This window comes from Myotis nattereri, assembly GCF_964212035.1.
Source record: "Myotis nattereri genome assembly, chromosome: 2".
Classification (NCBI taxonomy): Eukaryota; Metazoa; Chordata; class Mammalia; order Chiroptera; family Vespertilionidae; genus Myotis; species Myotis nattereri.
The window spans coordinates 113,665,656-113,737,744 of record NC_138076.1 but is presented as its reverse complement, the minus strand read 5'-3'; positions in this window follow the sequence as shown (position 1 = coordinate 113,737,744).

The window sequence follows — 72,089 nt, the reverse complement described above, 5'->3', positions numbered from 1 at the left end:
GAGGAAACCGGTAAACACCAAAGTGATTCTTTGCAATCGTGCTGAGAAGCGTGAAGCACTTTCTAAAGAGATCTTAGTAATTTCCCTGGAGCACCAAGCACTTGAGAGGTGCTCAGTAAACACTTCTGAGTGATTGAAGTAATTCTTTAAAAAGCAAAATGAATTGTCCCAAGTATATGTTAAAATACTGTGTTTGGAGATTTTAAAATTATCATTTTTTTTCAGGGTTGTGTATTACCTTTGAATTCTAAAGGTCCACTTATTCTAATTTTTCTATCATGTGAACATCTGATTATTATTTAGTTATTGGTTATTCCTTAAGAGATCCCTATGAGACAGTAGAACCTTGTTTACTATCTGAGGAACAAAATCATATGGGCTGACTATCTTTGAATGAGAAAGCACTGCATTGAGTTTGCAATGGGAACAAGGATTAGATGCTTCCTGTCACAGAAAAAGGATTGGAAATACAAAATCTCTGTTTCCAAGCCACTATCCTTTCATTCAGTCTGCCACCCAGCATTTATAGAGCGCCTTCCATGAACTGAGCTCTAGGCAACATACTGCAGGAGTGTAGATGGACACACAAATTCATCCTTTGAAGAGCTCACAGTTCACAGAGAGGGACGAAGGTATAAATGTATAGTTAAGGTGCCACACAAAAGGAGTATAAACTAGGTGGGAACCAGAAGGCTGTACTAACCACCCAGCTGTATGAGAAGGAACTACCAGACGTCAATGTGGCTGTGAGCAACTGCTATGGCTGGGGGCCCCTTGAGGTCTGTGTGAGAAGCAGATGGAGATGCCTGGGAATGAGTGGGGGTTAAAGATAAAGATGAAGTGACCTCCATCTTATCTAATAAAGAGGGAATATGCAAATTGACCATCACTCCATAACAGTCAAGATGGCTGTGCCCACAGCAGAGGCCGAGTTCCCGTAATGAACCTTAACGAGCAATCAGCAGGGACCTGAGGCTGCATGGCGCTGGGCTGGGGCAGGGGACCTGAGGCCATGCCCCCCACCCGGTGGGGCTTGACAGGGGACCTCAGGCCATGCCCCCTGCCCAGCAGGGCTAGACGGGGGACCTCAGGCCATACCCCCCGCCCTGGTCTGGGCCAGAGGACCTCAGGCTGTGCCCCCCACCCCGGTGCTGGGCCAGAGGACCTGAGGCCATGCACCCCACCTGGCAGGGCTTGACAGGGACCTCAAGGCATGTGCCCTGCCCTGGCCCAGGCAGGGGGACCTCAGGCCATGCACCCCGCCCCAGGCCGGGGGACCTGAGGCTGCACCCACTGCCTAGTGGGGCTTGACGGTGGACCTCAGGCTGTGCCCCCCGCCCCAGCGCTGGGCCAGGCAGCCTGAGGCTGTGCCCCCCACCTGGCAGGGATTTATGGGGGTGGGGATGGCCAGGTCTTGGTCTCGCACGATTTTGAGGCGCACTTGTGTGGCCAGGGACTTGACTCTGGTTCCCATGGTGCACCCCAGACTCTGACAGGAGGAAGATTTTCATATACATTTTACTAATTTTCTTTCATCTCTGACACTTCTATTATAGAGAAAGGGCAAATAGCAATATTAAAATATTTTCTCTAATTAATCCCCTTTTAATGTGCATGAATTTCATGCACCAGGTCACTAGTCTCTTATATTTGGCTTCTGGGGTTCTGCTCACTAGAAGTAGCTGCAGCAACTTACTCCAATGTCTTTCCATTCCCTTGAGTCTTGATAAACATGTATTTTGAATGTGTATGCCCAATGGGCATCCATGAGGCATTGGGAAGTGTTTGGCATTGACCTCACAGTGAGACCTGATAGAATTCCCTGTGAATATGAGCATTCTCTTTAGTCTCAAGTGCCCAGTCTCCAAGAGCATGTTTTCTGACTAACACGGCTAAGAGTGTAATTGATTCCCTTTCTCCATATCATAGACTCCAGCCAGGCCTTATCCCCTAGGTCTAACACTGAGTGGAGGTATGACTCTAAGCAGGTCATTTAACCTCTGTGAGCTTCTGCTTCTTTGTGACAATAATGGACCCTTCTTTGCCTGTTGTAAGGATTAAAAAATGCAATATATGTAAACTTCCTAGCCCTGAGCCCAGAGCTTAACTAGCACACGAGAAATGTGCCAATTGCTCTAACTGGGAAATTCTGCCCCAGGAAAGCTGAAATTACTTTCTCTTTATCCCAGCTCAAGAATTTGCTTCCAAGACATTTAACATACTGCAGAATTCTGGTAGCCAACAGTCTCCCGATAGTGGCAGTGATACTATTGCTTGAAACTGGGACACTTAGGTACCAGCGTATTGCTCCATGGTTTGTGGTGAGTCTGGATCCCTGACAGTTAAATAAGACGTGTGATTAAATATTCATCATGCTCAGAGTCATCCCAGCGCTGCTAGGCTCAGAAGAAACTTTGAGAAGCAAGTGGCCTTGGCATCGTTACTCCTTGGAGAGGAGCACATGACTGGACCTGTTGCTTTAACAAAGTAGCAATAGTTACCTTCACTAAAACTCAGGAACATGACTTGACTGATCAGTTGTCAAATTTAGGCAATCAGAATGCCTCCCGGGTACCATTTTCCTGAGTGTCCAGGTGCATGTTCCCATGCGGCTGCATGGTGGAAGGACAGGTGGGGTGGAGAAGAAGTGGACATGCATTATTATGACAGAAGTCTCCTGTTATCCACAGTTTTGCTTTCCATGGTCTCAGTTATTTCTGGTTAATGCTGTCTGAAAATATTAAATGAAAAATTCCAGAAATAATTCATAAATTTAAAATTTTATGTCATTCTCAGGAACAGTAATAAAATCTCTTGCCATTTGGCTCCATCCCGCCCAGATGTGAATCATCTTTTGTCCATCAAATCCCAATATACTAGTATATGCTCCCTGCCTGTTAGTCACTTTGTAGCAGTCTTTGGTTATCAGATATACCATTGCTGTATCTCAGTGCTTGTGCTCAAGTCACCCCTATATAGCCTAATGCTACATCACAATGCCCACACTTTGAGAGAGGGAGACCATATTCACATAGCTTTTATTAGTATATTGTTATATTTTATTATTAGTTACTGTTAGTCTCTCACTGTGCTTAGTTTGTAAGTTAAACTTTCTCATGGGTGTGGTTGTATAGGAAACAACATAGTATATATAGAGTTCTGTATCATCTGTGCTTTCAGGCATTCATCCCCCTCAAATAAAAAGGAACTACTGTATTATTATTATTATTATTATTATTATTACTAGAGGCCCAGTGCATGAAATTTGTGCACAGGGGGTGGGGTGTCCCTCAGCCCGGCCTGCACCCTCTCACAATGTGGGAACCCTCAGGGGATGTCCGACTGCTGGTTTAGGGCCAATGGCCCTAAACCAGCAGTCGGACATCCCTCTCACAATCTGGGACCACTGGCTCCTAACCGCTCGTCTGCCTGTCTGATTGCCCCTAACCACTCGCCTGTCTGCCTGGTCACCCCAACCACTCTGCCTGCCTGCCTGATCACCCCTACCCACTCTACATGCCTGCCTGATCGCTCCAAACCACTCGCCTGCCTTCCTGATCACCCTTAGCTGCTCGCCTGCCTGCCTGATCACCCCTAGTTGCTTGCCTGCCTGCCTGATCACCCCTAACCACTTGCCTGCCTGCCTGATCTTCCTTAACTGCTCGCCTGCCTCCTGATCGCCCCTAACTGCCTCTTCTCAGCCCCTGCCACCACGGCTGAAGGTCATCTGGAAGTCCATCTGGAATGACATCGGAAGGTCATTTGGCTATTCGGTCTAGTTAGCATATTACACTTTTATTATTATAGACTAGGGGCCCAGTGCACGAAATTCGTGCACTGGGTGGGGGGGGGGGAGAGTGTCCCTCAGCCCAGCCTGCTCCCTCTCACATACTGGGAGCCCTCAGGTGTTGACCCCCATCACCCTCCGATCGCCTGATTGGCCCCTTGCCCAGGCCTGACACCTCTGCCAGAGGTGTCAGGCTTGGACAGGGGACCCCCATCTCCCCCCCGATCACTGGCTCTGGCCCCCGCCCAGGCCTGAGGCCTCTGGCCCAGGAATCATGCCTGGGCAGGGGACTCCCATCTCCCTCTGATCGCTTGCTCCACCCCCCGCCCAAGCCTGACGCCTCTGACCCAGGCTTCAAGCCTGGGCAAGGGGACCATCATATCCCCCCAATCCCCGGCTCCGCCCCCCACCCAGGCCTGATGCCTCAGCCAGAGGAGTTGACCCTCATCACCCTCCAATCACCAATCACCGATCGGCCCCTTGACCAGGCCTGAGGCCTCCGGCAGAGGTGTCAGGCCTGGGCAGGGGACCCCTAGCTCCCCGCGGTTGCAGGCTTCGCCCCTGCCCAGGCCTAACGCCTCTGGCCTAGGCGTCCGGCCCGGGCAGCGGGGACCTGCAGTGGCAGCGGGGGGCACCGCGATTGTGGGCTTCGCTTTGGGCCCTGGCAAGGGACCCCTAGCTCCCGGGACTGCCAGCTTCGACCGTGCCCAGCTCCCATCGCTGGCTCCACCCCTACTTCCTGCTATCACTGGCCAGGGCGGCAAAGGCACCTGATTCTCCTATCATGGCTGGGGGGCAGGGAAAAGGCGGCCCCAGGGCCGCCTTTGCCCTGCCCCCCAGCTCTTAGCTCCCCCCTGGGTTTCAGATCACTGTCAGTGGCAGGGGGCTTCTTCCTGCTTTCCCTTTCGCCTCCCTGCATTGTGCCTACATATGCAAATTAGCCGCCATTTTGTTGGCAGTTAACTGCCAATCTTAGTTGGCAGTTAACTGCCAATCTTAGTTGGCAGTTAATTTGCATATAGCCCTGATTAGCCAATGAAAAAGGTATCGCCGTACGCCAATTACCATTTTTCTCTTTTATTAGTGTAGATTACTAGAAGCCCGGAGCACAAAATTCATGCACTCTGAGGGGGATCCCTCAGACTGGTCTGTGCCCTCTTGCAGTCCCAGAGCCCTCAGGGATGTCCAAAAGATTCAGGAGCCAGCAGTTGGACATTCTTAGCTCTGCTGCGGAGGTGGGAGAGGCTCCCACCACCACCGCTGTGCTCACCAGCCATGAGCCTGGCTTCTGGCTGAGCGGTGCTCCCCTGTGAGAGTTCACTGACCACCAGCGGGCAGCTTCTGCATTGAGTGTCTGCCCCCTTGTGGTCAGTGCACGTCCTATTATATAGGATTATTATTATTATTTTACAGATAAGACCAGTGGCTCAGAGAAGGTGAATAATGTACTCAAGGTCACTCAGCTATAAGAGGCAGGGCCAGGGTTTGGCTCCTGGCTCTTTACCTCTGAAGACATGGCATAGCTACGGGCTGGCATGGGTAGCTGAAATCCATGCTCTCCAGGGCTTTTTAGGAATTCTGGTTCCCTTGGAACCTGCTCTGGAGCACTGAGTGAAAATAACACCAGTGCACCCAAGAGGACTTCAGAATCCAGAGGGGAAGGTGGCTGGCACAGCCTGCTGACCACTGCACCAGGAGGGCATGCCTGTAGGCTCCAGGCCGGGCTCCCTCCTTCCAGACCATCATGGGAGCCCGAGGACTGCATGTTCCAGGGACCCAGAAGCAGGTGCAGGCATCTGTGGGACTCTTCCCTGTCATCCCCCCACCCCTGGGGAAATTCTGATTTTGTGCTGGTGCTGGTGGTGGTAGTGATGGGGGAGAATATGCATTTTTAACAGGCTTTCCTTGGCGGTTTTGATATGGAAGGTCTGGGGGCCCTTTTTTGAAAGCTGCTGCTTTACTGGCCAATACAGTTTTCATTGGCTTCCCCTGTGGCCCAGAAACACTTCTCTTAGCCACCAAGTCTCAGGGTGTCCTTTAGAAAGTCCATCCACATGAAGTCAGGAGTCCTTACTGAGCTGACCATCCTGCTGTGGAAGACCCATTGAGGCCCTAAGTGAGGGTTGTTTCTTCAACTCCGCAGGGAGCAGTGACCCCCAGGAATAGTGTTGTTCTCCTGCCCCAGAGCCCCAGAGATGGACCGGAATGTGCTCAGAGCAGGATGGACCCCCGTGCCCTGAAGGGTTAAGGCTCTCCCTAGAGGCTTGGATTCCAAGGAGTAATTTGTGCACTGAGAAAACAGGGGCCTTTCTGTCTGGCGCTCAGGGCACCCCAGCTCTAGTGCTTACCCTTGGGGGCAGGGGGACTGAAACCCTGTGCCTCCCCCCTCACTGCCCACTGTGGGCACTCAGTGGTTAGTTGAACCCAATGGACAAAGGATGTCTTCCCTTAAGAAACACCTGGACCAATGTCTATGCGACATTTATTAGTGTTCTGAAAAGTAAAATAAACAGCTGCCTAAAGTAGCGATTAAAACGTTCAAAATATTTCCCTAAAACAGGAGGCAGCTGATGATGAAAAAGGAGAACTTATTTTGCTGTCCCCCCCACTCCCACTATCACTGAGGCTTCTTACCTATTTGTGGTCTTTAGGGTGACGCTATCTCAGTGACTGAGAGAAAACTCTGTCAGGCCCTTTCCTTATGAGGAGAATTACTGACTTTGAAAACTTAGTGCTTTGCAAACACAATAGGAAAGCTCTGCCCCCAGGCTGAGGTTCTGTGGCAGGGAGGGGCTGGGGGGGAAGGTCACTGCTTCCCGCTGCTGAGAGGCCCTCACCAACACTGCCTGCTTCTGGTAAAACGGCCCCGGATGCTGGGGTGCTCAAAAGTCGTCCAAAAGGCGTCAGACAGAAAGCAAGAGGAACAGGAGCCAGGGACAGTGAGACTCATCCCTTGAGCTGAAAAATATTCCAACTGGCGAAATTTGTAATATAAATGCATATTTTCAATGAAAACGTGTGTCCTTGGCAAGTCCAACTTTTGACCTGAATTAGAGAAATTAGTTGTTTATACAGCCCAAACCCACAGATGCATTACCCTCTTTGGTCTTTTAAGCTGTGAGGCCTGGTCAATGACATAAAACCCTTGGAAATACAAACCCTCTGAGTCAAAGCACGGGAAAAGGGGCTGTGGCATCCAGACTTGAGGTTTCATTGCTGGCATCAATATGCAAGTTGCTAAAAGTAAACTAAACTTGAGGGGGCTGCGGGTGGGAGAGGGAAGGGAAGGGGCTCATTTGATAAAATAGTGGGTTCCCTGGCCTTCCCCAGAGAAGTTTCCTGGTCCATCAAGTCTTTCTACTCCAAAGCTGCCCTTTCCTGGAGACCAGCTTTTCCTGCTCAGTCCCCTTCTTGAGAAAACCACAGTGACATTGGTTTAGCAAACCCTCGCTTCTTTGAAAGTTGGCAGTTCCCACTTGGAGAACGAGGAATGGAACTGCCAAGGTCTAACCCAGGGGTTTCATTCATTCTTCCTCCGCATCTGGGTTTGGTTGTGTCAACTCATTTACTCATTTAACAAATAGGACTGAGCACCTACTGTGTTCAGGTTTTAGGGCCTGTCTATGAGATTCAGGAATTGAGTCCTTCACAAAAGCGTCTCAGTGCCTGTAATAGCAGAAAGTACACTACTTCGGGAAAGGTGAGTTTTTGAGTCAACCTGCCGTGACTTTCTTTGTATCTTCATATGTTTCAAAGCCACCATCCAGACTAGTGAAATGGTATTTCTGGTTTGCAGTATCTAGCTCTTCTGATGAAAAATTACTCAAATTTATAAACCTATTGAAAATTCCAAAAAATAAATCTTCTGCCTAAGTCCTCTGAGTAGTTAGAATACACTTTCTGAAATTCGAAAGACGAGGCTTTGTGTATTACATCAAAAGAGAGCAAAAAGAAAGATAAGGGTAGCTACATAAAGTGGCACCAGAAATGAGGTGAGGAAAAACAGCATACACTGTGCAGTGTTATACGCTTCCTTCCAATGGACCATAGGTTTGGCACTCGGAGTAAACAAACACATAGAATCAGATGGGTGTTAAACATAAAAGCAGATCAGTTGCTTCAGAGTTGCTATTTTTGGAACTAAGGAAAGACAGACATTTCTCCTGAGGCCTTTCCTCCCCATCTGTGTAATGTTGATGCCACAATCTGAATAGCATCCTGTCTCTGACTCGCCTCAAGCAGTTCAGAACTTAGAATTGTGGGTATTGCTTAGGACTTCAATCCACTTCCTCTTGGTGCACAGATGGCTCCATACCTGGGCACCTACTTACTCAATTTGGATCGACCTTGGTCCACACCATGGCACCTTCCACCATCTTCCCTACAGATCTAGTAGACAGTATAAAAAGTATTGCCAGTGACCATATTTCTCAACCCCCACATTGTAATGGATGTCTTGACAAGTATGTTCATGTGGGACCATTAAGAAAAATTAGTCTGAAGCCAGGTCACCAGAAATGTCTGGAGGATCTGGACATCACACCTATGCCCCCAACCCTCAGCCTGCCTGGGGAGGGGCGGGGCTCTGTGGGATGCAGAAGCCTTGAGACACATCCCAGGATCAATCTGCACACCCCGGAGACCCGCATGGGCTCTGTGACAGTCTTCCATGGCAACAACTGTGTACTCTGTCCTTTAGATGCTTGCCCACTCTGGGCATGTTAAATGTGTTTAATTGCTGCTGTGTGGAAGCCCATGCAATTGGTTCTATCATTATTTCCATTTTATACTCAAAGCAACTGATGCTCGGAGAGATTTAGCAACCTGCTAAAGTCACACAGCCAAATAGCAGCAGAGCTGGGATTTGAGCCCAGGCAGTGTGGGTCTGTGTTTTTTGTTTCTGTCTGTGCTGGCTGCATACTTGCTAGTGGTCAAGAATTTGGACATTGGTGTCAAATGGCTTTAGGTACATTTCTGGATCCCCCACTTTTTAAAAAATTAAATCTTTATTGTTGAAAGTATTACATATGTCCCCCTTTCCTCCCAATATACCCCTTCTAACCCATTCTAACCCCTGCCCTAGGCCTTCACCACCCTATTGTCTCTGTCCTTGGGTTATGCATACAAGCATAACAGTTCTTTGGTTGATCTCTTCCCACCCATTTACCCTCCCCTACCATCCCTCTGAGATTCTGCAGTCTAGTCTATGCTTCTATGTCTCTGGATCTATTTTGCTCATCAGTTTATTTTGTTCATTAGATTCCACATATAAGTGAGATCATATGATACCTGTCTTTCTCTGACTGGCTTATTTCACTTGGCATAATATTCTCCAGGTCCCTCCAAACTGTCTCAAAGGGTAAGAGATCCTTCTTTTTTATTGCTGTATAGTATTCCAAAATATAAATGTACTACAGCCTTTTTATCCACTCATCGACTGATGGGCACTTGAGCTGTTTCTAGATCTTAGCTATTGTAAATTGTGCTGCTATGAACATAGGGGTGCATATATTCTTTCCAATTGATGTTTCGGGTTTCTTAGGATATATTCCTAAAAGTGGGGTCACTGGGTCAAATAGCAGTTCCATGTTTAATTTTTTTGAGGAAACTCCATACTGTTTCCCGTAATGGCTGCCTCAGTCTGCATTCCCACCAACAGTGTACTAGGGTTCTCTTTTCTCCACATTCTCACCAGCACTTGCTATATGTTGATTTGTTGATGGTAACCATTCTGACAGGTGTGAGGTGATACCTCATTGTTGTTTTAATTTGCATCTCTCTGATGATCAATGACTTTGAGCATTTTTTCATATGTCTCTTGGCCATCTATATGTCCTCTTAGGAGAAGTGTCTATATAGGTCCTTTGACCATTTTTTAAATTGGATTGTTTGTCTTCCTTTTGTTATGTTTTATGAATTCATTATATATTTTGGATATTAAACCTTTATCAGATGTATTTTCTCCCATACAGTGGGCTCCTTTTTCATTTTGTTGACGGATTTTTTTGCTGTGCAGAAACTTTTTATTTTGATTTAGTCCCATTTATTTATTTTCTCCTTAGTTTCCTTTTCCCTAGGACAGTGGCCGGCAAACTGCGGCTTGTGAGCCACATGCGGCTCTTTGGCCCCTTGAGTGTGGCTCTTCCACAAAATAGCACGTGTGGGTGCGCACGTACAGTGTGATTGAAACTTCGTGGCCCATGCGCAGAAGTTGGTTTTTGGCCTGGGTAAGTCTATTTTGAAGAAGTGGCATTAGAAGAAGTGGGGGTGGGGGGGTATCGGTCGGTTGAAGGGAGATGCTGTGGGATACTCAGCGCGGGGGGATGGGGGGAGTGGGGAGCCGCGCGCGATTTATGCACAAGTTGAGTGAGCCAGTCAGTCAGCAGTCTCATTGTGCAGGGGTTAGTGCTAGTGGCATCCGCAAATTGCGCGTGGGTGACAAAAGTATCTACTCGAAGCATAAAGTTACCTGTATTTTCCCAACCAGCTGCAAATCCTACAGGTATTTTTGTCATCAATTTAAGAATAGATGAAACAAGTATACAAGGCGAGTGTGGATGGGAGTGTTGGAAGGGGTTGACCTCAGCGAACATACCTCAATCAGATTGAGGACGTTTTTAGCAATGGCCAGCTTAGGAGTACCCTAATTAAGTTAATAACAATGTATCTACCTATATAATTTAAGTTTAAAAAATTTGGATCTCAAAAGAAATTTCAATCGTTGTACTGTTGATATTTGGCTCTGTTGACTAATGAGTTTGCCAACCACTGGCCTAGACCATGTGTCTTGTCACTTGCTCTCAGAGAGCTGCTCCACTATAACTGCATGAATTTGTGCACCAGTGGGGCCCCTTGGCCTGGCCTGCAAGATTGAGCTGAAGCTGGCTCTCCGACATTCCCCGAGGGGTCCCAGATTGCAAGAGGGCACAGGCCAGGCTGAAGGACCCCATGGGTGCACAATCAGGGCCAGGAAAGGATGCAGGGGAGGGCGGGGGGAGGTTCGCCAGCCAGGGAGAGACTGTGGGAGGGCTCCAGGATGCCTTCGGCCTATCTCACTCAGTCCCAATAGGCCGGACTCCAGAAGCAAGCTAACCTAGCTGTTGGAACGTCTGCCCCCTGGTGGTCAGTGCACATCACAGCGAGCGGCTTTAGCATATCATTAGCATATTATGCTTTGGTTGGTTGAACGGACGACAGGACAATTAGAATATTAGGCTTTTATTATATAGAATATGTACCATTACTCAATCCTCCCCCCCCCTTTTAATCCTCACCAGAGGGTATGTGTTTTAAAAAATAGATTTGAGAGAGAGAGGAAGGGAAAGAGGGAGAGAGAGAGAGAGAGAGAGAGAGAGAGAGAGAGAGAGAGAGAGAGAGAAACATTGATCAGTTGCCTTCCGCACATGCCCCAAACAGAAATTGAATCTGCAACCTAGGTATGTGCCCTGATGGGAAGCGAACCCACAACCTTTTGGTGTATGGGATGATGCTCCAACTGACTGAGCCACCTGGCCAGGGACCCTGTGTCTCTCCTGCTAGCCCAGGCCTTCACAAGACGAGGAACTGTGTCTGTTTTTATCATCGTGTCTTCACCACTTGATAATGTGCCTCCCCAGTAACATGCTCATTGAGCGAATAAAGCAAACCACTGAATCACCTCCAGAAAGGACCTTTGATGTCTGGGACAACTCATCAGAATCATCTAAAATAAGCAGCTCTGAAAAAAGTGTATATTTGATGCCACAAAGAAAAATTGTAACAGAAGAGAATGCTATGAACTACCTAAGGCACATATTTGAGGAAGTTGGTGTAGAATGAATAGCTGGTAAGTTTAATGATGAGTTTGACGTTTCTTTTCCTGTAGGATTATGACTAATGTAACACAACCATAGATACAGTTAACCTGTGGAAGCAAGTCTTGAATCCTGAGCTGTCACTGAAATTGCAATGACATCATGGCAATAATGATGTGGGAGATTTATGAGTGAAGCACCTTGGTGTGTGCACTGCACTCTGTCCTCTGTTCAGCATCACTCTAACTCCACAATAATTATCGGGCTGGTTATTTGTTAAAACAATATAGACACAAATTTTAGAAGAGAATTAGGTGTCATCACATGATGACCTGCTCCAAGAAGAGGATGATGGATACATTGAGATCTGACCTTAGGGGAACCTCAGTCAGAGTTAAGAAATATCACAAATGAATTGAACATTGGTGCTGGGATTCAATGAGCAAGGCTCAAGAACACAGTGGGAAAAGGAGGAGGGGGTGTGTGTGTGAATGTGTGTGTTGGCCCAGAAAGAATTTGCAGGTATATTTTAAGCTTTCAATCTGAGCACATAACCCTCATTGGCAACAATAGGAATTGAATACCCAACAAAGAGCAGAAAGTGCACACGAATCCCCAGTGCTGAGGATAAATTAGCTACATAAAAGAAAACCTAATGAGGGGTTTGCTCAAAGAGGAGCAAAACACCTTGAAACATTCATAAGCATTGCTCATTAAAAACTGGAGGGATTGTGAAATGGAGCACGACACATATGGTCAAACCATCCTCGCAGCCCCGGTAATGCTGATGACAGTGGTATTAATCTCCAAGAAGTGTGTGCGACCCAATTTTTATGCTTGGACATTATACCAATGGACATTTTTCTGGAATTGGAGACTCAAACTGACATAGCTAAATAAGAAATGTTAGTATATGAATTTAGTTTAGCTTCATTTCGCTAACAGCTTCATCTTCCTAATCCTATCTAATAAAAGAGAAACATGGTAATTGGCGTACGACCGCTACCCTCCCCATTGGCTAATCAGCGAGATATGCAAATTAACTACCAGCCAAGATGGCGGCCAGCAGCCAGGCAGTTTGAAACTAACATGAGGCTTGCTGCTTCAGTGATGGAGGACTCCAACGTTCCCCGCCTGCCTTGCTGGCCTCTGAGCCTGCAGTTTAAGAAACATTGTAACAAATATAGAAGCTAAACAAAACCCCAGAAACCAGCTTTTAGTGAGCTGGGATCTCAGAGCTGGAGTTATACATTGTTTCGATTATAGAACCTAAACAAACCAGATACCTTCTTTCAGCAGCAGAGGCCTCAGAGCTGGAGCCGAGCTAAAGCTGGCCCAGAATAAAAAAAAAAAAAGAAAAAAAGGAGCAGTTGGGAGCTTCAGTCCCAGCCTGAAAACAGCCCTCAGCCCCTCACCTAGACTGGCCAGGCACCCCAGTGGGGACCCCCACCGTGAAGGGTGTGTGACAAGCTGCAAACAGCCATCATCCCCTCATCCAGGCTGGCCAGGCACCCCAGTGGGGACCTCCACCCTGATCCAGGACACCCTTCAGGGCAAACCAGCCAGCCCCCAGCCTTGCACCAGGCCTCTATTCTATATAGTAAAAGAGTAATATGCCTCCCAGCACTGGGATCAGCGGAGCTGTGAGGCCTCCAGGCACCGGGATCAGCATGACAGGAGGCAGCGCCCAAACCCCCTGATCGCTCTGTGGCTCTGTGTGTGACAGGGGGCGGGGCCCCAACCTCCCTATCGGCCCTGCTCTGTTCGTGACAGGGAAAGGCGCCCCAACCCCCTGATCAGCCCTGCTCTGTGCCTGATAGGGGGGAGCTCCCCAACCCCCTGATTGCCCTGAGGCTCTGTGTGTGACAGGGTGCGGCGCCCCAACCCTCCCCCCCTTCCCCCATGGGCCCTGCTCTGTGTGTGATGGGGTAGAGCCATAACCTCCCCATCGGCCCTGCCCTGAGTGTGACAGTGGCGGTGTCCCAACCCCCTGATCGGCCCTGCTGTGTGTGTGACGGGGGGGGGGGGGTGCCCCAACTCCCCTATGGGCCCTACTCTGTGAGTGACGGGGGGAGCTCCCCAACCCCCTGATTGACCCTGCTCTGTGCGTGACAGGGGGTGGTGCCACAACCTCCCCATCGCCCCTGCCTTGAGTGTGACGGGGCGGTTCCCAACACCCCAATCGGCCCTACCCTGAGAGTGACTGAGGGTGGAATCACAACCTCCCAATCCACCCTGCTCTGTGCATGACGGGGGTGGCGCCCCAACTCCCCAATCGGCCCTGCTCTGAGCCCGACCAAGGGCTGCACCTAGGGATTAGGCCTGTCCTCTGCCACCCGGGAGCAGGCCTAAGCCAGCAGGTCGTTATCTCCCGAGGGGTCCCTGACTGCGATAGGGCACAGGCCGGGCTGAGGGACCCCCCCTCCCCCCCTCCGAGTGCACACATTTTTGTGCACCGGGCCTCTAGTATTTTAAATAAAAAGGTAATCTCACATTCTCATTCGTCAAGCATATGCCATAAAAGCACAACTTAATTCATTTTGGCCAAATTTCAACTATTTTGACTCATTTAGCAGGTTAAGGAAGTGGAACTTGTTAGATAGACTTTTTGCCCTGTGAATTCTTCAGGTTGCCTGCTACTGGGATTTGCAGACATAAGTTATACTTACTTCCTTGGTTAGTACATGCCTACCCTTCCACCTTAATCTCAGAAAGGGAATGTCTTTGAGGTAAATCTAGGAGAGCAGCTCCTGAACCACGCTGATTCATAATATTGCAGAGGAGCTTTAGAAAGATTCCTGGGTCCCATCCCAGATCGCTGCACTGATGGTGGCCAGGAGAAAGGTTCTCAGGAAATTCTGATGCAGCCAGCCCAGGGCAGCAATGGAAAGACGCCTCAGCTTCTCTCTCAAGAGTGGCCTGAAGGCCATACCACAGGGGCATATGTTAGCATTCTAGAGGGTCAGTTAACCTTTGTGCTAGCAATTGACGATTTTCTCCAAGCCTGCTTCAAACTCTTCAGAGTACCTAGAGCCTTGTCAAGTTCCTTACTTGGGAGCCATTCTGGTCCAGTGCACAACTAGGCATTCAGACTAGTTTTCCTTGGGTGGCTCTGGGTAGCTACCTCCAGATAGGAACATTTTAGCCACCCTGCTCTGCTTTCCAAATCCAGAGCTTCCTTCAAGGCCTGGCCAAAGTCCCACCTTTCCTGTGAAGATGTCAGTGACTACCTTAGCTTCTTCTCCCTCTGACAATCCCCTAGGGAGGCAAAGCCATATATTTTAACACTTAATTGTTTTCTAATTGCTACTAATCTTTTCTGTTCCCTCACCCTTTTAGCAGCTCGAGGCTAGAAACCACGTTTCTCTCATAGTATCTTTAATGAGGCTGGCTGCCCGCCTGGCTTACCTTTGTGGCTCCAGAGGCCTTGCCCGGCACTAGCCTGGATTCCCATGAATATTTGTTGAATCAATGAATTTGCTGATAGAATGATTACTGAACATTGAGTCAGAAAAGCATGGTCTGAGAACAAATGACCCTGTAATACACCCCATTCTATGTCATTCAATCAGCATTTACTAGATATGTATCAAATGCTTCCTTTGTGCCAGGCCAGGCACTGTGCTGGGTGCTGAGGACACAGCCACGAATGTTCTTTATCATGCACTAAATGCTAACATTTAATATGTTTTTTAAAAATAGGTTTCAGAGAGAGGAAGGGAAGAGTAGAAAGAGACAGAAACATCAATGATGAGAGAGAATCATTGGTCAGCTGCCTCCTGCGCGTCCCCTATTGATGATGAAGCCCGCAACCCTGGTTCATGGGCTGACACTCAACTACTACGCTACACCAGCCAGGCTAAATGCTAACTTTTAAAGGAGAGTTAATTGAAAACGTTTGAGAATGGAATTGCTCTACCCGGTCCAGGAAATGATGTATAACAGGATAGAGATCTGTTCAGTAATAATTATAACTCAGAGAAAGGTAAGCTGACAATCCAGTGCCTGTAACTGGGTTTGGCACTATTATAGTTTGAATAGACAGAACAACAGTGAGGACTGGATTTTTTCCCTTCCTCACCACCTTTTCAGAGTGATAGAGACATCAGCAAAGCAGGCGTTGTTACTCATTTCAAGTTTGGTATATTTTATATTTAAAGTTTAGCTCTTTGGTGGAATGAGCTGAACAGGGCCAGGTCTCGCCCATTGGGCACTGGTGTCCTCAGATGTCTTCTCCTTGTGTGACAGAATTCTAGAGCCAAAAGGTCAAGACCTCATTCTAGTCACATTGATCTGAAACCACCCAAGACTTGACGATTTGGTCCATAGGAGTGTATTACTTTTGTAGAAGCAAATTATCTTTACCTATTTAAAGTGACTTTAAATATATATATATATATATATATATATATATATATATATATATATGTGTGTGTGTGTGTGTGTGTGTGTTTGTGTGTGTGTGTGTGTGTGTATTGATTGATTTCAGAGAGGAAGGGAGAGGGAGAGATAGAAACATTAATGATGAGAGAGAATCATTGATTGGCTGCCTTCTGCACATCCCACACTGGTGATCAAACCTGCAACCCAGATGTGTGCCCTGACTGAGAATTGAACTGTGACCTTCTGGTTCATAGGTAGACACTCAACCACTGAGCCACACCAGTGGGGAGTGATTTTGTTTTTTAAAATGTGAAGAGTGTGTATAAGCTTCCTGCTCCGTATGTCACCTAGAGACATTATCTCTCTGTGCACACACCAGAGTCAGCAGAAGGCATTTCAGCCTGATCCAGGGCCAGCCTTTCCATAGCACACACATCAGCCTGTCTGGCTCGTGGTAGTTACCCTGTGAACTAATGGCGGGAGAGGCAGCCCACAGGGATTTGTCCTGCTCAGTAATTAGGGCCAGAGAAGTTCTGAGGACCATTAGTGTCACTTTGGAGAGCAGGTGTTACAAACAGTGTCTTGGGGACTTGATCTGACGTCGCTTGTTATGTCGCTTGTTATTTCAAGAAGGAATGAATCTCAGGGAAAGAGAGAAAGGGAGTGAGACATGAATGAGAAACCAGAAGGAGAGAAATTAATGCAAATATAAGGATGAGGAGGCGATGTAGAGGGAAGCAGAGAGAGTCATAGGTTTGGGTAGTTTATCACTCATCAAAAAAGGCAACTGATGAATTTACTTAAGAGACCAATGGTTTGTTTCACTTTTATTTTATTTTTTAATTCTCATCTGAGGATATTTTTTCCATTGATTTTTAGAGAGAATGGAAGAGAGAGAGAAAGATAGAGAAAAGTACCAATGTGAAAGAAACAATATCTATTGGTTGCCTCCTGCATGCAACCCAACCAGTGCTTGGGTTAGAGAGGAGCCTGCAACCAAAGTACATGCCCTTGATTGGAATTGAACCCAGGACCCTTTGGTCTGAAGGCCAATGCTCTATTCACTGAACAAAACTGGCTAGGGCAAGAGACCAATGGTTTGTTTGACGAGGTAGCTGTCCTTGAATAAAGGGGTGACTGTCACACAGGAAGGCCAGTTTTGCTAAGCAAATTGCCATCCAAATGACAACATGTGTATTGGGAGCCAGGTGCTCTAATGCTATTCCTGGAGTCCCCAGCATGGGACTTCATCTCATAGAGTCCCTGGGGCTTCATCTAAGTTCTCTTCTTGGAGAGTCCAAGTCATTCTTCCCAGCAAAGGCATCTTGATGAAGTTTAGGTCATTATTTTGAGGCATTAGTAAAGAGGGTTCAGTTTCAACAAATGGTCTATTCTGTGAGGTAGGGGTGAGATAGGGCTGGGAGGAGCAGAGAAATGACTTATTTCCACTATTGTGCTCCAAATATATTCATACTCAAATTACATACGGATTTTCTGCATTCCTCGACTAGAGGTGCCACTGCATTTACCACAGCAAAGTCAGACCTGTCCTTGGGTGGAGTCCAGTCTGGATTTCTGACCACCTGGACACTAGGATTTCCTGATTTCATGTCATTAAATGTTTTCTGTAAGAGCAATTATTATATGACAAAATAAACACTTTGTTTTTATACCTTTGTAAAACCTAATGATAAGACAAATCAGAAAAATAAAATGATGGCAGTCTGTGCTGAGATTTATGTCTAAGAAATTGGGTCACTTTAAGAGACTCTGGAAATCTTGGGCTACATACCCCACTTGGCTCTCTGTCTGTCTACCAATCATCTATCTATCTATTCTAATTTATTATCTGTCTGTCTATCTATCATCACCAACTATTCTATTAGCTATTCCAATATATTATCTATCTATCTATATCTATCTATCTATCTATCTATCTATCTATCTATCTATCTATCTATGTATCTATCTATCTTTCCATCACCTATTTATCTATCTTTGTGGAATTTGTTTCCTTGCAGCCAGTTGTCTCCCGGGTTCTGGAAGATTCTGCATAATGCTTTCATATTATCTCAGAGGTCAGCATTAGTCTGTTATCCTTAACAATACTCTTCCAGACATGAACTTGTTCCTCAGTGCTTAGGCCTTCTGAAAATCCTGAAAGCTGAGGCCCAGCTAATCAGCACCTCAGTGGGGGTGATGATAGAACTAGCTCTGTTTGATTTGGTCATTGTCACTTGTCTCAGGAACAACCTGTTAGTCCCCCAGCTTGAAAACAATTCTACCTGCAAAGTTCCTGCCAACAGGCTGTCCTCCAGCACAGTGCAAACAGCAGCCAGCAAATGACCTCCAGGGACCAGAGGCTGCTCTGTCCAATAAGGCCAGGCCCTGTGGTCACAAGAAGTCAAAGTGAGATCTGGGCCCTGCACATGCTAATGACTTACACTCCGTGTTCACCTGCCTGTTTGTCTCTGGAGCCCAGATCTCCCTTAGTCTTTTCTATAAAGTCTTCACCAGCTGTCTGCAAAAAGGGCCACTATTCCTTGTGCTCTGCTGGGTGCACTGTCCTTGCATCTCCAATTGTTCTTGCTTGGTGACCATTTATTTCCACTCCCATCACCCAACTAGACCATGGGCTCCGATAGGATGTAGGCTGTGTGATTCATCCTTGTTTTCTAAAGACTAGGACAACACTCAGGTATGGACAGCATAGTTCTTATTTAGTGTTTGTGGCATAAATAAATGAGAAAATATGGGAGGTGGTGACATGAGACTCCTCTCTGACAGTCATCACATCTATTTCTCAGGTTTTCCCTTTCTCTCCCCATCTCTGAGGGCATATAAACTCTTCGTCACTTTTATGTCTCTCTGACTCCTTAGTCTAAGAGGTGGCTTGGGGTTTAGTGCCCATATTCTCTATCAACTTTATCCCTCACCACCAAACCTCTCCCAGTAAAATACTAAATAAGAATAGTGCACCTGCTAAGAAGTCAACACTTCAAGAATGGTCTTCTGGATCCCCATTTGAACCAGGTTCTCGCTTTAAGTCCCTTCCTACAAATAAATTGCATGGTCCCACCTGCTGCAGGATGAAGTGACTTGACACTTTGACTTGATGACCTGACAGAGCTGTGTGACTGACCTCAGTCAACCCAGCAAGGACAGATCTGCAATAGCCCATGTCACTGACAGCTGTGAGGAGTCTGTGGGAGCAACCCATCTTGCAGGAGAGGTCCAGAGAAATAAAAGTAATAGGATCATTCTCTTCTGGTAAGTGGATTGAGGGGGGGGGGGCATGTATCTATAAAAGCAAAGGTTCTCAAAGTGTGGTCTCCGGACCGGTGGCATCATCACCATCTGCAAACTTGCTAGAAATGCAAAGTTTTGGGCTGAATCTAGACTTACTGGAAAATGTCTGGGGAAAAAGAGACAGAAATCTGTGCTTTAACAAGACCAACTCTCCCACCGCACCCCTACTCCCAGGAGACTCTGATACACACTGATGTTTGAGAACCACTAGCTTCACTGAGTCTAGTCTGCAGCCTCTAGCCTTTGAAGCCACTTGTGTTGGGTGCCTGCTGAAACTCACAGCCCAAGGCCACTGCCAACCTGCTAGATCAGAATCTGAGATCTCCAAGAATTTCCATTTTAATACAAGTGCCTGGGAATTCCATGGTCATTAAAGTTTGCCAAAAAAGGACAAGGGAGTGAGGGTCTGGAAGGGTGGACGTTCTGGGTTGGAGAGGCTTGGGAAAAATCAGAGTTGTTCTGACTGCGGGAAACCAAAGGAAAAAATTGCAAAGTATCAGGCAGCCAAGTAGAATTACTTGGTCAATTTTTGATGATCCAGTTGGAGGATCCACAGGCCCTTTAAATCCTGTTGTTCCCATTTCACCTCAGTTATGGTGTCACCAGTTCCCATGCTTTCTGGCTGGACACCAGCACCTCTGCTCTCCCATCCTTCCTTCTGAGAGCGGCCGGATTTCCTCCATGAGCTCAGGGAGGGGCCCCAGTCCTCTGCTCCACTTCCTCATCCTACCATCACACTGCCAGCCTGCTGCTCAGCCCCCTTGTGGGGACCGCTGGTCCACAGCACAGTTGTCCTCTTACTCTGACGGGAGTGGGGAGGTCCTTCCTTCTAATGGCCCTCCACGGGACAGAGAGCAGGCTGCAGGTGTAAGCAAGGCACTGTGAAGGTCCAGGGATATGTGGAAGAGAAGACAACACAGAGGACACGACCCTTGTCCTACAGACTCAGACCCACCTGGCACCTCCTATGGGCAGGCCTCCTGCTTTCCTCCAAACTTGCATCTATTCTACGGGATCATTATTTGTGGTCCCAAATCTGTATGCCTCAGGGTCAAGCTGGACCTGTGGCTTTGAAATGACAGCCCTCCTGGCCCACGGTTGGCAGCTTTTTAAAAATATTGCATTAAACTATTATTAGTACTAGAGGGCTGGTGCACAAAATCGTGCATGGGTGGGGTCCCTCTGCCTGGCTGGTGATCAGGGCCGATGGGGCCATCTTGCCCAGTCCTGAAGTTGGGGGGGGGGGGAGGTGGTGGCCAGCTTGGGGGAGCGACAGTGGGAGGTTGGCCGGCTGCAGAAGGTTGGCTGTAGGAGCACACTGACCACCAGGGGGCAGCTCCTGCATTGAGCGTCTAGCCCCTGGTGGTCAGTGAGCCATCATAGTGCCCAGTCATTCAGTCAACTGGTCATAACAGTTGCTTAGGCTTTTATATATAGAGACTAGAGGCCTGGTGCACAAAAATTTGTGCACTCTGGGGGGAGGGGAGTCCCTCAGCCCGGCCTGTGCCCCCATGCAGTCTGGGACCCCTTGCGGGTGACCACTTGCTGGCTTAGACCTGCTCCCCGGGGGATTGGGCCTAAGATGGCAATCAGACATCCCTCTGGCAGCCCGGCAGCACTCAGGGGATGGCCACTTGCCAGCAGGGAGCAGACCTAAGCTGCAGTTGGACATCCTTAGCACTGCTGAGGAGGCAGGAGAGGCTCCCACCACCACCGTTGTACTGGCAGCCATCAGCCTGGCTTGTGGCTGAGCAGAGCTCCTCCCATGTGAGAGCGCCCTGACCACCAGAGGGCAGCTCCTGCATTGAGCGTCTGCCCCCTGGTGGTCAGTGTGTGTCATAGTGACCAGTCATTCCCAGTCCTTCTGCTGTTAGGGTCAGTTTGCATATTACCCTTTTACTATATAGGATAGAGGCCTGGTGCATGGGTCGGGGCAGGCTGGTTTGCCCGGAAGGGTGTCCCGGATCAGGGTGGGGGTCCCGCTTGGGTGCCTGACCAACCTGGATGAGGGGATGATGGCTGTTTGCAGCTGGTCACACACCCTTCAGGGTGGGGGTCCCCACTGGGGTGCCTGGCCAGTCTGGGTGAGGGGCTGAGGGCCGTTTTCAGGCTGGTGGGTGACTGAAGCTCCCAACCTCTCCTTTTTTTCTTTTTTTCTTTTTAATTCTGGGATTTATTTACCTTCTATGGCTGTCACTGGAGCTGAGAGCTGGCTTTAGCTCTTAGGCTCGGCTCCAGCTCTGAGAACTCGGCTGCTGAAAGCAGGTTTCTGGGGATTGTTTAGCTTCTATAATTGCAACATAGTTGCTTAGAGTGCAGCTCAGAGGCCGGCAGCGGCAGGTGGGGTACCTTGGCTTCCTCCATCACTGGAGCAAGCAAGCCTCCTGTTTGCTTCAGCTGCCTGGCTGCCGGCCGCCATCTTGGTTGGCAGTTAATTTGCATATCTTGCTGATTAGCCTATGGGAAGGGTAGCGAAGTTATGGTTAATTACCATGTTTCTCTATTATTAGATAGGATGGTATTCCAGACTGGCTGAGGGAATGTTAATTCCTTCCAAGGGAAGGTACACTTCTATCCTTAGTCCATTCAGGTCTTTGTTCACCAACTTAGCTGATATTTTTTAGAGTCAGCACAGTGCTGGGTGCTGGATAAGCAAAGATAATCAAGTGTCACTTTGCTCCTTGTTGGTCATTCTGAGGAGTTAAAGCCTTCAAATGAAATAAGGCTTGGAGCTGCTGTAGTGTTGTTTACCCTGGAGGCCTCCTGAGCCTTTTACAAACACAGGTACCTGGGCCACCCCCACTGGGACTCAGGTTGCTTGACACCTTCAGTGGTTGAATCTGTTCACTAGAGCCAGCTGTGAGCAGATCTGGCACAGACATTCTGACTGAGTGGGGAAACTGGGAGGCCAAAGACCTTTATGGTTTGTGCAGTGCCAGTCATGCTGGGGAAGAGAAGGTTTGAGAATCTGCAGCAGGTCTTGTAATCTACCTGGCATGGGGATGGGGTCAGGGGGTCCCTGTCTGTTGGCATGAAGATGTTTTGGAGGATGTACATCAAGGGTTTGGAGGGAGCCGTTTTCTGGGGCAGGGCCAGTCAAGGGTGCCATGAGGGAGGACTCACTCTCAGGGTATACCAATGCAGGCTGGATCTTGCTCTTCTGTATACTTTTAATATTTTGTTTGTCATGTATATTTTGCATTAATTTTGATTTTAAAAAATATTGCAGTAAACTATTATTTATCACTAGAGGCCCGGTGCACAAAATTCATGCATGGGTGGGGGGTCCCTCAGCCTGGCCTGCACCCTCTCCAATCTGGGACCCCTCAGAGGATGTCAGACTGCCGGTTTAGGCTCGATCTCGCACCTGCAGTCAGACATCCTTCTCACAATTCGGGACCGCTGGCTCCTAACTGCTCACCTGCCTGCCTGCCTGATCGCCCCTAACCACTCTGCCTGCCGGCCTTATTGCCCCCAACTGCCCTCCCTGCTGGTATGATCACCCCCAAATGACCCCCCTGCTGGCCTGATGGGGGTTGGGGGGCTGATTGGGGGCAGGGCTGGCCATGGGGAGGGGCTGTGGTTGGTGGGCAGGCCAGCCATGCCCCTGAATGGGGTGGGGGGTGCCAACCAGGGGCCAGTGGCTTGGGAGAGGAGCCATGGGTGGTTGGCCAGCCAGCCCTGCCCTGATTGGGGTCAGGGGGCAATTTGGGGTAGGGCCAGGCAGGGGGAGGGGCTACAGGAGATTGGCTAGCCAGCCCTGCCCCCTATTGGGGTGGGGGGGGGGTGCGATCAGGGGCAGGCAGCCTTGGGGAGGGGCTGTGGGCCTATTGTGGTGGGGCAGGCTGATTGAAGGCAGGGCTGGGGTGGGGAGGAAGGGAGGGGGCTTTTGGCCAGCTGGCTGGCTCTTTTTTTTTTTTTTTTTTGGCAATTTCATGACTTTTATTTGTGGTGCCTGTGCTGTGTCTCAAAAATACCTTCTCCTCCTGCCCAGGAGTGTGGTGGGGAGGGGGCAGTAAAAAATAGAAGATTTCCCTCCCTAATTTCACACAGACCCTATATCTAGGCCCACCTGACCCAGGCCGGTGGGATGCTTGGCACATTCTCAGATCTCTACTCAGGGGCTGGAGGGATGACTGGTGGCAGCACATGTGAAAGGGGACGTCTGGGTGCCCACTCTGGTCCTGGCTACTGGTCCTGGCACTTCCTGGTCCTCAGTTCCTTCCTGGTCCTGCCTGCAGCCCTGGTCCCCCTACCTGGCTCAGCCTCCCATCTCCATCCTGGCCTCAGATGGCCCCATTGGCTCCTGGGGGCTCTGTCTTCCCCTCCCAGCCTGGAGGCCCCAAGGGGAGGTTATAGCTTCTCAGAGACTCCCCAGCAGCCCTGTCACTCATGTTCACATAGGGGAAGCGTGTGTGTAGCAGAAGCAGGTGTATAAATGCGGGTGCAGGGCCAAGTCCTCTGGGGTCACTTGGACAGTTTGCTGATGATGTGGATCAGGCCACGTTCTTCTCCTTGAGGCGCTGGTTGTCAGCCCGGAGGTTGGACAGGCCCTTCAGCTCCTCTTCCAGCTCAGCGGCTTTGCACTCCAGGGCCCTGCACTCAAATCTCTCCAGCTCCAGGAGGACTGGCCTCTCTGCTAAGCACTCCTGCCTCTGGGTGGTGTGTTCCAGCTCCATCTTGAGCTGCGCCAGCCGCAGCATGGTCTGGGTCAGGGCCTCACGAAGTCTCTCGTTCTCAATGTGCAGCTTTGCATAGAGCTTCCTGAAGCTCCCTAGGGCTCTTCCGATTCGGGCTGGGGTTCTGGGTTTAGGTCTTGCTGCCTCTGGAGGGGAAGGGCTGGATCCTGGGCTGATGTCGGCTGGCTTCACTTCCTCCTCCTTCGCAGGGCCTCTCCTCTCCTTGCCAACTCTGTGGTGCTGCCCGGAGGCCTGTGGTCCCTGTCCCTACCCACCAGGCTCCTCTACTCTTTGGGCAGGGCCATCAGAATTCTTAACCCCATGGACTCCAGGCTGCCATGAAGGGTCCAGGCTTTGTGTGCTCTGCTCTTGATTGGGATGGGAGAGTCCGATCAGGGGCAGGCTGGCAGGGGGAAGGGCCTGCGAGGTTGGCTGAAGGCCCCAACCTCTGATCAGCTGGTTTGCTGGCTACACTGGTGTCACAGGGACCAGCCCAATCAGGGCCATCTTCTGCAGGCTTGTATCTCCACTGACTCCGGCTCCAGCCGCCCAGCACCACGGCCGGGGGCTGGGGCCTGGACCCCCCTGCAGGCTTGTTTTCTGCAGCTCTGGGCTGCACCTGCATGTTGTTCTCTCAGGCTCGGGGCCAGGCCGGGCCCCTCCTCCTGAGCTGGTCGTGACCATTACAGCGTCCTGACCTAATTTGCGTATTACTTCTTTACATGTATAGACGATTACTGTACTTTTTGGTGTTCCATTCAATTTTGCACCAGGATCCAAGACCACCGGCCCTGCTCTGGAGAAGCGAAGTGGTGTTTATTGCAGCCCTACTGAATGCAGCTGAGGGCTGGGGGCACAGGCTTTGGAAGGGGCCAACTTGAAGTTGAATCTCAGCCTCAGTTGTGTGACCCTGGACAGGTCACTACTCTCTTTGAGCCTCAGTTTTATTACGCTAACTTGGGGATAAGAAATCCCTATTAGGGGGGTTGCTGTGAGGGTGAAATTAACTAATAGGATGTGAATGTGAGGGGTCATTCAGGGTCCATTGCAGAGTAGTGCTCAGGAAAGGGCTGCTGCTCAGGATGCCAGGGCACTGGGCTCAGAGTACAGACAGGCGGGGCTGTCCCACCAGAGCCACAAGCCGGGCCTTTTGTTCCCTGAGGTTCAGGTGCTGCTTCTTCTCTCTTTAGGTGTGAGGAACCTTTGGAAGCCCAAGGACACTGCCAGGTTTCCCCTTTCATCCATAGGGATGGGGACGTGGGGGCCTCCAGGCCCTGCTTCCCTGGCTCCCCCGTAGCGTTCCTATCCCCATGGCAGGCCCTACAGAGGCTCCTTTGTCTCAGGCCCACATCTCACTGCGGCACCACAGAGGTGGTGACAGCGCTGCTGGCAGGCAGCCAGGGCACTTCAGCAATAACGTTAGTCATGCCTCTTCCAGAAACTGCTTCGTAAACTCTTTCTGGGTCTGGGTGGCCCTGCCGGGTGTTTTTCATTTTCTCTCCATGTTGACTTTAAAATGCAGGCTGCTTTGGGATGCCAAACAGAGACTCTTTGGGTCAGTCTTAGGTCTGCTTCCTGCTGCTCTGGCTGGAGGGGACAGTCATCATGGTGGTCCCCTGCAGAGCTGAACAGTGAGTTGCCACTGTCCTCCAGGACTGAAGGCTTCAAACAAGAACACAGATCCTCAGGCTTCCCCTGGCCACTTAGGAGAACCACTCTGCCTGGCCCCTGGGTCCCAGAACACGATGCTGCCCTCTCCCTGGCTGCACCCCGGGGCTCTCAGCAGGAGAGAGGGGGGCCATGTTTTCCAGAAAGAGGCACAGAAGGAGTGAAATGACCTGTTTAGCATGTCAGAATGGGCTCTGAACTAGATGGCCCCCTGCTCCAGAAATCCTGGTGCATAGCACCAATGGGCTCCTGGCAGTGGGGGTCCTTGCACTGGGGGTCCCCTGGCTCTAGGATTTGAAGCCAGGTTGTTGGAACAACTAAAAATGGAACATACTGACTAAGGAGGTTTTAGGGCTGTTAACAAAGATTTGTGTTTTTCTCTGCCCACAGCAATATGGGAGGATGGCGTTTTCTTGTCTTGTTGAACTCAGGCATTTGTGTGGAACTGACTGTGTCATGTCTAAGTATACATTTTAAAAGCCTATGCCTTGCTTTGCAGCAGTTTTCCCTTTGCCATGGTAACTGGCAATGCCCTAGATAGTGGTCTCTCCCTCCTGCTCCCTGCCATCTGCCTGGGTCCTAGAGTGAGGACATGAGCCACTGATGCTGGGGTGACTCAGCCATGGGCACTGCAGCACAGACCTGCTTCTCCAGCTCCTTGCAGACCACAATGACAGGCAGGAGAAATACAGTTTCCTGTCCCTTCGTAAACCTGCAGGTTTTCTCTGTGAGGTGCAGCGGGACCTCTCTGCAGTGGCAGCCAAGGCTCTCCACCTGCCCACGTCTCACCCATCTCTGAAAACTTAGGTGGGGAACCTTTTTTCTGCCAAGGGCCATTTGGATGTTTATAACATCATTCACTGGCCATACAAAATTATCAGCTTAAAAATTAGCCTGCTCTATTTGGTCAAACATTTAATTAACTCACCCCTAACGCCTTGGCAGGGCCAGACCTAATGATATTGCGGGCCTTATGCGGCCCTCAGGCTGGATGTTCGCCACCCTTGCTTTACACCATCGTCTTCCATGCATAAGGTAGATAGGGTTAGCCCGTGAAAACCCAGGACACACAGTTAAATTTTAATTTCAGATAAACCACACTAAACAATGCATAATTGTTCAGTGTAAGTGCGTCCCAAGCATTATTTGTGACATACTTATACTTAAAACTTATGCATTGTTTATCTGAAATGCAAGTTTAACTCGGGATCTTGTATTCTATCTGGCAACCCTATCTATAAACCTTTTTATCTTTATCACATGCTACCAGGTGTTGTAGCAGTCATGGCCCTATTTTATCCATCCCATTGGACTTGGGACTTCTTGAGGGCACAGTCATATCTGATGCACCTTTGTGCCTCCCACAGCACCTAACCCAGACTCCCCTTCCACAGCACAAATCTTAATTCAACAAAGAAGTTGATGTTAATGTGGCAAAAGACTTTTAGAGCCACTCAAGGAAAAAATAAAAAGTACAAAGTATCTGTGTCTTTTTCTGTTTTCCTATTTCCTTCCCAATATTAGAAAAATCTAGCAGTTTATACGTTGCCATGACCATGGCGCTAGCACTAGAACACAAAGTCTAACTTCTCTTGGAGGTTATGCTCTTCATTTCTCTAGGGTCCCTTGGGAAGGTGTAAGCAAACCCTTGTGTCTCAAGGTGGGTGGCACCCTGTCTCAGAAAGTGAGCATTTCACAGAGGGTCAAGTGTTCTGGGACCTTCCTGAGCTTCCAGCATGTAGGTGGACTCTGGAGGTGCCTCTGCTGATGCAGATTCTGCTAAGTAACCTTGGGGATGAAGCTGCAGATGCCCACACTGGGAGACTGCTGGAGTGAGGGTCCCGCTGGACTCCATCTCAACAGCAGTAGGACACACTGTCAACCTTGCAAACCCATGTTGGAGTCGTTGAGGTTTCTGTGGGCGGAACCTCCAGTGTCTGCCTTTTAGCCCTTAGAGAAGTACTGCCATCCTTGGGCAGCTGTCCCTCGCTTCTCACTGCCAAGACATGACTTAATGTTTATTGCATTCTTCCTTCTCAGTCTGGGCTCGAGGCGAGGAGTACATGCCTCTCCCCAGCTGTATCCACTCATCCTCCAACCACAGAGCTATGATTAGCACCGAGCTTCTTCCTCACCCTTCCCTTCCAGCCATGTCCTCCTCAGAGTTCCTGCGATGTGGTGGGAAAGGAGGAAACTAACCTGACTTTCAGAAACTTATGAAACTTTTAGATGACTACTATTGCCAGTGGTAGCCAGTATGACACCTCAAACCCAATTCAAAGAAGTAAATGTTCATAAAAGCATATACAGCCAATGAATTTCTCCACATTGTACTATTTCTCCCAGATTCATGCTAGTACAGTTCTCCTCCATCTCCATAACAACCTATATCCCAGAATAAGCAGAGAGAGACACCACCAGCAGAACTGGAAGCAGGGGTTGCTCTTGGTATTTCTTTATAGGGGTTTCTTATCTTTTATAGGCCCTTGAGGTATGGCACTTGTATTTAACCCCCAAATGGACACAAATGGAACTAAGGGTTCCCAACATTCTTGGCACCTAGGTCCACATGAATGTTCCCCAGCAGCCAACATTTGTGCATCACACATGCATAAGGGAAACACCAGGATACTCAGCCCTATAAGCAGACATGGGAAGGAGGGGAACTCAGCTCTGATTGTCCAATTATACACTGGTTTCTCTCTCTCCCCATACGCTTGCACAAGACAAAAAGCAGTGATAATGTTACCTAGTGGAATTAGCACAAAGCCACTCCCAAAGGAACCAAAGACACTATTCAAAGAACCCAAACAGGCCTTCAGCTGTTTCCTGCTGCAATATAGTCAACACTCCTCCTCACAAAGGCACAGGGAAAGGGGTTTGGGGGCAGGTAAAGTGCTAGAGAACAGACCCACCCTCTCTCCAACCAAGGGCAAGGTGCCCATGACATCCACAGCCCAGCACAGCACCCCACACAACCCATACCTGCTGAACCAATGGGTGAAGGGAGGAAGGGAAGGAGGGAGGAAGGGAGGAAAGGAGGCGGGGAAGGAGGGAGGAAGGAAAGAAGTGCATTTTCCTTTAGGCTCTTTTCCTTTCTGGGCTCACCTATCCTTAAAACAGTCGAACCCATTTGGAAGTTGAGATCACGATTTGGGTGTGGGAAAGGCCCAAAGGATGCCACATGCCCTCTGGGTGTTCCCGATCTCCTCTGACCCTGGTTTCCCAGTTTCTTTTCAATTTTTATTTTCTTCTTTTTATCTTGTAGCGATATTCCTTGATCTCTGCCCCAGGGTCAGCCAATCAAGCATGGGACAGACCCATCCCCTCAATTTCCCTACAGCATCCCTCCTCCACCCCCAATCAGATACAAAGAATTTCTAATGGAAATTGAGAGATTTTTTTTTTTTTTTTTTTTTTTTTTTTACCATTGCAACTCACACATCAGGTAATTGAAACATAAATGTTAGGCTTTTTGTGTTTAAAAATTCTTCTGTTCTACCCTCCCATCATGACACGCTGTCTCTCTTCTCCCATGTCCTCATCTACAGTTTCTCCCCACCCCAAACTCCTGGTCACATGAGGTTATGACCAGGATGGGTGTGTTAATGTAAAAACATTCAAACCTGTAAAGAATTTTTGTGAGTTTATTTGAGCCAAATTGTCGACAATTGCTGGGAAGCAGTATCTCAACCAATTGGGATAATGCTCCAGAGAGTGGCGGGTTTTCATTTATCTTTATAAACTGCAATCAAAGGAGGGGACTTAGGTGGGTTACATGAAATCCACTGGTGATAGATTTGAGAGGTGGAAGAAAGCAAAGCGGGGAAAACCCCTCGGATTGAATAAAAAGTAAAATGATAGACATATACTTAGATGGGTGCAGGATAGTCAATAGTCAACAATTAACATGATAACAATGAAGGAATTTGTGGTATCTGTCCTGGCACCCAGGCACATTAGGTTGTACCCCAAAGGGTCTGGAAAAAGGGAAGTTACAAGTTATCCAGACATTTCAAGGATATGTTATCATAGATGCAAAAAGACAGGCTCAGTTAAGGTAAAGGTTGACCTTGTTAGTAAAGATACCATTCCTGGGTGTACCTACTGTAACTGCTTTTAGCTAAGGTTTAATTTCAGGCCATCCTTTCTGGTTACTTTAGGTCTCTGCAGACCACCATGCAGGCCTCCCCTGAGCCTGTCAGATTAGTATGCGGCCCCTTTTGTCTGCAGGCCCACAGGAAAGAGCTTCTGAGATCCCAGCCATATTCTGTGCCTTGACTTTGGTGATTGTTACATGGGCATTTGCTTTATAATAATTTTTTAGACAAAACAAAGATGCCTTACTCACTCTTCTGTATGAACAATATATCTCACAATTTAAAAAAAGGAGGACAAGAAAATCCTGTCCATTTTTTAGTAGTGTGATTCAGAGCGCTCTTATTTATTTCCTTCTCACTATGTTTTAGAGTCTTAACTTCTGTTCCAAAGCAGTTTTCTAGGTGTTTTGCTAAGCATGGGCAGGTCTCCCCGGAAGAGACATGTCTTAACATAAGATAAGATCACATTTCTTAGCAGGATAGGTGCCACAGGTTTTGAAAACTGCCAGGGTCCAGTATGGCCAGAATGTGCGGTGTGAGGGCAAAAAGTAAGAGCAAAGACGGAAAGGCCAGGTGGGTGCCGATGAAGGGCCCTGCCTGCCGGGCAGCAATGTGGGCATCTGACCCTAGAGGCGGAGGAGCCAGGGAGCTGAGTGAGGCACAGGCTGGGTCAGAGGTCATGACCGGGTGAGTTTAGGGCCTGGAGCCCAGGTAGGAGGGAATGCTGTGAGTTCAGGTGTCAGAGTGAGTGTGAGTTGAGGAAGTGGGGGTGGAGAGGAGGTGGGTTAGCTGCTTGGCATGTTCCTGATGTGTTGCTAACTTGCTCTAGGACTTCACAAACCAGCAATGCCCCCCATCAGAACACAGAAAATAAAAGGCATGATAAAAGATCTGCCACCCTGCGTAACTGCACTGCAAATGCAGCCATGCCGAGTGGAGAAATGTTTAGTGGCATTGTAAGGAGCATTTGTGAGCTGTGCTGTTGAGTGATATCCCAACACACTTACCAACAGACGCATTTGTTGGTCATCTGCTCTAAGGGATACATATAACAGTGGCGTGTATATGTCCTCCCCACCCCCCAGGCAACAAATACCTTTTTTGGCCTCAGTGACTCTGTAAGTGAAGTCAACATAGGCCAAACACACGAGAATGAGGGTTTTATATTTAATTCTAATTTGCTCTTCTGAGAAGTGTTGTTTTCATGAGAGAGATGGGTTGCCTGGGAGATATGGTTCTCAGGCAAGAATTTCGGTTGTCTGCAAAGTGACATGGGCATGACTATAAAAGCTGTCATGCAGTGAGATGACTGGAGAGGAGACCGCTTGGATAGATGAAGACGAGAAGCAGCTGTGTGGGTGTCCTTCCTGCCGTGTGTGCAGACTGCAGGGTGAACCTATCTCCTGCTAGTCGCAGAGACACCTAAGTAGGTCAGGTGCCCTCAGTGTGGCTACTGTGTCCCTGCTCACTCCCAGGAGGAGGGGAATGCTGTCACCTGCTTGCCCCCTTGTTGCTCTTCACTCAGAAAGTGCCACCACCACGCAGCCCGTTGGGTGCACAGCACCTATCGGGCCCGTCGTGTCGTTCCATGGGCTGAGGCAGGGGAACCAGTGCAGATGTGCTGATGCTTTGTGACGTGAGACTGCTGTGGGTAATAACGTTTTCATCTCTGACCCAGGAGTGTCGGGTCTTCCATGGGCATCCGTGAACCACCGCCTCGGCTCAGGTGAGGGGAAGTCTCAGACCCTCCATAGGTCTGGACATTTTCAAAAATAACTAGTGTGTGTTACAGAGAGGCCAGGTGGGGAAGATGCCTGGCAATCCATGAATGGCTGTTTCAACAAAAGAGACCAGTTTCTATTTAAATAGGATATTAGGCTCTTGGGCATAAGATGAAATTATTCTGAAAGGAAGAATCAAAATGTAGTCAGAAGTCCTCCTTTTAGCATTTGATTATTACAATGTTCTCACAAATTCATGATGTTTTGTTTTAAAAATTAAATCTCCTGAGGTGAGAAGGGGTCCCTGGAAAGGAAGAACGTAAGCTTAGCAGTGGTCGGTGGGGTGGTCTTCCTGAGATGAAAGCGTACCTGGGATAGGTGGCTGTCTTCCCGGTGAATTCCATGCCCTTTCCCTTAAGAGTCTCAGCCTCAAACTTGTCAGTAGATAAGTCCGGATGTGGCTAGTCTGTGCTAGTGAGGGCAGCCAGAGAAGAGCCAGGTAGGTATCTCAGTCTGCTCTGCTGCTGTAACTAAGTGCCACAGACTGGGTGGCTATAGACAGTGGAAACTTACTCCTCCCAGTTCTGGAGGCTGGAGTCCAAGGTCAGGGCCCAGCTCATGGGCGGGGGCCCTCTTCTGGATTGCAGGCTTTTTGCTGTGTCCTCACATGGGCGCACCAGCTAGCGAGCTTTGTAGGGCCTCTTTTATAAGGGCACTAATTCCATGAATGAGGGCTCCACCCTCATGACCTAAGCATCTCTGAAAAGTCCCACTTCAAGTACCATCACTTACTTTTAGGGGTTAGGATGTCAACATGTGAATTTGGTGGGGAGGGCACAAACATTCAGACCGTAGCAGTAGGAGACTGGATGTCTGTGCAGATGTAATAATTTAAATATCTTTGCAAGGTAAACAACAAAACAACTGCCACAGCTCTGTCTGCCTGCACTATGGTCCTTTCAGGTTATTGCCACTCTAGTAGGACTTCTAAGACATGACAAAAGCCACATGCAATGGAAAGGCCGTGTTCAGGCTGGCAATGGTAAGCGAATCTCACTGATGGATGTTGCTGCTCCCTGTGGTCAGGCTGTCTGCTTTGTCACCCTTCTTATCTTCCTGGCTGTCTGAATCCCCCTCCTGTGTCACCTGCCTGCTCTCTTGCTCAGGGCCTGCCTTCTCCACTTCTTTCTTAGTCCCATCTCCAATTTCTGTGGCTCTGTTTCACCCTTTTGTCCTTTTAATCTCATGTTATGATCTGCTTTGAGTTCTTTGAGAACCTGTGTATATGTGTGAAATATAAATGTAAAAACATTGTTAATATAATGCAGTGTGGAAAAGCCCCAGTGTGAAAACAGTCTCAGCCAATGCTTCAGATTCAGCATTTTAACTAACCCTACAATAATTCTATAAAGTTTGAATAGACCCATTTTATAGATGAGGAACTGAGGCCCACAGAAGTTAAGTATCTTGTCCAGGGCCACACCGGTATGGCACTGTGGAGCTGTGGCTGGCTCCCCTTTAGCATAGTGTCTGGCTAAGGGCAGCAGAAGGGATGTGAGCAGTGAGAAGTGAGCAGCAGGAGGAGCTGGGACTGGAAGCCAGCACACTCACATGTGTGTCTTCACTCCCTCATGGACCAGTTCTGTGACTTAGCCCCTCTAGGACTAACAACATCGAATCTCAGAGGGTTGTTGCAAGGTTTAAATGAGATAATAGAGGTAAAGCTACCACGCCTGGCACATAGTATATGCTCAGTAAATGGAGGTAGGCCTGAACCCTTGGAGTCATCCTTAAGTTCCCTCTCTCACACCCCACATCTAATTCATCAGTGAGTCCTGTCAGCTCTACCTTCAAATCTATCACTTTAAAAAAACTTGCAGTAAGAATATAATATGAGATCTAACCTCTAAACAAATTTTAAGTGTACAGTATAGTACTGTTAACTATAGCCACAATGTTATGTCTCTAATGCTAATCATCTTTATGCTCACTGAACAGTAACTCCCCTCAACCCCCAACCCCTGGAAACCACCATTCTACTCTAGTTCTATGAATTTGACTATTTAAAATACTTTATCTAAAGGGGAGTCATGTAGTATTTGTTTTTCTATGACTGGTTTATTTCACTTAACAAAATGTCTTTTAGGTGCATCCATGTTATTACGTATGGCAGGATTTTCTTCTTTTCAGAGGTTGAATATGCTCCATTGTATGTATATACCACGTTTTCTTTATCCATTCATTTGTCAGTGGACAGTTATGTTGTTTCCATGTCTGGATTATTGTGAATAATGCTGCCATGAACATGGGTGCTAATATTTCTTTGAGATCCTGATTTCAATTCTTTTGGATTAAACCCAGAAGTGGAATTGCTGAATCATATAGCAACTCTATTTTTAATTCTTTGAGAAACCTCTGTACTGTTTCCACAACAGCTATACCATTCTACATTCCCACCAACAGTGCACAAGGATTCCAATCTCTTCACAACCTCACTTGGCACTTTTATTTTTTTTTTTAATAGCCATTCTAATGGGTCTCATTATTGTTTTGATTTGCATTTCCCTGATTATTAGTGATGCTGAGCGTCCTTTCTTTTAAATGTGCCTGTTGGCCATTTATATATCTTCTTTGGAGAAATATTTATTCAAACCCTTTGCCCATTGTTTAATCGGGTAATTATTATTATTATTTTCTATTAAGTGTTGGAACAATCTGATCACTTCTCACCACATCTCTAAATCTTGTTGTTGTTATCACTCTAACTTATACTTGTTTATGTTTGCTCTGATATTAACCATATAAGAACCATCTAGAATAAGAGCAGCCATCATCAATTACCAAAGAATATCTTTGGGTTCTAGATTAAAATGTCAGAAAGGAAAGAAATTTCATGAAAAAGACTTGTAGCCACTATTATTGGTCCATTGTTCCAGATTATATGATTTTTGGTGATAGGATACTGGTCTACCTCCAAGTCCTATTAAAAGCAACCTATTAGTATCATAACATTAATTGTATTTCTGGTTTTATGCCTCTTCTTCTCTAGCCCTTACCCCTCCTTCATCAGCCAAAAGGATTTGTAGCATTGAACACATAAGGAGAAAATAAATTTCATGAGACAGGAAGAAATGAGGTTCAGCTGTCCTTTTAGGTATTGAAGAGTTATGTCCCATGAGAATGCTAATAAGATCTTGGTTAAAAATAAAAGCACTACTGTTGCTTCTGACATATAGGGAGACATGTGGGCTTGGGCTCACCAAAGTGCCTGAATGACAATTAGGATTCTGGCAGCATCTACAGAGTTCTATAATGAGAGTTTTCTGTGGCAGAGACATTTATGATGAAGAGATACCTTTCCTCTGGCCAGTGCAGAGACAGGCCTTCAGAGGCATACAAGGGCAAGAGCTGGCTCAGAGAGGACCAGGGGCCCAGTACCTGGTATGTGGACACTCACACTAGATTTGGGAGTACTATTAATCTGTCATAATCAGCAAGGAATTAGATGTAGTCACCAGTCATAGCAGTGTCCAAATATTTTTGAATACATTAAAATGATTGCTTCAATCTATTGGGCACTGTCTGTGCCAGGGACTGGGCTAATGTTACACTTATCGTGCATCATTTTAATTCTTCTGTGTTGGTTATCTAGTTTGGGGTATCAGTTTGGTCAGGCTATAGTACCCAGTTATTTAATCAAAGACTAATTTAGGTTTTTCTTTGAAGGTATTTTGTAGAAGTGGCTTATATCTATTATCAGTTGATTTTAAGTAAAAGAGATTACCCTTCATAATATGGGTGGGCCACATCCAATCAGTTGAATGAGCAAAAAATGAGGTTTCCTAGAGAAGAAGAAATTCTGCCTTAAGACTGCAGTATCAACTGCCACTTGAGTTTCCAGCCTGCCCTTTGGGTTTCTGACTTGACAGCTCCCATAACTACGTATGCTAATTCCTTAAAATAAATCTAATACATATGAAGAAGATAGATAGATGACCGATGATAGATAGATAGATAGATGATAGATACATAGGTACCTAGATGATCGATAGGTGGACAGATAGTGTTAATATCATTCTCCAGTGAAGACCAGTTCTGCAACTTAGGGCTGGCACATGCTTCCACTTGATAAGCATGTGTTGAAGATCAGGCTGCTGTGAATGTTTGCACTTTATAGAGTGATTAAAACTTGTCTCCAGATGGTGAAAAACCAAGATAAACATCTGAAATTGCTACCTCCCACAATCACTTCAAAACTACAACTAAAGGACAAAACAGACATCATCCAGAACCATTTGGAAGGCTGGCTGAATGGAAATTCTACAACTAGAAGGAAAGAGAAAAGCACACTGAGACTCAGAGGAGCTGTGGAAGTAAAGTGCAGAGGTACGGAGGTGCACTCAGAAAGGGCTGGCAACTGAGGACATGGTTGTCTTTTCAATCAGGAGGAAAACACAAGCTCCGACTGCTCTGAACTCCAGATCCGGGCGAGTCTCTGGGGACCCAGACTCATATGAGGAGAAACTGGACTGTCTGGAAGCAGGCTGGAACTCGAGGGCGGCTTGCTCTCAGAGGTGCTTGCAGTGATTACCACGGGACACTGAGACCTGGGGCCTCTTAGGTCAGGGCTGAGGATCAGCCATAGCTGTTTGCTCCACCCTGTTGATTCCCTGAGACCCTGCCACACCCAGGCTGTGAGCAGAGGCTTTTGCATATGAATGGCCTGGCCCTTTGCAATCTAAAATCACCTAACATACTGCAGCTGGGTCAGAGAAACCCAGAACATCCAAAAGAAGGCCCAAGGCCCCAGAGCAGCTTGCACTGCTTCACAGCTGGGCCTCATCTGGGCACCCCCAAACCCCAAACAAAGAAGAGGAATCTGCAGCTCTCTCCATAGCTCCTGCTGGGTAGCCTCAGGCAGAGGCTAAATTAGCACCTCCTTAGAGATCTAAGAGCCAAGCCAGTGTACCCAGTGGTCAGAGTGGGACCATCCAGATTGCAACTCCTCAGATCCATAAGGGACACATGCAGGGGGCAGACTCAGGGAGCACCAAAGCCCCACTGAAGCAAGTCTTGCCCCATAAGGGTGTCCCACTGTAGACACAGCTGAATCTCACAGCCAATTGGCCTAGAGATCAATTCCTCCCGGTGATACCTACAACAATCAAGGCTTAACTACAACAAGACTGTGCACAAAGCCCACAAAGGGGTGCACCAAGAGTGTCCACCTCAGGTAACTGGGGAGGCTGAGCCACTGGGCCCTATAGGACACCTAGCCACTCTATCAACACAGGGAAGCAGCCAAAATGTGGAGACAAAGAAACAGGTCACAAATGACAGAAATGAAGGAAAGTAAACTACTGTATATAGAGTTCAAAATCACAGTTTTAAGGTTTTTCAAGAATTTTCTAGAAACCACTGATAAATCTAGTGAGACCCTTGAGGATATGAAAAAGGACCAACTAGAAATTAAGCATACACTGACTGAAATAAAGAATATTATACAGAGATCCAACAGCAGACTAGAAGATCGCAAGAATCAAGTCAAAGATTTGAAATATGAAGAAGCAAAAAACACTCAACTGGAAAAGCAAAAAGGAAAAAGAATCCAAAAATGCGAGGATAGTGTAAGGAGCCTCTGGGACAACTTCAAGCGTACCAACATCAGAATTATAGGGGTGCCAGAAGAAGAGAGAGAGCAAGATATTGAAAACCTAATTGAAGAAATAATGACAGAAAACTTCCCCCACCTGGTGAAAGAAATAGACTTACAAGTCCAGAAAGCGCAGAGAACCTCAAACAAAAGGAATCCAAAGAGGACCACACCAAGACACATCATAATTAAAATGCCAAGAGCAAAAGACAAAGAGAGAATCTTAAAAGCAGCAAGAGAAAAACAGTCAGTTACCTACAAGGGAGTATCCATATGATTGTCAGCTGCTTTCTCAACAGAAACTACGCAGGCCAGAAAGGAGTGGCAAGAAATATTCAAAGTGATGAATAGCAAGAAACTACAACCAAGATTACTTTACCCAGCAAAGCTATCATTCAGAATTGAAGGTCAGATAAAGAGCTTCACAGATAAGAAAAAGCTAAAGGAGTTCATCACCACCAAACCAGGATTATATGAAATACTGAAAGGTATCCTTTAAGAAGAGGCAGAAGAAGAAAAAGGTAAAGATAAAAATTATGAACAACAAATACATATCTATCAACAAGTAAATCTAAAAATCAAGTGAATAAAAAATCTGATGAGCAGAATAAACTGGTGAATATAATAGAATCAGGACATAGAAAGGGAGTGGACTGACAATTCTCAGGGGGAAAGGGGTGTGGGGGGGGGTGGGAAGAGACTGGAAAAAAATCGTACACCTATGGATGAAGACATTGGCGGGGGGTGAGGGCAGAGGGTGGAGGGGAGCTATGGGGGGGGGAAGAGAAACAACTGTAATAATCTGAACAATAAAGATTTAATAAAACAAACAAACAAAAAAAAACAAAAAAACTTGTCTCCAGCCTCCATTTGGGGGCTAAAATGGGGCCAATAGTCCCAGGACCTGAGCCCTCATAGATCTAGGTCTCAGCTGTTGGGTAAGCTGCTGGAAATGAAAGAATAACCTGCTGCTGCCCATTATCAGTGCCTTCACTGGCCAGGAAGGCACGGCCAGAGCTCATTGATGCTGCCTGGGTGGCCTTCACCCAGAAAGCCCATGTTTACTGATGCTCCTTGGAGCATGGTGTCAGGCTCCATAAGCTGGGGAGGGATTGGCAGAGCCCTGTGGTTAAATGTATAACAAGAGCAAACCTTTAGAAAATTAGCATTTAGATTTAGTCAGCACCTGCAGGACAAGCAGAAACTGGTACTCAGCTGATAGGGTGGGAGAGCTGGGGTTACCACGTGACTGTCAGGCTGTCACCCAGAGTTGGCTGGGGAATTCTCAGAGTCGAGTGATCTGAGGTAACACAGAAAATCATGATGTAGTAAGAAGAGCTCTGGGTTGGACATTTGGTGATCTGGGCAAGCCCTGAAAGCCTCCAGGCCTTAATTTCATGATCAGGGTGATTGGTAACCCGCGCCCCCCCCCCCACCCCTCCCCCCACCCCCCGCTCCTCTGGATTTTTAGGATAGGATTGCCTCAAACCTCCGCTTGGACAGCAGGGATGTCCAGAGTCTCTGTGGAGATTGGGCAGAGGCCTGGGACCTCTGGTTCTCTCCCTCTCCCTTCCTGTGGGGGCCACCTCTCTCTCACCGGACACCAGCCTGGCCCAGACCCAGCATCTTTGGTTGTTTCCTATGTACCCTACTCTTGCTAAGATCTTAGACACAAGGTGGTGAGTATGCAGGGCTCACAATCATGTTTCTTCTCTCCAGGTCCTACTTCTGGGACTACCCGGACCTCCAGGCACTGTGGCACTGTCTGCCAGTGCCCAAGACCTTCTCTACCTCCACCTATCTCCGAGGACACACCTAAGACTTGTACACCATGCTCTGCTCTCACAAGGACCATTTCTCACTCCCCTTTTGTGTCACACCCTGCAAAGGCACAGGGCCCCACTCTTTGTATGCCCGCATCTACCAGAGTGTTCCAGGGTTCTCAACCTTCCTAATGCCGCGACCCTTTAATACAGTTCCTCATGTTGTGGTGACCCCCAATTTCATTGTTACAAATTGAACATAATTAAAGCATAGTGATTAATCACAATAACAATATGTAATTATATATGTGTTTTCCGATGGTCTTAAGCGACCCCTGTGAAAGGATCGCGACCCACAGGTTGAGAACCCCTGAAGCAATCTGTCCCTTTGGATGCTGGCTTGGGAGACAGAGCTGGTGTCCTCCTTTCCCTCTGACCATAGAGCCGCTCGAGCCTGTCTGACTTCCTCTCCTCCCAGGTGGGTTCTTTGGTGCCACAGTGCACGCGATCTCAGAGATGGTCCTGTTTTCCCAGCTTATAGGATGACCCCGACTGAATTCAGGTCAAAGTCAAACTGGGTCTCTACTGCTTGAGAGGTCAGGAAACCTGCTTCTAGCGCAAGTTCCAGAATGGAGAAGCTGTGCGACCTTAGGCATATGTCTGACCTCTCTGAGCCTCAGTTTCTACTTACAGTGGCAACAAAGTCATGTTTTCTACTTCTTCTTCAGATGATATGAGGCTCAAATGAGCTACTGCATGTGAAGAACAAACTTTATAAAACACACAATCTCAGTAGAAGGTGCTACAAAAACACAAAACACAAGAGGGAGTTTATCTCTAAATTTCACATTTAGGATTCTCCCCATATCTCTACTAGCATGGAGGTGTGTTGGGGATGAGCTCAAATCTTGCCATTTTTATTGATAGAAACTTGGAATAAAATTTTAAAATTGTTCACATAAGCAGGATGCTAAAAGCAGTCCTTAGCATAGTTAATGTTAAGTCAGATTCTTATCTTAAAAAGTGTTTGAATAAAGTGACTGGGATTTGGGTGGGTTTTAAAAAAATGTTCAAGTGATGTGCATCTGGTATTGAGTTTCCACGGGCTTTTGTCAGGGTGGTGTCTGCACATTCACTGGGTGGTGTCAGTGCAGGCAGCCTCAAAGTTAACCCCTTCAACCAGCCATGACATTTAGCAGATAATCTACAGGATGAGTTGTCCCCTGTCTGGGGCCCATTCTGCATCTATGGGACAATGGTTTTCTGACTCTCACACGCATGCCACTCCCTTCTGTGAGATCCATCTTATAGAAGGTCCATCGCCCAAGCCCTCACATCTTCTCAGCACTCAGCACAGTGGGTCCACCCATATCTGTGTTTCTTTATCTCTGGTATATTCTGGTCTCTCTCCTCTTAGGATAGGAAATTGAGACTGGGTTTAAAATGTCCTTTCAATATCCAAGTAGAGTAGGCAGTTAGATATAGTATTAATTACCAATTGCTATGTAACAAATCGCCCCTAAACTTAATGGCTTAAAACAATAAACATTTAGTGTCTTGGTTTCTGTGGGTCAGCATCCAGGCATGGCTCAGCTGGGCCGTCTGTTTCGTGGTTTCTCCTGGGCTGCCTTCAAGGAGCTGTGGGTTATCTGAAGCTCACTCCTGTGGCTGTCAGCAGAATTCAGTTCTTCAAGGCTATTGGACTGAGGCCTCTGATCCTCACTGACTGTGGGCCAGAGCCTGCTCTCCATAGGGCAGCTCATGGCATGGCAGTCACCTCCTTTTGAGTGAGAAGTGACAGAGCACGAGAGAGCCAGCAAGACAGACATCTGACCTCAAAAACAATATCCCATCGCTCTGACCATATTACCAGGAAGTTACTAGATCCAATCCAGCTCTGGAAGAGGCAGGAACACAAGGCAGTTGGGATCACTGGGTCACCCAGGGGCCGCCTGCCACAAGCTGCAGCCTGGTGCTCGGGGAGAGGGCTGGGCTGCACATGGACATTCGGGTGCTGCCAGGCCTCTTAGAGATGTGACACCAGGGACTGAATGACAGCAGGGGTGGGCTGAGGCTGGTTAGAAATAAACATGAAGAAACAGAAATGCAAATGAAGGGATTGAGAAATAATATTGACAATATTGATTAGGAGAAAGGGGAGCAAGACCCCATACCCTACCATACTTTCAATGTTTTGTCTTTAAGGGGTTGTTTACTAAAAAGAGGGTCCTTTTCCAATCCTGGGAGCTCAGCAAACCTCCCCTTTCCCTTCCCCCACTCCACAAAGTAACTAATGGAACAGCGAGGTGATCATCATGTCCTCACAGGTCTTCTCTTGGCTTAAGGCTGGCGGGGCGTCCTCAGCCCCTGGGAAATGGGGAGAACCGTCAGGCGGAGGGCAGCCTGTACAAACCAGAAAGCGTCTGCCTAGGAGAGAGAGAGGTTAGCTCTCCCTGGATTCTCATCAGTGTGTTTCGGCCTCAGCGGGCAGCTCTGGCTGAGTCAGCACCGGCGAGCTGGGAGAAATGGTTTGACTTTGCTCCGAGTGCCCCCAGAGCTGAGTTCCCCACCAGGCAATCAAATGAGAAAAGGTGCAATTAAGCAAATCGAAACAAAGAAGGGAAATAACAACAGCCAGGCAGTGAATTAGCTGCAGTGTGCAGACAACTGCCTCCCAGGGCATCCAGGGCTCAGTGTTCTGGGTGTCCATCCATTCATCCAGTAAATATTTATTAAGCACCTTTCCTACCTCAAGTATAGTGCAGGTGCTGGGATGTAATAGCAAGACCATGGCCTTGTCCTCAAGGAGCTTAAAAACTAGAAGAGGAAACAGATGCTAATGACATGGGCCTGCAGGTCCATACAAATTAGAGTGATGGTCACTGACAAAAACTCTCTCCTCAACCCAACTTCAGTCAGACTCTTTCAGGTCTCTTCTCAACTAGGCCTCGACCGTGGCCCCCGTCCTGCCCTGGCTGGGCCTGTATTGCTCAGTTTTAGCAGGAATCCTGCTAAGTCAGTCATCAGTTTAGTAAGAATTCCCCCACCCTCAATATCTGATCAAATTCCTGCCCCCAAACCCCTTCGCCCAACCCATCACCCTGGCCTGCCTTCAGCAAGAATCCTGTCAAAGTGGTTTAGCAAGAATCCTTCTGCCCTGATGTTTCCTCTTTGTAATCAATCGTCGATCCCCTACCCCTGCCCCCCACTCATTCATGGGTTATAAATCCCACAGTCCTTGCACTGGGACTTGAGCCTGATCTCCCCTATTGCAGTAGTCTTGGCATCTTTAGTAACAGTTCTGAATGAGGTGTTCCTCACTGTTCTAGCAAGTATCCGAGTAATTTTTTTTAACCTAACTGTGAAATACATTTGTGGAAGCAAATGAACAGGGGGCTCTAACCTTACCTGGGATGTCCAGGAAAACCTCACTGAGGAAATGATTCTTGAGCCGAGATCTCATGTCTTATAGGATGGAAGATGGGTGATAAAAGTTGTACCAAACTTGGAAATAAGGCAAGAAAGAGACTGCATAACATTTCAGTGTCAAATTGGATTGTTGTGGAAAAGGTCAATGTGAGACCGATCTTGTTTCTAGAGGAACAATACTGGATTTGACCTACTATGCACCACGGATTAAGGCTCAAGTTCAATCTAACTTGCAGATGACTGCTAAGTTGCAGGTGCTTTTTTTTTTTTTTTCTTTTTGTCCAGTTCAGATGCAAGCATTTGTATTCAATTGATAAAAAGGTTAAAGTTGCTTTGCCCTGTAGAATGGTCACTTGTTTTGTATCAAGCTTAGCAAGCTTATTTTACCATTCCTGTCCTGAAAGCATATAAATGTCTGTCCCATAAATGATCTTTGAGCCAGTTTTGCCATCCTGCTTGTTTTCTCATTAGAGAGTAAAGTAGCTCTTTAGCAGGTGCTCAGCATGTATTTGAGTAAGAGTCATGCTTTAAAAAGTTATTTAAAAATCATCCTTGGACAGGGGTGGGTGGAGGAGATCTGAGAAGTGTGGTTGGTACTTATTTACTGTGGACTCAGACCCTGTACTGTGAAGACTCTGAGAAAACTTTGGAAAATCTAGGAAAGTGGTAGTTCTATTCATGGAGTTAACGGACTTAAGAGTGAAAAAAAAAAATCCATCACTAAATTGTCTACTCAGCAAGGTGTCCCATTGCTCGGGCCACACTCTTCCCTATTCAGCAGTGGGGGTGGGAGGGGCTGTTGGTGTCCTGCACCTGACACAAGTTTATATATCTAAACTAGTCCTCCTCATATCTTCTCTTGTTGTTTGTCAGTGAGGCATTTTTCTTTCCACCCTCCAGGTCCAAAGCCCCATTGTTGTCCTTGGGTGGACCTTCTCCTTTCTTGGCTGGCTGAAGTATGGTAGCAATCATCTCAGGTAGAAACTGCAGTTTAACTTTAACTCTGCTGTTTGGCTTCTGTACTTATTTGCTTTGTTTAATAATAGAAAAGTTACTTTGATTTTCTGAACTTATGTATGCTATCCCATTGATTGTGATCTCACTGGTTTTAGAAAGCACATTCTTCTGTACCTGGGAACCAGGACAGAGCAATTATCCTAAATTGCCTCAGTGGCTATAGATAATGCGTTGCGGTTGACTCAGTGGTCCCAAGACCCGAGGGCTCCAGATAATGTGTTCCTGTTGACTCAGTGGTCCCAAGACCCATGGCTCCAGGCAATGTGTTTCCGTTGATTAAGTGATCCGGAGACCCAAAACTATAATTTAACTAACATGCTTAATTCTGCCTCTGTAAACTGCTTTTTTGCAAACCAGGTTCCTCATTCCAAACACTGGGATGTAATCAGTACCTTTGTGATCTTTGCCTATATAAATCTGGTGTTGGCTGGGGAAGGTACCACGAGATTTGAGAGAGCAAAATGCCCCCTCGTAGTCCCAGATTTGCAATAAATGTGACTTCTTGAGGCATCCTTGTGTGATTCGAGGGGTACATTACAACATGGCCAGTTATTAAGTTCTCTAAATGCTTCCTCCAACCTGACTCAGGGAACTGCCCCTTCCTTTCTGTTCCCATGGCCACTACCCACTCCAAGTGTCTGGATCCATGAGGACCTATTGTAGGTTTCTAGATTCTTCCCTTTCCAATCCATTTCTGTATGTTTTCATCAGATTATCTTCCTTATAAAAATGCTGCTTTCACTTGTCGCTGCCCTGTTCAAAATCCTTGGATGCCTTGGCCCTTGTAGCTCAGATTTGTCTACGGCCTTCCAGAGTCTTATACAGGGAAAGTCGAGTGAAGTGCTATCTCTAGTATTTTCTCCTGGGAATCCATAGAGCATCTGTCCCACCCCTAAGTCTCCCCAACAGTGAGCTCTAAGCAGAACTTGCCAAGCCCTGAGACCTGCTAGTAAATTCATTAGCCCACAAGTAGGCACTTGATTCATGGGCAGCCAGCAAGGGTAGCTTGGCATGTAGACCTGCCCAGTGGAGACAGGGTGATGCTGAGTGGAGGGATGGAGGCCTCTGGACCTGCCTGAGCCGCTCCTGGGAGTCTCAACTCCAGATAGAGTAAGAGAGGAGAAGGAGCGAGGGGCTGAGGATGAATCCCCGATCTGGAGCACTGGGGTGGCAGGCAGAGGGACAGCAAGATGGCATTATTGCTAGAGCCACAGTGTGTCCTGAATGAGTTCTTGCTGAGCCCCATCTTTAATTTTCTACATTCAGAAGCTTTGACATCTGGGGTTTTGAGGAACTTGAAGAGACTGCCCCTCCCAGGGGTAACTGAGAATGAGACTAGCAAACAAGTTACCCTGCAGCCTGCTCTTCAAACACATCCCCACCCCCTCCTCTACCGGCTCCCACACTCCAGGCCACCACTGCCCTGCCCTGCTCACCCAGGACCAGGCACCAGACAAGTAGAAACAGTCCTACCCAAGAACCCATTGAAATGATAGGACAAGCTGGCCCTCTGCCTGCTCACCTTGCCTCCCCACCCCCTCTGGCATACGCCACAGTAAAGGCTCTCCCCCGCCTCCGGGCTGGCCTTGGGGCTGCCTTGTGTGGCCCTGTGCAGCACAGCATGCCCCCTTCTCTTGGGACTGTGAGTAACGAACGATCTTTTCAATGGCAGTTGTCTACTGATATGTTGGCCTTACTATGTCTCTGATTGTCTATTAATACACTATATTTTCAAACACTTGCCCCCAAACCATGCTTGTGCCTATATGGTGCTTGGTGGTATCACTGCCCCTTTTTTCCTCGAAGGCAGGGCCATGTGCTCTTCCTCACCCCTCCCATCTTAGATTCAACTCCCTTCAGTTCAGGTAAGTCGAGTGGCTCTATTCCTTGCAGTACAAACCCCACTGCAGGGATTCCAGACCTGCCCTGCCCCTGCTTCTCCCACCTGGCTCCTCTGTGTTTCTCAGACCCTTCAGCTTCGACCCTGTGGGGCATCCTTTTATTATCCAACTAGAGGCCCAGTGCACGAATTTGTGCACAGGTGAGGTCCCTCGGCCTGGCCTGCGATTGGGGCTGATCAGAGGGAGGGACCGCGGGAGGTTGGCTGTAGGAGTGCACTGACCACCAGGGGGCAGATGCTCAATGCAGGAGCTGCCCCATGGTGGTCAGTGCATGTCATAGCTACTGGCCGGTCATCCAGTCATCTGGTCGTTTGGTCATCATGGTCACTTAAGCTTTTATATATATACCAAAGGCCCGGTGCACAAAAATTTGTGCACTCGGGGGGAAGGGGGAGTCCCTCAGCCCAGCCTGTGCCCTCTTGCAGTCTGGGACCTCTCGGGAGATAACGACCTGCTGGCTTACGCCTGATCCAGGGTGGCAGAGGGCAGGCCCAATCCCTAGGTGCAGCCCCTGGTCGGGCTCAGAGCAGGGCTGATTGGGGAGTTGTGGCGCCACCCCTGTCATGCACAGAGCAGGGTGGATCGGGAGATTGCAATGCCACCCTCAGTCACGCTCAGGGTAGGGCCAATTGGGGGGTTGGGGCACCTCCCCTGTCACACTCAAGGCAGGGTTGATGGGCAGGTTGTGGCGCCACCCCCTGTCACACACAGAGCAGGGCCAATCAGGGGGTTGGGGTGCCGCACCCTGTCACACTCAGGGCAGGGCCGATGGGGAGGTTATGGCTCTACCCCGTCACACACACAGCAGGGCCCATGGGGGGGGGGGGAGAGGTTGGGGTGCCACACCCTGTCACACACAGAGCAGAGCCTATCAGGGGGTTGGGGCGCCGTACCCTGTCACACACAGAGCAGGGCCGATCAGTGGGTTGGGGCACTGTAGCCTGTCACACATAGAGCCGCAGGGCGATCGGGGGGTTTGGGCGCTACCCCCTGTCACGCTGATCCCAGTGCCGGGAGGCATATTACTCTTTTACTATATAGGATAGAGGCCTGGTGCATGGATGGGGGCCGGCTGGTTTGCCCTGAAGGGTGTCCTGGACCAGGGTGGGGGTCCCCACTGGGGTGCCTGGCCAGTCTGGGTGAGGGGCTGAGGGCGTTTTCAGGCTGGTGGGTGACTGAAGCTCCCAACCGCTCCTTTTTTTCTTTTCTTTTTTTTTAATTCTGGGCCAGCTTTAGCTCAGAGGCTTGGCTCCAGCTCTTAGGCCCCTGCTGCTGAAAGCAGGTTTCTGGCCTTTGTTTACCTTCCGTATTTGAAACAATGTTGCAATCCTGCTGCCTGAAGCCAGGCCGACTAAAGCAGGTTTCTGGAGTTTTGTTTAGCTTCTATATTTGTAACATAGTTGCTTAGAGTTCCAGCTCAGAGGCCTGCATCGGCAGGCAGGGAACTTTGGAGTCTTCCGTCACTGAAGCAAGCAAGCCTCATGTTCGCTTTAAGCTGCCTGGCTGCCAGCCGCCATCTTGGCTGGCAGTTAATTTGCATATCTCGCTGATTAGCCAATGGGAAGGGTAGTGGTCATACGCTAATTACCATGTTTCTCTTTTATTAGATAGGATATATAGATGTTCCTGTTTCTCCTAACCTTGTTAATTCAAGTCTCCTTCCAAGAATGTCTACCTCCTTCCTTCTCCTTTGAGGCAGCAATGACTTTGCCATATAGCAAGGGTCTAGGACAATAGGACAGCCTGTGTCACCTTACATGGTCATATTCACCTCTCAATATTCAGGAGTCCTCTGTCCCTAAGCCTTTAGATCAATGGTTCTCAACCTTCCTAATGATGCGACCCTTTAATACAGTTCCTCATGTTGTGGTGACCCCAACCATAAAATTATTTTCGTTGCTACTTCATAACTGTAATTTTGCCACTGTTATGAATCGTAATGTAAATATCTGATATGCAGGACGTATTTTCATTGTTACAAATTGAACATAATTAAAGCATAGTGATTAATCACAAAAACAATATGTAATTATATATGTGTTTTCCGATGGTCTTAGGCAACACCTGTGAAAGGGTTGTTCGACCCCCAAAGGGGTCGCGACCCACAGGTTGAGAACCGATGCTTTAAATGGTCTTGGTTCTGGGACCAAATGTTTGATTTGGTGTGACAACACCAAATGCATCCTGAACATCTTCCTTCTCACTGAGTTGGGGAATAAAATCCCCAGAGGAAACAACAAGTTTGGCCTTATTGCACCAGGGTCTGCTCGGCAGGGGAGCCAGGGATCTGCTCACCTCTCTCGGTTTGGGAGGCCAGGCTGACCTGCCTCCAGCTTCCCTGATGCTTCCTGATACTCAGGGAGGTTCCCCTTTCTTTGGTTCCCTGTTAGGCTTGGAAGGGAAGGCCTGGTGCAACTGAAGGACCTGGGAGGGCTCCGGGGCCCTGGGAAGGATGAAGAGAACCATTTCCTGTGTGGAGGCTGGCTCTGGGGCGTGAGGTTTGGAAATCAGATGGGAACCTCTCAGTTTGGTCTCGAGCTGACTTGTTTGTAATAAAAACATTTGGTCTGACTTCCACAGAATCCAATCCATGATGTAAATGTTTAAGTGTTTCAGACTGCATTCTTTCTAGTCTCCAGAGAGGTTCTTTTCACAAAGCACGAGGGATAGTTCCTGGGGCTGTCTCCAGTCCAAGACATGCAAATAATTCAGATGCTAAAATTCAAGCCCTGAATATACCTTTTAAATGAAAAATGCACTATTTGTGTCCAAGTAGACAGCCAGTGTCTCTTTAAATATTCTTTTCATTCCTCAGGCATATTGTAATCAGCAGATGGCCCTACCTTCCCCCTACCCAATCCCCCTTTAAACAGACCCCTCTAATAGCTAATATCCTGCAGTGACCACAGCCATTAGCAGGATTAGGCCATTACAGTCCTGTCCAGCAAACACAGAATGCCCGTGGGGATTGCCTCTTTTCCCTTTGGTGGTTGTTTTTATGGAGGAACCAGAGCCCAACGGATCAATTGAGAAATTAAAACAAGGAGGGCAGAGGGTTACAGTCATTGTTTTCAAGGACACCTCCCAAACTGCCTTAGGATTTGAGGCTCTTTTGTTAGAGTGATGGCAGATGTCAGCTTTGGGACTGGAGCTTGCTCTGAAAGTACACAGACAGTGTGCAGACCTCTGTCCCACGTCACCATAATCACTAACACTCCATTTCCGAGCACTGCAGCAAGGCGCGCCTGCTCGCATAGCCCTGTTTGTGCCATAAAGACAACCATGTCTCCGGAATGCTCTGAAACATTGCCACCCAGTGGCGCCGCCGAGGAACAACAGTGCATGGCGGGAGAGCCAGAACCCAATTTTGTCAGCTGAAGGATGGAGGCAGAGGGGTGGGAAAGCTGGCCTAGGACTGGAGGTGAGCTGCAAAGAGCACGTTTCATGGCACAAAGGCAAGTGGCTAGTTTGAAGCTGACTACACAGGACAGGTGACAGAAACACAGAGGAAGGCAGCTGGAATACAAAGAAGAATAAAGGAGGTAATGATATGGTACAAGTGAGCAGTCTTCTTCTAAGTGGAAGAAATACACACTTTCTGTGAGAGCTGGAGAAAGAAGACGGGAAGATGAGTCAATGGAACTCAGTCTCTCACATGTTTAGGTTCTTAAGGATCCTCGAGCTCGGCCGAATAAGGGATGTCATTGGACCTCAGCTTCTTTACCAGAAGGAGGGAATTAGAGCTCTAAATCTCCTTTCCGCCCCAACACAGTGTGGCTTTATTATCTGAGACACTGTGGGGACAGGTAATGAAGAAATATGGGCAACGTAAGCCATGGGCAATTTTTAAATCATTTGTGTGCGCCTTTCAAATGCAATCAGGGAAACATAAAAGATGCATCTTGTTCACCTGTTGGTGGGTTAGTGCTGGAACAGGGCTTGGAAGGTATTCCTGCACATGAGTGATTCACAGAGATAACCTACAGTCTCACCTTCCAGCCTCTGCAGCAGAGGGTCAGCTCCCTGAGATCTGGGACCTTCTAGCACTTTCTGCGTGGGGGAGGGGGGCTGAGAGGGAATCTGCAAGAAGGGAGGCTGTGCTCTGTTCTCTGTTAAAATTAAAGCTAAACCAGAAGCTAATGAATTAATAGGTCACTCTTTTCAGGAATATTTTTAATTTTAAAAGAAAAACCTCTGTTACAGGGCAAGTTATTCCAAATATACCAGATCTGCTGGTTGAAATCTACAAATCAGGTGTGTGGGGAGGGCACACGTTTCTGGCTCCTCCAATCTTCTGTGATAGATCTGGTCCTTCCTCAGTCACAAACATGTCTTGGGAAAAAGCATGCGTGACCAAGGCTTTAAGGATTGTTCTAATCACTTTCCCAGCCAAGGTCTGAAAGGTGATGGGGTCCATCTGAAGCAGCCCAGGTTGTGCTCCCCTGACTTTAGGGCAGGAAGCTCTCTGCTAATCTCAAGGGCTCACATTGCAAATCTGAGCAGCAGAGCTGGGGATTTAAATTCTGTCTTGATGGGAAATTGAACTGAAACACTGCCCACTGCCACCTTGTAAGCTGGGAATCATCAAGCTTGCAGCAAATGCTTCCGACGCCCTCACAGTTGCTCAACATAAATCAGCAACATTTGAAGACGGCTCTCACATGGCTGAGTGGCTGGAGCTGCTGGAAGCAGATGAGGGCATTTTCCTGTAAACATGCTTGCGATTAGCTCCAGAGTAAATAGTAAACTGAGCTCTCTGCCTGTTGGTCGCCAGCCTGCTCTGGAGTTTGCATTAGGTAGAAGTCAACACGTGACTCGATGTAGCGAAGTCGGCAAGTCTGAGAACTAAGTTTGTATTTCAGTACTTGGTGAATACTTCTGATTTCTCCACCAGGTAAGCAAATAGAAAACTTAATTGGGCCATGTTTTACAGAGAAATAAAATAGGTGTCTGGCACTCAGACCTTTCCCTGGAAAAGCAGTTCCGCTTGCTGTCTAATGAAGTTTGGCGTCACTCTGATTTTGGCTAAGTGAAAAGGTGCATGTTTGAAAGGCTGACTTTACCAATGTCATCTGAGGTCATCAATTCATATGCCTACAGAGGCCAGGAAGGTAGCTAAGTTGGAGTGGCTGAGGCCAGCTGGAGTGTGTGGGTCCTGTCCAAGGAGGCAGCTGACCCTGTGCCACAGGGATTGTTGCCAACTGGGACAGAGAACCTGGGATTGTCATACCAAGTGAGTTTTAAAAGAAGCCAGAAATCATGATGTGTGCCAAATCAAATACATCTACCGGCAGGCCAAAAGCAGTCTCTGTTATGGAATGGAATGGTAGGGCCACCTTCATGTTGGAGTCCTCCAAACCTATTCCAGCTCCACCAGGCTTCTGAGCCATTTTAGAGGATGAGAGAGAGAGAGAGAACTTGCATGGACTGTTTCAGCAAGGGAATACAAAGTCTGCTAGCTCTCCAGATCTAGAAGAGCTTTTCAAATTTTGAATTTAGATCTTTTTTTATTTTTTAAATATATTTTATTGATTTTTTACAGAGAGGAAGGGAGAGAGATAGAGAGTTAGAAACATCGATGAGAGAGGAACATCGATCAGCTGCCTCCTGCACATCTCCTACTGGGGATGTGCCCGCAACCCAGGTACATGCCCTTGACCGGAATCGAACCTGGGACCTTTCAGTCCACAAGCCAACGCTCTATCCACTGAGCCAAACCGGTTTCGGCTGAATTTAGATCTTTAATGCTGCATCTTAAACAACTTCTTCTTATTCTCATCAACAGAAATTTAGTATAACTGTCCATCATCACTGGCATAATCATAATTCACACAAGAATTTAAACTCATTTAGCAGAAGGAACCCCACCACATGCTCTGGAGCCCCTTTTCCTCAGAGGCAGCTCATGCTGCGGATGAGAAGGTGGCAGCTCTGGTGGGCCTTAGACAGATCCCCAATGGCCTGGCGCCTCTGTGCTCCCCTTTGTGAAGTGGCTTCTCTCCCCCTGACGGGCGCTCCACTAGGGAGAACAGGTTCTGCAGGAAGATGTGTATGGAGGTGGGCGTGAATCTCAATGCCACACCTGCTCCCTGTGGGATCTGGGCCACAGTTCCTCACCTCCCTAATCTCGATCCTCATCTTGAAGATACGGATTAGAATAGTGCTGGCTCCATGGCCTTGTGGTGAGAAGTCAATGAAATGCTCTAAGTGAAGTGCTCAGCTCGGGTTCCAGCATGTGGTGAGTTTGGAAGGCCCTGGTGGTGGTGGTGGTGGGAGGAGTCTATGGTGGACTCAGGTTTCTGGGAGACTGAGAGGGTAGTACAGTGTTTAATCAAGACAGGTAACACCATAAAAGAATCGGCTGGGAGACAGGTAATTTGTTTCATTTATGCTATACTGAATCTAAGTCAGAGCCTAAGGTAGAGAGGGCCAGTCAGAAGCTGATACGTGGGTTCGGACTTTTGGTGGGAGATAGTCTCAGCTTGGAAGTGGAGTGGCACCTGTTGCCCAGGGAGAATGCAGCTTTGGGGGGAAAGGGGCCACAGAGGACTGAGACCCAAACTAGGTTCAATGGTTAGGACGGGCCAGGGAGGAAAACTTAGATGGTTCATCTGGGGAAGTAGAGGGGAGAAGCCCCAGAAGGGAGTTTCATGGGAGCCAGTGGAGAAAGGGAGGGTACCATTCCATCTTCAGTCTGGATGAGGCAGCCAGAACTAACACTAGCAACAACCAAAGGACTTTCTCAAGATGGTGCCAGAGAAGTGGCGGGAGGAGCCTGAATAAAGGCATTCCACTGTGGGATGTAGACGTGCATTCCAGGTGCTCCTGGGGCTGAGGAAAAGAACCCTCCACAGATCATGTAGGGGGCCCCTCTGAGCACAGGGCCCCACGGCAACAGTGTCCTGGGGAACGCACAGGGCTCAGTGGCCCACACTGCGATGAGCTGGGGTCTCTGCAGGCCGAGTCTGGGGCTTGCCTGTGGTCTCCAGCCAGCGCCCTCCAGGATGACAGCTGCGTGCTCACTGCTGAGCATTTGGGACCTGCAGTGGGAAGCAAAGGCTCCAGGCTGCCTTGTCCCAGGAAGCAGTGGCCTCTCTCTGTCTCTTTAGTGCTGAGGGTACATGCTACAGAGAGTGGAGAAGGGGGTGTGAGGGAGCCACCAGCTCTGGAGGTGCTCCCTGAAGGTGAGGGGGCCAGAGAAGGCCACGGGGCAGGGGGATGGGGCTGCTCAGAGACCCTCCCTGACATGTGGATGGAGGAATGCACTGAGGAATAGAAAACCCAGAAAATGAAGAGAAGGATTTCAGAGGGAAAACATCACTGCGGTATAGGCGGCAGTCGGCAGATTTTGCTGAAAGGGCAAGGACCCCACCAGACAGTGCTGGAGGCCCGATGGGCCACTGACAAGCCTGTGCCAGCACCGGGGTCCTCTCCAGGCTCCGGAGGTCGCAGCTGAGGATGCTTCAAAACCAGCAATGCTCTCCCCCGTGGCGCCCTTTGAACTGGAATCCACAAAGCCTGAGCAACAATTAAAAAACAGAGGCAGTGGGAACCTCTGGAGCTGCCCACTTCGGGTCTGTGCCTTCAGTCTCCTTTTCCCACATAAAGCTGCACAGAACCCACGTCAACTCCAAGCTCCAGTGGAAAATATGCGTTGTTTTGGCAGAAAGCTATGATGTTTAGTATGGAATGTCTGTCACGGAGGCCCATCCGATTAACTTGCTTGTCAGAAATCTGAATAGTTGGGAGGCGGTGACTGTGGCTTTTGCTCAGGTCTTTATTTCTCATTTGTTTTCCTGGTTAAGCAGGTCTGCTGTCACCATCATGGGGATGTAGGTCAGGGTAGAGGAGGAAAGAACACACATTTTCCCCTTGGTTCTCCCTTCCCGGGGAAAAAAGGGGACACTTTCTGCACATTTTGAACTCTGGAATTCTGGTAACTTCTGTTTTAGAAAAGTGTTGTGGAGGCAAACCTGGGAAATTCCCATGAGTCTCAAACTTAATGCTTCTGTTCTATCTGAGATAAGGCTGGACCTGACCCAGGAGTTTCTCTCCCTCCTTAGGTTTTCCACTGTGGCTGGTGGGCTTGGCTGTGCCCAGTGAGTGGGGACAGTCCAGCTGGACACATCTGTCCCTGGGAAAGTGATGCCCAGAACAAGTCCCCTGACAGGGAGGGCACAGGGCTTTTAGGGGAGCATCAGCCACTGGTACCCACTAAGTTGGGGTGCTGACCTGGCCCCAAGGGCATGCTTTGTGCAGGGAGCCAGAGGACCCTGCGATACTGGTGAGGCCCTTGAGAAAGAAGCACCCTACTATGTGTGCTGGTTGTGCCCCTGTGCATCCTGCAAGGCTCCCAGGGCAGGTCCCTGTGCTGTCCCTGGGCGGGGCTTTCTCAGCACCACCAATTGCTGTGGTGATTTTAGAGGTAAAACCCCAGGCAGAGAGCGGCTCCTTACCCGAGCTTCTTCCTGTGGCTCTATTTTTACATCCTTGCTAAGGTGGACGTGAATCCCAAGGCCGTTGTGCATGGAGCTGCCTTCCCAAGTTTTGATCAGGGTTCATGCAGCCAGAGGGCAGCCAGGGCATGCATGGGTCAGTTGCCCGGGAGAAAATTTGGCCTACAGCGTACTCACACCTTTTCAAGTTCCCTGTGTCTGAGAACCCCTCCCCAGCCCCCTAGGAACCCACCTCATCTGCTCTGTAGCCTTCCCCTCAAGCCTTCACCCTCCCCGGGGGGATTTTACATCTAAGAAGCTTGTTCAACAGTGGTAGACAAGCCCCATCCAGGCAAAAGCCTGTCCTCACATTTGCTGTGGGGAGCAAGCACCCCTTAGTCTTGAGGGCCTGGAGGAAGGAGGGCCTTCTCCGCAGCCCCACCCAGCTCCCAACCCTGGGCCTCAGTCAGAGGCTCCTTCCTCCGGTGGCAGGCTAAGTTCTTTCTGTGCTCTGTGCTGTTTGCATTTCAAAGGCTTCCGCAGGGAATATAACCACTGCTGGCACCTTCAGGAGTCTCCAGGGTGAAGGGGTGTGGACCCAGGGAAGAAGTCAGCATTTACTCTACTTTCTGACAAGTTCCTCCTTCCTAATTTTTTTTTTCTTTTTCAATAGAGACTAGTGCTGAGGCTTAGCTTCTTTGTTTAAGCAAATCACAAAATGAGAACTCCCTAAGCTCCTTTCCTATTTTTGTCACACAAGCATTCTTATAAAAATACACATTCTAGTCTTTACCTGCCTCTGTTGAAACCATAAAAAAGCAAAACTATGCATTTTGGGTGGGGTTTTTTGCAAGTGTTTTGGGAAAGGATGTGATTTTGTTGAGATGAAGCATCCTCCCCAAGGGCTGGAGGCCTTTCTGGCCTGCCATGGGCGGTCTACCAGGAGTCTGAGAAGAAGCTCATCATGGTCAGCAGAGCCATGAGCGTTATCACCCCAGCGCTCTCCACATGCACAGAGCAGCTCTTCACTGTGTGACATGGGCATGTGAAGGAACTAGCACCACTGCTATTGTTTGGGTCACAAGAATCTGAGCAGGAGTCCAGAGGATGCTTGGTCAACAATGTAATGAGCTCGATTTATATACATATATTTGTATCATCTTTGGGGGAAGAGATCCTATGTCATACGGGTGTGCCATTTGAATTTTCCTGTGTCCATGGATAGAAACAGTTTATAAAGCATCAGAAGCTGAACTCTGCTGATTCCACTTCCCCCTTTCTCTCAAGGACATGCAGCCTCCTGCAGCTGTGCCCCAGATTCTTGGGGATCTCCGGGCACCTTGTGTGTTCTTTGCTCTGCATTCTCCATGGGGGGAGGGGGGCTTTGCAGGCTGTGTGTGGAACATTCACAAGGCACTGAATGGCTTCTCGGCTGTGTGAGTCCTGATGGGCCCCAAGCAAAGCTACTTGAGCCTTCATGCACCAGCCTTTCAGTGTTGCAGTCTCCTCTCATGGCCTCAAACCCAGTCTCATCCCTCACGTAGAAGCAGTGTCTTTGTTCCTGGAATGCCCTTTTTCTCCAACAATTGAGACGTTGCTACTGGGTCATTTCACTGAGTCTTCTTCTGGGTTCTTAAGACACAGTTTCTTAACTTTGGGGGGCAGGTTAGAGCCTTTCCAAAAGGTGACAGAAGCCCTGATCCTCTCTCGGGAAAGTGGGTGCACACATTCAGCATTTCACAGGTAGCTCAGCGTTCATGGGCCTTGGAACCCGATGCCTGGGCCTCTGGGTAAGAATCTTGGCTGCTCTTGCTGGTGTAGCTGTTGATTGGGCATCATCCCATGCACTGAAAGGTAGCTGGCTCAATTCTGGGTCAGGGCACAAGCCTGGGTTGCAGGCTGGATCGCTGGTAGGGGGCATGCAGGAGGCAGCCAATGGATGTTTTGCTCTTACATTGATGTTTCTGTCTCTCTCTCTCACTCTCTCTCTCCCTCTCCCTCTCCTTTCCTTTGTCTCTAAAAAATCAATCAATTAAAAAAAAAAAAAGAATCCTGGCTAAGGAGGAGTTTTTCTCACAGGAACTCTCTGAGCACTGCTTTGGCACCAGTGTGCTGACACACCCAGCTGTGGGTGAATTCCCACAACGCATGTAGCTCCAACCAGAGCAGAGGTGGCTATAACATGCACGTCATTTTCAAACCCTATGTTCCACAGATGTTGGCCACAAATGTGCATGAAAAAGAAAGTATTTGTGCTTGAGCCTGGTCTTCAGGGCCTCTTGTAAAGATGAGCCCAGTTCTACTCGGGAGGGCAGAGTGCAGGGATACTTGCCAAGCTGACAGCCCAGGACTGAACACTTGGGGTTGAATGAGCCAAAGATCTTTGGGAGTCATCATCTAATTTGAATTTTTAAGACAGATCACACCTACAATTAAATTTTTTCTGTTTTTCTGCCTATTCTTTCCTTTGTTATGGGGAAGTTCATTAAAAAGTGCCTTCTGTGTAATGCTCCCTGGTTCCTGGATGATGGGATGGTGTCTGTATTAGTTTCCTAAAGCTGCTGTGAGAAATTATCACAAAATAACAGAATTTTGTTCTTTCACAGTTCTGAAAGCCAGACATCTGAAATTAAGGTAGTCGATAGGGCCATGCTCCCTATGAAGGCTCTAGAATCCTTCCTTGCCTCTTCTATCTTCTGGTGACAGTCCTTGGCTGCTGCTGCATCACTCTAGTCTCTGTATCCATCTTTATTTCCTTCTTTCTGTGTTTTTCTCCTCTGAGTATCTCTTATAGTGGCCCAGTGCATGAATTTGTGCACATTGAAAGGAAATCGGGAGCCTGTGCCAGAGTGCTTGGGGTGTTTCCACATCCCTGTGAGATGCCAGGAAGTCGCATGGGGATCCTGTCCTCCTCCGCCCCACAGCTTCCTGAAAAAATATTTCCAAATGTCCCTTCTGCAGCCAGGGTCATGCCTTGCCTGCTGGGAGGTCCCCGGTGGATGCCTTGGGCCATGCTGGACACTTTCCACTGCTCGGAGCCGGATAAGAGACGCTCAGAGGTGAACAATACAAAGTTGGGGATCTTGGGGTGGGGGTGCTCTGTTGCCCACACCCCACCCTTCAGATCCATCTCCCTTTGACTTTTACCCTGATTGTCAGTCGCCATCTTGTGGCCACTGTCATATTGCTGCCTTCCCCTGTAGCTCTGGGGAAATTGGTAAAGGATGAGATTTGATCTCAATGCCCAAGGCAGAGTTCCAGGAGTCAGGTGGTGATATCAGCTCATCCTGGTTACTCCGAATGTCTGTCCTTCAACCATTCTCCGGAGATTGTAACTGCAGGCTTATGAGGTCTGAGGGATGTAGCAGTGCGCTAAGTGGCAGGTGGCCAGGGAGGAGCCCGAGCCAGGGCCGGGTGCCGCTCCACTCCTTCTCACGCTGGCCCCGCTTGTGCCTGTCACCGCCACTCAGTAACACTGCTGTGCTCTCTAGCCATGAGCCCGGTTTCTGGCTGAGCGGGCTCCCACTGTGGGAGTGCACTGACCACCACAGGGCAACTCCTGCATTGAGCATCTGCCCCCTCGTAGTCAGTGCACATCATAGCAACTGGTCAACCAGTTGTTCCAGTTGTTCTGGTCGTTTGGTCATAAGGGTAACTTAGGCTTTTATATATATAAACTAGAGGCCCGGTGCACAAAAATTTGGGCACTGCGGGGGAGGGGGGTGGGAGGTGTCCCTCAGTCCCACTTGTGCCCTCTCACAGTCTGGGACCCCTCGGGAGATAATCACCTGCTGGTTTAGGCCCACTCCCCGGGTCGCGCACATGGCAGGGCTGATCCAGGGGTTGGGGCACCACCATAGGCGGGTCGCACACAGGACGCCCAGGCTGGCCGGCTGATCACTGCTGCCCCACCTGGCCACCCCAGGTCGGGGTGCACACGGGAAGCCTGGATGGCGGCCGGGCAGGCTGGCCAATCGCTGCTGCACTGCCCAGTCCCCCTGGGTCGGGTCGCACATGGACACCCGCCGCCCCAAGTAACAGATAGCAGGCCCGGATGGTGGCAGGGCAGGCGGGATGGCGCTGTCCTGCCCTGACTGAAGTATGCAAATTAGCCGCCATCTTTGTTGGTGGTTAATTTGCATATCACACTGATTAGCCAATGGGAGGTGTAGCGAAGGTATGGTCAATTACCATGTTTGTCTATTATTAGATAGGAGGATTTGCCATTGGACTTAGGGACTGCCTGGCTAATCCAGGATGATCTCATCTAAAGAGCCTTAGCTTATTACATCTGCAAATACCTTCCCCCCCCCCCACCCGCCCTTCAATCAGGTCACATTCCAGGGTTCCAGGGATTTTAACAGGGGTGGGAACTTTTTTCTGCCAAGGGCCATTTGGATATTTATAACGTCATTCATGGGCAATACAAAATTATCAACTTAAAAATTAGCCTGCTATATTTGGTCAAACATTTAATTAACTCACTCCTAATGCCTTGGCAGGGCCAGAACAAATGATTGTGTGGGCCTTATATGGCCCACGGGCCAGACATTCCCCACCACTGAATTAGGATGTGAGCATATCCTTTTGGGGGTAACCACACAACTTGATTCCCAGCTCTGAAAGCGCCTGGCACACCATCTGAGTTCAGTAGTGTCACCTGTTTATTCTGATGGTTTGTAATTTAATCCTGAACCCAGCTGCTCTATCTGTTCAACTCTGATTCACGGTGTTTGGAATATGTTCAATGTCCTTGGCATTCCTGGACTATCAGAATAATGAAAGAAAATCACTTCTTGCTTCCCCTTAGGAATTTCTGTTTGGGTATTTTATGTCATTGTATCAACATAGCACATTTTAAGCATGCAGGGATTATCTAGGAATACAGCAAACATGTTTGAGGGGTTTTTTTACTCCCCCCAATTGGGGTCTTCTCAAAACCTCAGCATCTGAAAATAACTTGGATTTTATTTAAGATAACCTTTGGTGCATATGCTTTTGAATATTCACTAGGATAAAAGCTGTGCATTTTATGAGAATGCAATTACATTTATTTATTTAAATATATTTGAAATCATATTTATATGTGATTCTATATCTGTCATGATGCATTGCATTGATGCCTAATATTGACTTCCAAGTGTTCCTTTAGGTAACATAGGTACATAGAGAGTGGTGCACTTTTCCTTTCTTTGAAACATAGTTGTTGTGATGCTACCAACAGAGTAAATGAGCACCATCAGATGCTCCTATACTGGAGCGCAGATTTTAATCTTTCATATCAAGATGCACCAGGAAGTCTCTCCAACCTCACCTTTGGGATTGGTTCTACCTCACAAGTTTAAAAGTTTAAAAGAAGCCTGACTTTGCCAGCAGGGACTTTTTAAAAACAAATCGTCCCTGTGCATTTAATTCACACAGTGCATACTTTCCAAGTTCATGCAACACGTCAAATTTTATTTGTGAAATGTTTGGAATCTGGAATTCCACAGTTAAGGGAGCTCCACATTCATAGTGCATCTCCCAAATCATAGTGCAGATTAGTTCAGTTGCTTTATTCTCATTGTTTTTGTTTCACATTCTTTGAAATATCAAGCTTTTAGTGGGGATGGGAGAGATTTATTAATCTTTCTTTTATTTAAAATTTTTTTAATAATTATTGAAAGTATCACATATGTCCCCCGTTTTTCCCCATTAACCTCTTATAGCCGATCCCCTACCCCTGCCCCAGGCCCCCACCTCTCTATTGTCAGTATCCATGGGTTATGCATATATGCATATAAATTCTTTGGTTGATCTCTTCTCACCCACTGTTTTCATATGTCTCTTGGCCATCTGTATGTCCCCTTTGGAGAAGTGTCTAATTAGGTCCTATGCCCAGTTTTTAATTGGATTGTTGGTCTTTCTTTTGTTAAGTTGTATGAGTTCCTTATATATTTTGGATATTAACACTTTATCAGATGTATCATTGGCAAATATGTTCTCCCATACAGTTGGCTCCCTTTTCATTTTGTTGATGGCTTCTGCTGTGCAGAAGCCTTTTATTTTGATGTAGTCCAATCTGTTTATTTTCCAGCATAGAAGCATCTGATGGTGCTCATTTACTCTGTTAGTAGCATCACAGCAACTATGCTTCAAAGAAGGGAAAAGCGCACCACTCTCTATTTTCCTTTGCCTTCAGAGATGTATCCTCAAACATATTGCTATGAGAGATGTCTGAGATTGTGCTGCCTATGGTTTCTTCTAGGGCTGTTTCACAACTTACTCTTAAGTCTGTTATCCATTTTGAGTTTATTTTTGTGTATGGTGTAAGTTGGTGATCTAGTTTCATTTTTTTCATGTATCTGTCCAGTTTTCCCAATACCATTAGTTGAAGAGACTGTTTGACTCCATTGTATGTCCTTGTCTCCTTTGTCAAATATTAATTGAGCATAATGGCTTGGGTTGATTTCTGAGGTATCTGTTCCATTCCATTGATCTATATTCCTGTTCTTGTGCCAGTGACAGTTTGTTTTGATTATAGTGGTTTTTTTAATATAAAAAGTTGATACCTGGTATTCCTACAACTTTGTTCTTCTTTCTCAAGATTTCTGGGGCTATTTGGGGTATTTTTTGTTTCCATATAAATTTTTGGAGTATTTATTCTAAATCTGGGAAATATGCCATTGGTGATTCAATAGGGATTGCATTTAATCTGTAGATTGCTTTGGATAGTATGGACATTTTAATTCTGTTAATTCTACCAATCCATGAACAGTATATTCTTCCACATGTTTATATCTTCCTCTAACTCCTTTTTCAATGTCATGTAGTTTTCTGAGTACTGGTCTTTTACATCCTTAGTTAAGTTTATTCCTATCTTAATTTTTTTGTTGTAATGGTAAATGGGATTATTTGTTTAGTTTCTCTTTCTGAGAATGTATTATAACTGTATAAAATGTCCCCCCCCCCCCCCCCCGCGCATGAATTTCGTGGACTGGGCCTCTAGTTGTTTAATAACATGCTATTTAGTCTCCAAGTGTTTTAATGTTTTTGGAGGTTTTTTACTGTAATTGATTTCTAATTTCATTCCACTGTGATCTGAGAAGATGATTGATATGATTTCAGTCTTCTTGAACTTGTAAAGACTTGTTTTGTGACCTAACATAGTATATCTTTGTGAATGATCCATGTGCACTTGAGAAGCTGTGGGGTAAAATGTTCTATAACTGTCAATTAAATTTATCTGATTCAGTGTGTCCTTTAGAGTCACTGTTTCCTTGTTAATTTTTTGTCTGGATGATCTATCCACTGAAGTTATTGCCTACTATAACTGTATTGCTGTTGAACTCTCCCTTGATATCACCCAGACTTTTTTTTATATAGTTAGGTGTTCCTATTTAGGGTACAAATATGTTTACCAGGGTTATATCCTCTTGTCAGATTGATCCCTTTAGTATTATGTAGTGACCTTTATTGTCTATTGTGATGGCCTTCATTTTGAAGTCTATTTTATCAGATCTGAGTATTGCTACCTCAGCTTTTTCTTCATTTCCATTTGCATGGAAAAATTTTTTCCATCCCTCACTCTCATCCTATGTGAGTCTTTTGTTTTGAGGTGTACCTCTTATAGACAGCATAAATTTGTGTCATGTTTTTTATATCCATTTAGCTACCTTATGTCTTTTGATTGGAGTATATAATCAATTTACATTTAAGTTTATTATTGATAAGTACTTATTTATTACCATTTTAAATATTTATGCCTATGTTTTTCTAGTTCCTCTTCTCATTACAGCAGTCCCTTTAGCATTTCTTGCAGTGCTGGTTTGGTGGTGATAAACTCCTTTAGCTTTGTTTTTGTCTGGGAAGCTCTTTATTTCATCATCTATTTTGAATGATAACCTTGCTGGATATAGTAATCTTAATTTCAGATCCTTGCTTTTCATTTCCTTGATTACTTCATGCCATTCCCTTCTAGCCTGTAGAGTTTCTGATGAAAAATCAGCTGTCAGCCTTATGGGAGCTCCTTTATAGGTAGCAAATTGCTTTTCTCTTGCTGCCTTTAAGATTCTATCTTTGTCTTTAATTTTTAGCATTTTAATTATGATGTGTCTCGGTGTGCGGCTTTTTTGGTTTATCTTGCTTGGGACTCTCTGTCCCTCCTGAACTTGTGTGACATTTTCCTCCACCAGGTTAGGGAAGTTTTCTGCCATTATTTCTTCAAACACATTCTTTACCCCTTGATCATTTTCTTCCCCTTCTGGCTTTCCAATTATGTGAATATTGTTATGTTGTCCCACAGCTCCCTTAAGTTGTCCTCCTAATTTTTTGTTTCTTTTCATTGCTTTAAGTATTACATATGTCTCCCTTTTCCCTGATTGACCTCCCCCTGGCCACTCCCACCCCCCAGGACAAGTTCCCACTGCCCCAGTGACCATGTCCATTGGTTATGCTAATATACATGCATGCAAAACCTTTGGTTGATCACTTAACCCATCCCCTCACCCCCGACCCTCCCCTGCCTTCCCTCTGAGGTTTGACAGTCTGTTTGGTGTTTCTTTGTCTCTGGATCTATTTTTTTTCCATCAGTTTATGTTGTTCATTATATTCCACATATGAGTGAGATCATGTGATATTTATTTTTGTCTAAGTGGCTTATTTCGCTTAGCATAATGCTCTCCAGGTCTATCCATGCTGTTGAAAATGGTAAGAATTCCTTCTTATTTACAGTGGCATAGTATTTCATTGTGTAAATGTACCACTGGTTTTTAGTCCATTCATTTGCTGATGGGCACTTAGGTTGTTTCCAAATCTAAGCTATTGTAAATTGTGCTGCTGTGAACATGGGGGTGCATATATCCTTTCTGATTGGTGTTTCTGATTTCTTGGGATATATTCCTAGAAGTGGGATTACTGGGTCAAATGGGAGTTCCATTTTTAACTTTTTGAGGAAACTCCATACTGTTTTTCACAGTGGCTACATCAGTCTGCATTCCCACCAGCAGTGTATGAGGGTTCCTTTTTCTCCACATCCTCACCAGCATTTGTCGTTTGTTGATGATAGACATTCTGACAGGTATGAGATGATGCCTCATTATTGTTTTGATTTGTATCTCTCTGATGATTAGTGACTTTGACCATGTTTTCATATGTCTCTTGGCCTTCTCTATGTCCTCTTGAAAAGTGTCTCCGTAGGTCCTTTGCCCATTTTTGATTGGATTATTTATCTTCCTTTTGACAAGTTGTATGAGTTCCCTGTAAATTTTGGAGATTAAACCCTTATCAAAGATAACATTGGTAAATATATTCTCCCATGCAGTGGGCTTTCTTGTCGTTTTGTTGATGGTTTCTTTTGCTGTGCAGAGGTTTTTATTTTGATGTAGTCCCATTTATTTATTTTCTCCTTAGTTTCCATTGCCCTAGGAACTGTATTGGTAAAGAAGTTGCTATGATATATGTCTGCTATTTTGCTGCCTATGGCTTCTTCTAAGATTTTTATGGTTTCCCCGAATCTTACGATTAAGTTCTTTATCTATTTTGAGTTTATTTTTGTGTATGGTGTAATTTGGTGATCTAGTTTCATTTTTTATGCATGTATCTGACCAATTTTCCCAACACCAGTTATTGAAGAGACTGTCTTGACTCCATTGTATGCTCTTGCCTCTTTTGTCAAATATTAGTTGAGCATATTGGCTTGGGTTGATTTCTGGGCTCTCTGCTTTGTTCCATTGGTCTATATATCTGTTCTTGTGCCAGTACCAGGTTGTTTGAGAACAATGGCTTTATAATATAGCTTGTTATCTGGGATTGTGATCCCTCCAACTTGTTCTTATTTCTCAGGATTACTGTGGCTATTTGGGGTCTTTTTTTATTCCATATGAATTTTTGAAGAGTTTGTTCTAGGTCTGTGGGATATGCTGTTGGTATTTTAATGGAGGTTGTTTTGAATTTATAAATTGCTTTGGTTAGTATGAAGATTTTAATGATATTGATTCTACCAATCCATAAACACAGTATATTTTTCCATTTGTTTATGTCTTCCTCTATCTCTTTTTTCAATGTCCTATAGTTTTCTGAGTACTAGTATTTTTCCTCCTTAGTTAAGTTTATTCCTAGGTATCTTAATTTTTTTGTTGCAATGGTAAATTGGAATTTTTTTTGGTGTTGTTGTTGTTTTGTTTCTTTTCTGTGAGTTCATTATTGGTGTATAAAAAAGTCAGATTTCTGTGTGTTAATTGTGTATCCTGCCACATTGCTGAATTCATTTATTAAGTCTAGTAATTATTTTGATGGAGTCTTTAGGGTTTTCTATGTACAATATCATGTCATCTGCAAATAATGACAGTTTTACTTCTTCTTTTCTAATTTGGATGCCTTTTATTTCTTCTTCTTGTCTGATCGCTATGGCTAGGTCTTCCAGTGCTCTATGTTGAATAGAAGTGGTGAAAGTGGGCATTCCGGTCTTGTTCCTGTTCTTAGGGAAAATGGTTTTAGTTTTTGCTCATTGAGTATGATGTTGGCTGTAGGTTTGTCATATATGGCCTTTATTATGTTGCGGTTTGATCACTCTATTCCCACTTTACTGAGAGTTTTTATCAAGAAAGGATGTTAGATTTTGTCAAATGTTTTTCTGAATCAATTGGTATGATTATGTGATTTTGTCTCTCAATTTGTTTATGTGATGTATCATATTTATTAATTTGTGGATATTGTACCATCCTGGCATCCCCAGAATAAATCCCACTTGGTCATGGTGTATGATCTTTCTAATGTAATGCTACATCTGATTTGCTAGAATTTTGTTGAGGATTTTAGCATTTATGTTCATCAGGGATATTGGCCTGTAGTTCTCTTTCTTTGTGGTGTCTTTATCTGGTTTTGGAATTAGGGTAATGCTGACTTCTTAGAAAGAGCTTGGAAGTGTGCCTTTAAGCTCTTGAATTTTTTGAATAATCTAAGGAGGATAGGTTTTAGTTGTTCTTTTAAAGTTTGGTAGAATTCACCTATAAAGCTGTCCAGACCAGGGCTTTTGTTTGTTGGAAGATTTATTTATTTTTATTACTGCTTTAATTTCATCGGTAGTTATCAGCCTGTTCTGGTTTTTTATTCTTTTTGATTGAGTTTTGGAAGCTTGTATCTTAGAATACAGACAGTCTTCAGGTTACATGAGACTCAATGTACGGCATTTCATGGTTACTTCGCCATCTCCCATTTATTTATATATATAAAAAATATTCCATCATTTTGACATATGTACATATGTGCTTTATGTTTTTTATTATTTATTTACCGCAAGTAAAGGTCAGGAATTGTTAGCTTTCTTTTAATTTTTTTTTACTGTTTCACTTCATTACTGCTGTGTATGTGCTTCATGTGAGTGACATAGGTGCTTATGTAGGTGGGTTCTGACTTACAGTGAAAATCGTGTTATGTCACACTGTAGGAACAGATCTCCAACGTAACCTGAGGACCTACTGCATGTCCATTTTATCTAGGCTGTCCAGTTTTTTGGAGTAGAGTAGTTCATAGTATTTTTTTTTTTTTTTACAATCCTTTGTATTTTTGTGGGGTCTGTTGCTACTTCACCTCTTTCATTTCTGATTTTGCTTATTTGGGTCCTCTCTCTTTGTTTCTTGGTGAGCCTGGCTAGAAGTTCATCAATCTTGTTTATCCTTTCAAAGAACCAGCTCTTGGTTTTATTGATCTTTTGTATTGTTTTTTTGTTCTCTATGTCATTTATTTCCACTCTGAATTTATTAGTGTCTTCCTTCTGCTTACTCTGGGCTTTTCTTGTTGCTCTCTTTCTAATGCTATAAGTTGTAGCGTTAGATAATTTATTTCCAGTTTTTCTTGAGGCAGGCCCGTAGAGCTATGAACTTCCCTCTCAGGACTGCTTTCACTGTGTTACATAGATTTTGGATTGTTGTGTTTTTATTGTCATTTGTCATCAGGATGTTTTTTATTTTTTCTTTGATCTCTTTGGTAACCCAATCATTATTTGATAGCATGCTATTTAGCCTCCAAGTGTTTGATTTTTTTCATTATTTTCATTGTAATTGATTTCTAATTTTATGCCATTGTGATCTAAGAACATGCTTGATATGTTTTCTAGCTTCTTGAATTTGAAGAGACTTTTCCTGTGTCCCAATATGTGGTCTATCTTTGAAAATGTCTCGTGTGGACTTGAGAAGAATGTATATTCTGTAGCTTTGAGGTGAAATGTTCTGAAGATGACAATTAATTCCATCTGATCTAGTGAGTCGTTTAGAATTTATGTTTCTTTGCTGATTTTTTGTTTAGAGGATTTATCCAGTAGTATCAATGGAGTATTAAGTCCCCTACTATGATTGTATTTCTGTCGATCTGTCCCTTGATATCTTACAGAATTTTTTAATGTATTTGTGTGCTCCCATATTGGGTGTATATATGTTTATTACAATTATATCCTTTTGTTGAATTGCTCCCTTTAGTATTATAAAGTGATCTTCCTTATCTCTTGTTACTGCCTTTACTTTGAGGTCTATTTTGTCAGATATAAGTATTGCTACCCCAGCTTTATTTTCATTTTCATTCGCCTGAACCATTTTTTCCATCCCTTCACTATCAGACTGTGTGAGCCCTTTGTTCTGAGGTGGGTCTCTTGTAGACAGCATTTATATGGGTCGTGTTTTCTTATCCATTCAGCTACCCTATGTCTTTTTATGGGAGCACTTAATCCATTTACCTTTAAAGTTATTATTGATAGGTACCTGCTTGTTGACATTTTTATTTTTTATGCCTGTGTTCCTTCTTCCCTTCCTATATCTTTTTATAGCAGTGCCTTTAACATTTCTTGCATTGCTGGCCTTGTGGTAATAAACTCAGATAGTTTTTTGTTTTTGTTTTTGTCTGTGAAGCTCCTGATTTCCCTTTCAATTTTGAATGATAGCCTTGCTGGGTAGAGTATTCTTGGATTCAGTCCCTTGCTTTGCATCACTTTGTATATTTCATTCCATTACCTTCTGGCCTGATGTGTTTCTGTTGATAAATCAGTTGATAGTCTAATGCAAGATCTCTTATAGGTAACTTTCTGTCTCTCTGGCACCCTTTAAGATTCTTACTTTGTTGGTGGTGTTTATCCATTTAATTATGATGTGTCTTGGTATCAGTCTTTTTGGGTTCATCTTTGTTTGGGATTCTGTGTGCTTCTTGGACTTGTATGAATTTTTTCCTCCAATATCAGGGAAGTTTTCTGTCATTATTTCTTCAAACAGGTTTTCTATTCCTTGCTCAGTTTCCTCTCCTTCTGGTACCCTATTATGCATATGTTGTTTCATTTCATGTTGTCCCAAAGCTCCCTTAGGCTCTCTTCCTGCTTTTTTAAACTTTTTTTTCCAGTTGCTGCACTGTTTGTGTGTTTTTTTTTCTACCTTATCTTCTAGTTCACTGATATGGTCCTCAGCTTCTTCTAGTCTACTGTTGATACTTTCCATTTTTTTCTTTATTTCACCTATGTCTTCCTTCATTTCCTCCTGGTTCTTCTTCATTTTATCTTGATTCTTACACATGTTGTTGGAATTTGCCTTCTATCCTTTTCAGCATCCTTATGACCATTGCTCTGAATTCTTTCTCTGGCAAATTGCTTGCCTCCATTTCATTTAGTTCCTTTTCTTGTGATGCCCCTCTTTTGTATGGGGATTGTTTTTTGTCTCCCCATTTTTGCTGCTCCTTTGTGGTTGTTTCTATGAATTAGATCAAACTTCTATGTCACCCATATTTTTGAGTTTGTCTTATATAGTAGATGTTTTGTGGGACCCAGTGTTTCAACCTTTCAGGTCTTCTGGGCTGGGTATTCTAGGGATGCCCCTTACTTGGGATATTTGGATTTTCTTTGTGTAGTTGGGTCTTGAGTGTTATTGTCTTGTTTGTTAATGGTGTCTCCTCTCAGGGTTTCTGATTATGTTGCTCACTCTTTACCACATTGACCAAAAAGCACAAAATACAACTCGACAAGACACAACATAAAGGGAACAAAACACAAATGTACTCACAACACTGATAACCCCAGTAAAAGTGACCACCAGAGAAAAGAGAATTAGGAGTGAGAAAAGAGAGCAAAAATGATATTGAGAAAAGGAAAAAAGGTAAGAGAGGAAACAAAAAGAAGAAAGAAGGGGGAAAATATACATATATGGGGAGGAAACTCCACAAAACAAGCAGATAAACCAAAAAATGCAAACAACAAACAACCAGAAAAAAAGGGTGTACAGCATCTGTAGTGGCAGAGCTTATTTCCAGATAGTAAGGTAAAGGAATTGAATGAATGGGGGAATGGTCACAGTTCAGTATAGAGGAGGTAGAAAGAGAATGAGTGGATAAGAAAAAAAGTCAAAAACAAAATAATCAATAAATAAAAAATAAAAAGATGAAAATTTTTTTTCTTTAATCCATCCATCTAGATCAAGCCTGCCGCCTGCGAGTTTGTCATGCTTGATCTATATATTCATCTATTTTTGGAAAAGGAGAATAGAGGAGAGAGCAGATAGGCTTGAGTTTAGTGAGTGAAACTAATTAAGCAATTAGGAGAAGAAGAGAGCAAAAGAGGAGAGGAAAAACAAAAGCATAAAAAATTGGCTAGCAAAGAAAGAGAAAAGAGAAGGGTGCATGGACTTGGAGCAGGGGAGAGGAAATTAGATATATGAGTAAGCCAACAAAGACTACAATAATAATAACACATCAATAAAGCAGATAAAGAAGGTCAATTTTTAACAAGGGGTAAAAAGAAAGGTGAGAGGAAAACTAAAGCAAGAACAGGAGAAGAGAAACAGGATGAAAAAGGGAGAAGTGAGGAAGAAAAGGGTAGTAAAAAAGAAAAAATAAGATAAATTAAAATAATGATAAAAATTAAAAATATAATCAAGGGGATAAATATACATATTTGGGGAGAAAACTCCACAAAAAAATAAAAGGTTAAAAAAAATAAAAAATAAAATAAGTATTTTGTTTGTTTGTTTCTTAAGTAAAAGATAAAAAATAAAAAAGTTTTTATTCACTTCAGCTGAGTTTTAATGTTCCAATGGGGCTGGTTTAAGACCCCTCTCTACTGTTCTGTCTGCCACTTCTCAGTTTCCTGTTAAGTAGTCAGCACCATGTTGAAGTTCCCAGTGATTCACTGCTCCTCTGTCTGTATCCACAGCCTTGATTTCAGGCAAGCGGGACCAATCTGCCCACTTTGTTTGCTTTCAGTCATATTTACACAAGCACCTATTTCTGACATGGGCTTTAGGTTGGGGTGTTGCTGTATTAGTTTCTGGGATCAAACGGCCTCTCAACTCAGTCCCCAATGGCTCCCTGGGGCTATTCAGATTCTTTATTTCCTCTGCAGAGCTTGAGGTTGGGTGTGGCTGCACTAGTTGCCCATGGGTGCTGGGAGGTGTTGGCTCTTTAGGAGAGAAATGGCTGATTTGGGTTGAAGAGACCAGAATGTCCTAGTCCCAGATTTCTGGTCACTTCTCCCTGTCCTACTCCTTTCCTTTCTACAGCCTCTTCCCAGCCTCCACAAAACTGTACCTCAACCTGCATCACAGCCTCGGTAAGTGTTTGTAATTGAAAGATCCTGTGAACTGGGTTTAGTGAGTAAACACAAGGAAAATATAAAGGCAAAACAGCCATGCCACTGCGTGTCCCCGCCGCCCCCCCCCCCTCCCCCAATACTGCATGTTCAAGCTGCCTTTCTGGGCACAGACTCTCGGGGTTGTGGACTTAGACCTAGATTCCCCAGCTGCTAGCAGCCCTGTGGACCCCCTTCCACAGCCAAGTGTTATGTGTGTCCCCAAGGGACGTGGACTTGGTGCAGCATAGGTTCCTTCTGACCCTCTCATCCTGGTTGTCTCTCTCTCCAGCTCAAATCCCTGATCCTACTGTTCTCCAGGCATCATCTGTCCTTTCTGGCCAGATTGTCTCACCAGCTGTGTTTCATTCCCCAATTCCAGGTGGATGTTATTCGATTTAGTTGTTTCCTCTCTTTGCGCAGGACACACCTGCCTATTCAGCCACAATTTTGCCTCTCTTCCTGTCCTCCTATTTTTAAATTGTCTTTTTGTTTTTCGTTCTCTAATTGAGTGCTTTTTGCTACCCTATCTTTTAATTTACACATCTGATATTTGGCTTCCCCTAATCTGCTGTGTATTTTTTCCACTGTGTTCTTTATTAGTGCTGTGTCTTTCTTCATAGTTACTTTCTATTTTCTCATGCTGTTGAGCATCTTCAACATCATTATTCTGAACTCTATGTCTGATAAATTTCTTATCTCCATTTTATTTAGCTCTTCTTCTGGAAAATTCTCTTGTTTTTTCATTTGGGGTTTTTTTTTTGTCTCCCTATTTTGGCTTACTGTTGGGTTTGTGTCTATGTATTACTAGTAGGTAGATCTGGTACATCTCCCAATCTCTAGTGAAGGACAGTGTCAGAATCTGTTTCTGATTGGCCTTACATACCCTATTTGGAGCTATCAACAATCCTCAGCTTGTGGCTCCCTCTGCTGGGGTGGGGTGGGGTGCCTTTGGAAAGGACCAAGATATACATCAAGGTCTGCTTTTCCTATCCCCCGGGCCCCAAATTAGGTCAGGCAGACTCAAAGCCTAGAGAGACCCACCTCTGCCTGAAGTCTGATTGTATTCAATCTTGATTAGCCTCAGGCAAGTGGTTTTCCAACTTGGTGGGGCAAATTAATTGCTTCTGCCTGCAGGTGGATTGTTATTCTGTCTTCTAATGGGCCTCAGAAACTCCATAGGCTGGGGCAAAGGCTTTTCTGATAGGATGGGGCAACTGCCTTCCCCCAGGCAAAAACTGAATTGATAGCAAAGGTCTGCTGGAGAAATATGTCCTCTGCAGCATGAGGAAATGGCTCAGCACGGGAAACTAGGTTATCTGCTTTCTGAGGTCACACAACTTCAGTCTACTCTATCCTCCCTCTGCCAGAGCCCTGAGTGGCTACCCATGAAATTTTGTGCATTGGCCCTTGAAGAGGGTGCCTGAATTTCTAGCCATCTCTCCCTGCAGACAGCAACCCTGTTATGTGAGCACCTTTCTCAGTTCTTGTGCTCTGGTATGGGGAGCCCAGCCTGGGTTTTAGGTCCCAGAGTTCTCAGTGGGGACCCCTCACAGCTGAGATATCCCTCCAGAACTCTAGCTTCTGCCTGTGGGAGTCTGCTAGCCCTTTCTCACCGCCTTACTTCCTACCAGTCTCTATGTGGTATTCATTTTCCTCCTTGGTCATCAGTTTTCTCTCCAATTAGTCTTATGTTGGTTATTCAGGATGGTTTTTCTATATTTTAGTTGTAATTCCAGTTTGGTTCTGGGAGCATGTCAGTGTAGCATTCACTTACTCTACCATCATTTTGGAATTACCTTATTAATCTATTTTTATCATTATTCACCTATTTTCCAATAAACAAGCCACAGAAGACTCAGAAAAGAGCTAGAGAAAAAGCAAGTTTCCTGTCTGCAATGCTCAGAGCCTGCCATGTGCATCAGGGAATGGCAGAACACACAAGCTGGATGCCAGGCAAATCATAGCACACTGTTCCACACAGTCCAGTTTACAGGGGAGTGTGTCTGGCAAGTCTTAAAGTTTCAGATGCATTAGAAGCAGGGCTTTCAACTTCATCTATACATATAAAAGCCTAAGCGACTGAACGACTGGAACAACTGGTTGCTATGATGCATACTGACCACCATGGAGTAGATGCTCAGTGCAGGAGCTGCTCCCTGATGGTCAGTGCGCTTCCAGAGCAGGAGCACTGCTCATCTGAGAACCGTCCCAGCTGCCCACCAGCCCTCCGGCAGCCACTCACTCCCTCAGTAGTTCTGCAGGTCCAATCTCCAGAGAATAGGCCAGGCACTGATGGACCAGCACCTCTGGCACGATCCCTACAGCACTGAGGCTTCCTGGATGTTGGCCCTCGGGCACCGCAGCCACTTCCCCTCCCTAGATGCTCTGCAAGGAAGAAACAATATAAAAGTGGCCACCAGGTGGCTCCCGACAAGTAGTGCGAATGTCAGGGGACGGATCCGGGTCCTGGGCTGGCAAGGGCGTCCCAGGGCCTGGTTGGAGGGCCAATCGTGTCCCAGCTTCCCCCCTCCTCAGGACCCCACCCATGCATGAATTCGTGCACCAGGCCTCTAGTATAATAAAACCTAGCAACAGAACAACAGGTGTCTACTAAATAAACTTCACTGGAAGGGCCTGCCTGTCTCCCCTGAGGCAGCCCTGTAGACAGATTCCATGTCTAAGCTGAAAGGATGGGTAGAACTGCCTCCACCTTCTCATGCTCTGCTCTGTGGACACTGCACTTTCCTGAAAGGATTTTAGCCTACATACAAACAGGCTGGCTCCTCTACACAAACTGGTCAACTTGTTTGCCTCAGAGTTAGTGAGTTTCATTGTTTCAAAGTGCTTTGTGTTTGATTTCTAAACTCCCTGACAACT